Source organism: Piliocolobus tephrosceles, chromosome 1 (assembly GCF_002776525.5).
Source record: "Piliocolobus tephrosceles isolate RC106 chromosome 1, ASM277652v3, whole genome shotgun sequence".
Taxonomy (NCBI): Eukaryota; Metazoa; Chordata; class Mammalia; order Primates; family Cercopithecidae; genus Piliocolobus; species Piliocolobus tephrosceles.
Window position 1 is genome coordinate 132179742 of NC_045434.1, and position 62946 is coordinate 132242687.

Genomic DNA, 62946 nt, shown 5'->3' on the forward strand with positions numbered 1-62946 from the left:
AAGAAGGGGATATGGTTTCACTGACAACAACAACAAAAAGATACAGAAAAATGTGATGTTATGGTCGGAATCCCTTTGAAAGGTGGGACTCTGCTGCCCCCTGCTTCCCACTATAAAAACTGCTTAGGGCAGAACTGGCAATCACTAAATCATTGAAGAACCAGTGTCTGTCTGTCTCCCTCTCCCCACCCCCCATCTCTCTGTCTCTCTCTGACACACACACACACACACACATAAGCACAAATACACATACACACATGCACACATACCCCCAACCAAAATTACTGACAATACTTTAGGGTCTCCAAAGACATCCTCTGTTACCCAAACTCCTTTATTGTGTAAACCCTGGTTACCTAGACGCAGTGATAAGGGCCCAGGATGGCTTTAGCACGCTGAAGGGCACCATGGATCTGTCTTTAGAATCTGTTCCTGTCTGTGCTCTTCCTGGAATACTCCTTGGATTTTGACCATCACTTCCTTGCTGACAGAGAATCTGTTAACACTTAACACCTAAACTTTATTCATACTTGAATATCCAAAAAGGCCTTCAAACTCAAAATGACCAAAACGAAGCTTAGCATTTCTCCTCACAGATCAGCCAATATGAGGCTTTCCTTCAGTGAGCTTGATTTATTTTCATGGTACTACTATTCTTCAGTCACTCTAGTTAAAAAATCGTATTCCATCTTTGATATTTTTCCATCTCACTGGCCTCCTGCTTCAAATGAATGGCAGGTACTGCCTTCTTCTATGCACGTCTTTTAAACCTATTGCCTCCTCTCCAGTTGCCCAGGTTTAGGCCTTCCTTGGGCTGGCACTGTTTCCATCTGGAATGTTACACTAGCCTTCTAAGTGCAACCTCCACCTCATACCAGCTTGTCTTCATTCCAATACATCTTAAAATTGCTGGCAGGTTCATCCTCCTGAAGTACAGCTCTGCTCATGTCACCCCATTGTCTCTCTCATGCCTCAGAAAAAAATTCAAACCCTCTAGTGTAGTATCCAAGGCTCTCCATGACCTGCCACCCACTGATTTTTCGACTGCATTCAAGTGACCTGTGTATAAGGCACATATTGTTCCCTAGAGACAGTGCATGATTTTCTTCTGTGCCTTGCTCCTGCTGATACTTCTTCTGTGAATGCTTTTCTTCTACCACTCCTATTGTTTTCAGTTCTTTAGGCCCAAATCATTTGTGTCATTCAAGTCCTAGGTTATATACTACTTCCATTGCAAAACCTTGCCTAATTCCTTCCATTGGAATATATCTTTCCTTCTCTGAAGTCTAATCACATTCTATCTGTTCCTTTCTTTTGTTGAAATGAGCAAATATGTATTCAATTTCTGCTGTGTACAGGAATATGCCTGGTAAGGACACAATTGGGGCAAACCAAAACAGACATGATTCCTACCCTTGTGGATCTAACAGTCTAGTATTTGCCATTTTCCAATTTGTATTCTCTTTCTGTGCAAGTCTTACTTTTCCTTCTAGACTGAAAATTTCATAAATGCAGTATGAAATTTTACATTTATGTATATTTCATTCATTTTATGTCCCCTCATACATAATATGTAGCAGAATACACTGCATGTGTTTTAATACATATTTGAATGAATTACTACATGTGTTAAATGTTACTAGATAGATGAGCTTCAGGGTCATTACTCAGTTCCCAAGCAAAAGTAACTGATTAACTTTTTTTTTTCTTTTTCGAGACAGAGTCTCACTCTGTTGCCCAGGCTGGAGTGCAGTGGCGTGATCTCAGTTCACTGCAACCTGCGCCTCCCGGGTTCAAGCAATTCTCACACCTCAGCCTCTCGAGTAGCTGGGATTACAGGCACGGCCATCACACCTGGCTACTTTTTGTATTTTTTAGAGAGATGGGGTTTCACCATGTTGACCAGACTGGTCTCAAACTCCTGACCTCAAGTGATCTGCCTGCCTTGGTCTCTCAAAGTGCTAGGATCACAGGCATGAGCCACCGCGCCTGGCAACTGATTAACTTTTGAGTCTAATTTTATGGATTCCCTGGTTTTAATAAGTCTTTGTCATTTTCAGTGTACTCAGAAAAGAGTTAAGTGCTCAATCACTGGAATCAGAACCAGGCATGAATTCCGCCACTGCTCCTTACCAACTGTGTGAGCTGGGGTAGGACTGGAAGTTACTTCACCTCTCTGAGCCTCAGTTTCCTTATCTGAGTTTGGGTGAGCACTAAGTAACATACTAAATGCAAGGCAACTAATGCAATCATGATACATTAATGTTCAACAGTTTGAAGCTATCATTATTTATTCGTGTTGTCTTCCTTTGAATCTTAGCATGTTGATGCTGTTTCCCAGAGCGTGTTGTTGTTTCAATGGTATGCTTGCTTCTTCAGCTTCTCTGACAGATTCCGTTGGAAAACTGATACAACAGCCATTCCCAACCCCTTTCTTCCTTCCCATCTTTTACTATAGACAGACAGCAATATCCATGTGACCCAGATCTAATCAAAGAGAGAGAGGCAAAGGTCTGTTAGAGAATTCCCAGGAAAATATTTGCTTTCCTGATAAGAGAGACAGATAGGTCTGGGGACAACTTTCCCTACCATCCCTTCCTTCTGTCTTTAATGTAGATACATTAGTTGGAGTCACAACTGCATCTTGAGATTTTGTGGGGAAGGCCAAAAAAATTGAGATGCTGACTCAGACAACACTGAGCAGCTGATCCAATACAAATAGTCATCTAACTCCAGACTTTTTGTTATGTGAGAAAAGTAAACCCTGTTTCTTTAAGCCAACATGCATAGATTTTTGTTGCTTGCAGCCAAATACAACCAAGACTGATTCTCAAGCTCTCAAGGCAGTTTAGGGTATATGTAAGAGAACATTTTTAAAAGATAATGTAGCTCTGTTATTCAAAGACTCTTCAGGGCATAAAAGGCAAATACCTTATCAAAACATCATATAGGACGAGTCTTACACGTCTAAAAGGGATTCAAATTAAACTAAGAATCATCATGAAACTAATCCTAAGGGAAAAAGCTGTAACAACCCATTGAGAAAACCTTGGTTGTGTTCATTGAGTGCCTGCCATTCTAGGTGCTGAGGTACCAGTGCTGAATTAAAAGACGAAATTCTTGTTCTCATGGGGCTTACATTCCAGTGAAGGAGACATGTGATAAGCAAATAAATAAAATAATTTTAGATAGTGCTGAGTGGTAACAGAGTGATGGGATAGAGAATGACTACATGAGAAATCCTCTCTGAGGAAGCTGCAATTTAACATAGCTGAATGATGAAAGGGAACCAGTCATGCAAAGGTTTGGGAAAAGAGCATTCTGGGCAAAGAAAACAATAATCACAATGGCTAAAAGACAGAAACAAGTGTCGTATATCAGAGGAGTAGAAAGCACAGTGTACCTGTGACATAATGGATAAGGGGAAGAGTGGCAAGAGATTAGAAAGACGGGCAGGATCACATATGATATTGCTGGCATAGTACCAAATTTAGATTCACAGGAAGCTTTTAGAGAGGGCACGCAGAGAGACTCAGTGTTTGGCAGTGGCCACATGTAGTGTGGGCAAATATTCATGTGGACACTCGTTGGGGTATATAGAAAGCTGGTATAAGGAGTGGTAACTTCAGGGAAATTAAAGAAAGTAAGCAAGCAGGTAGAGGTAAGGACAAGAGAGTTTGACCTACTTTTGTTACTGGACTAGAGAGCTTGACCTGTTTTCCTTACTATACTCTATGCGTACTCAGATAGCTGAGGGATCTGAATGAAACTTAGGGATACATTTGTAACTAGAGGAGAAAGAAAGCCATTCAACGCCTTTTCTCCATCTCTCAAAATCTTCCTTGGAATATTGCCTCTCTTGCTTCCTGGGAGGCCCCTTCGTGGGAAGCAACCAACTGAAGAACAGGGCACTGTCTCTATGTTACATACAATTAAGTCCTCACTTAACATCATAGGATGGTTTCTTGGAAACTGCAACTTTAAGTGAAATGACTATAAGGAAATTAATTTTACCACAGGTTAATTAATATAAAAAGATTAAGTTCCTATGGCATATATCTACTCACAAAACACCACCAAATACCTAAATAAAGACAAAAAACACTAAATAAAGACACTAAGCACAAAATACATATGAGTATACATATGTATACATATGAGTATACATATGTATACATATGAGTATACATATGTTTAGGAAAGATTAATACAAACAAGTAAGATAATTATTTACCCAATTTTTGGTGAATCAGTGAGTGACCCATAGTGTTGGTGGATTAAACCAAGGAACATGTTTGCAGAGCAAAAATTGTAAGGACCACCTCCTCCCACCGTGCAGTTCAAAACCAATCACAAACACGGCGGGCTCGCTGAGCACTTCTATACCGCATCATTTATTGTTGTGCATTTGTATGATGATCGTCTACTTTACAAATTTTGATTTTGATAGAAATTTGTATTTGTTCATTTATTCATTCATTTGTCCAACCCACTTATTCCAATTCACGGTGGTGGGTGAACGGAGTCCATTGGGCAGCTCAGGACACAAGGCAGGAACCCATCCTGGACAGGACGCCATTCCCTTGCAAGGCACGCTCACACATATGCATTCATTCACTCAGACTGGGACCATTTAGACACTCCAATTCATCTAGCATGCACAGCTTTGGGATGCTAGAGGGAACTGGAGTGCCCAGAGAAAACCAACACATGCAAACTCCACACAAACAGTGGCCCAGCCAGGAATCAGTGTTTGCTCACTCATCAACATTATAACAAAACAGTATTATTTGAAGATGCGCTGTACTTCCTAACAATCATACCACCACCGTTGACTACAAATTTTCTGCTGTGGGGTTTTGATCATAGATGAAGTTAGAAGAAATAATTTGGGATCTCTGAAGCAGGAGGGAAACCCATGAAGTCTACAGGGCATGTTTCTTATTACAGTGTATCTACAGGCAGTTTCTAGGTTTTATACAATTTTGTGTGGAAATCAGTGTTGTCAGATAGACTTGGGTAAGTAGGTCATTCCTGAAGTGTAGTTGCCTCCTAATTGTCTTTAAGATTCCTAAGCACAAGGATTATATCTGTTTCCTTCATAACCATATACTTAGCTCCAAGCATCAGTATCTGGCAGATAGTAAGCACCCAATATACGTAAGATGAATAAATAATGCTTCAAGAAAACAAAGTCATACAGGTTAAAGAGATACCAGAAAGCAAAATAAAAATCCCTACACACATTTTTTTAAAGTCTGTATGTTTATAGATGAAATATCTGAAAGAAAAAAAAATAGCTGTAGCATTCATTCATCCAACAAATTCCTTTCTGAGGCATCTATTATGTGGCATGCACTGTGCTAGAAGCTGGAGATAGAAAAAAGAGTGACACAAGACCTTTCTGGGAAGCAGAGGCCCACAGTGTAGAGTGGAGAAAGAAACATCTCCACATTTTTGTGCCTGTTCTGATGAAGTAAGCAGGGGGTCGGGGGCTCAGAGTTACTGGCGAATATAGAGAAAGAAGGCTGAGAAAACCCAGGAATACTTCCTGGAACAGCTGAATCTAAACTGCATTGTTTCGTTTTAGGGAAATCTTAATACCTTTAACAGAACATTTAGAATTCTGCTCTTAGTTCAAATTCCATATCTAATTTCCTTTAATGTATCTAGACCAGTGGTTCTCAACTAGGAGTGATTTTGCCTCCCATTTGACACTGTCTTCTGGGAATATTTTTGATGGTCTCACTGCTGTATGCTACTGGAATCTATTAAGTAGAAACCAAGGATGTTGCTAAACATCCTACAATGCATAGGACAGCCTCCTACAACAAAGAATTATCCAGTTTTGGCCACATAGTGCCAAGACTGAGAATCCCTGATTTAGAATGAGAGAAGAATTAGGAAGTACCATGCAAATAAAAACAAATATATGGTTTGGTCAAAGTTTCTCCAATGTAATTAATGTAACCACAGAAATCATTTAATTAGATGCCTCAACTGTAAGTCAATAAAGTACAAATAACAAAACAATCAGTTAAATTTTTTGTGATGACTATGAATAAGATACTTAAATATCATAAGTACAATTCATATATTTATATTAATCAGTTATATTCCTAACATTATGTATGAAGCCCAGGGTCTCAGGAAAACATTGCTTAATTAGAATTCCAAATTGAAGAATGTCATACTTAGACAGGATTTTCTATGTATAGCTTTCAGTTTCTAGGATAGAAAAGGCTTAGCCCACTCCTTTTGAGTTTAAAATTACATTACATAGTCATATGTTCAGCATCTTTTAGCTGGATACGTTTGTTCCCCATAGGAAGTTTATAACTTGTAAAACGAGTTTTATGCAGAATACAAATTGGGAGTATTACATGACTACCTCTTGAGGGCACTGAGTTGTGCAAACAACATCATTTTTTCTGACGTAGTGGCTTTGGATTGGTTTATCTGTTCACCCTAGGGCTGTCTGGAATTATAGATCAGGGACATCACTGTCATACCCCAGCTGCTGCAGAAAGCTACTGGAAGAAAAGGAGATTTATGAGTATTCTGGTTATACTGAACTAAGGACACAGGAGTTACACAACAAGGAGCCTGGTGGCTCTAAATTGCAGGCATTATGCAAAAAGAAAATGCAGAGTTGGGTGTCAAGGGACTTCTCTAGGAGCAATAGGACATCTTTGTAAAGTCGCTAAAGAGTAAATTTAACAGTTATTAAAGAACACCACCCTGTTGTTGCAGACATTGAACTTTATATCACCAGAAAGGATACAAGGGATTTTCAGGAAAACATCTGTCATTTAACCGTAGCAGTGACCCTCAGCACTGACAAGCAATTCAAATCCCACTTCAGTAGAGTGATTTAACCCTTTAGGGGTGGCCATGTTTGAAACACTATTAGCAGGTTATTAATGTCCTTGTCAGTTGAGGATCTTTGATGCCAAATGAAAAAAAAAAAAATCATTGAGAATAAGTGTAATTAATTATTTTATGAGATCTTCATAAATTATTTCCTTTCAATTATATCAAATTATCAGGTCATGATTTTGTAAATTTTGACCAAATGTCTGTGCAAACCTTAAAGAGAAACAAAGAGATTTAATGTAATCTTCAAAATATGTTATGAAAGATCAAAACAAGGTCAAAATGAACTTAAAAAATTGTTTTGGGCCGGGCGTGGTGGCTCAAGCCTGTAATCCCAGCACTTTGGGAGGCCGAGACGGGCGGATCACGAGGTCAGGAGATCGAGACCATCCTGGCTAACACGGTGAAACCCCGTCTCTACTAAAAAAAATACAAAAAAAAAAAAACTAGCCGGGCGAGGTGGCGGGCACCTATAGTCCCAGCTACTCGGGAGGCTGAGGCAGGAGAATGGCGTAAACCCGGGAGGCGGAGCTTGCAGTGAGCTGAGATCTGGCCACTGCACTCCAGCCTGGGCAATAGAGCGAGACTCCGTCTCAGAAAAAAAAAAAAAAAAATTGTTTTGCCTTAACTTCATATAAGGTTTTACCAGGCCAATACTTCTTTTCCTCTCTTATCTCTAATTAAAAATGAACAAACAAATAAGCTCTGGTTTTTGTTGTTGTTGTTGTTGTTGTTGTTTTTGTAGGTAACAATAGGAAAACTAAAATATTAAGGGGCCAACCAGGCACCCTAGACAGTGCTAGGTGTTTATTCATTTAATCTTTGTAACAACCTAGCAAGGAAAGTAACATTATCTTCATTTGAGATAGATGAGAAAACAGAGGCTTTTCTTAAACATTTTTCCCAAGATGGACAGAACTAAAACATGGTACAGCTGGGGTAGGAGTGGGGAACAGCAGGTAAGGAAGGTTTGTTAAAACCTAAGGCTAATAAGCTGTGTTGCACTATGCTGCCCCAAGGAATTACATTTTTATTTGTGTCAGACACATGAATATTAAAATTCTTTACTTGAAAGAGAAAGCATTAATACTCTAAGTTGATCATGAGCTCCCCTAAGCGCCATACCCATATATTGAGTTGCTTACTTGATAACACAATTTCAGTGTCCCACAGACAATGCCAATTTAACATGTCCCAAAATTGATTTATCATCTTCCTCATGTAAACCTGCTTTTCCTGTTTCTCTTAAGAAACAGTATCAATATGTATCTCCTTGAAAAGGAAAATGGATCATAAGGAAATGTACAAAAACTATTAATAGTGCTATTTATCTTGGTGGTTAAATTCTAGGTATTTTTATTTTATTCTTTATACTTCTCTATATTTTCTAGATTTAACATTTACATTATAATGTATCACATCATTATAACCTACTGTTTTAAAAATTCAAAAAAATAACAAATTGGTACAGTAAAAAAAAAAAAAAAGTCCACTCTCCCAGTTCAGCTTCCCTCTTCATATGTAAACACTTTTTATATATCCTTTCAGACATTTTTTCTAGGCAAATGTAGTTTTATTTCTATGCATCCTGTAGAAACAGTTTGGAATTTGTATACTTGCATATATACATATATATCATTTTTCCTAAGTGAAACTCTAATATATACTATATATTATACTGTAACTTGCTTTTTGCCTCTTAACAATATATCTTAGAGATTTTTCCAAGTCAAAACATACAGATCTCTCTCATTCTTCCTAATGGCTAGAGTATTCAGTTGCGGTGCCCATACCATAATTTAATTATTCCCTTTATTGTTAAATGTTTCCTATTTCTCATTATTACAAATAATGCTGCAAACTCCATTCTTATAGCTATATCCTGTTTCATCAACTCGTAAACAAAAAAGACTTTTGCCTTCACATTTTATCATTTTTGGTGCTTCGATGCATCTTACAACTGATGGCTTGTTACCATCACTGTCATCCAGGTGGTATTTGTTTTGTAAACTCTTTTTTTGTTTGTTTTTGACGTTTTCCTGTAGGAATAAAAAAGCATTAGCCTTAATGCATTTTACATTTTATGAAAGAGGTATCTTTTCATTCATATGTATTTCAGACATTTGTGATTTCTGGCAAATACATAGCTATTTACAGGTGGGACTGCTAGATTAAGGGGTATGTACACTTTCGATTTTACTAGATACTTCCAAATTGTCCTCCAACTTATACGGCCATGGATCATCTTGGAAACGGCTTGTTTTGTTTTCCTCACCAACAGTGACTATTGTAATTCTTTTCATATTTACCAAGGTAATGGTTGATAAATTGGAGCTCTTGATTTAATTTACTCTTTTTACTCTTATACATATTGCAAATATTCCCCCCACTCCATTACTATTCTTTCAACTTTGTTAATGGTGTCTTTCACCCTTCGGTTTTTTTCTTCTTGTACCAAATTTGTCAAACTTCTTCTTTTCGACTTCTGGGGTTTATAATTCGCATAGAAAGACCTCCACTCTGAAATTAGAAATGATTTTTCCTACATTTTGTTTTCGTACTTGGGTAGTTATGTTTTTTGTTTTTATTTTTCTTTTTTAATCATTCATAGGCTCCTTTTCTTTTACCCATGATTTTTCTTTTTCTTTTTCTTTTTTTTTTTTTTTTAAGACAGGTTTTCACTGTCGCCCAGGCTGGAGTGCAGTGGCCTGATCTCAGCTCACTGATCTCACCTCCGCCTCTTGAGTTCAAGTGATTCTCCTGCCTCAGCCTCCCAAGTAGCTGGGATTACAGGCTCACACCACCACGCCCAACTAATTTTTGCATCTTCAGTAAAGAGGTCATTTCACCATGTTGGCCAGCCTGGTCTCAAACTCTTGACCTCAAGCAATCCGCCTGCCTTGGCCTCCCAAAGTGCTGGGATTACAGGCGTGAGACACTGTGCCTGGACTTTTACCCATGATTTCAGCATGTAACTATATATCTACATATTACTTGAGTTTGTTTCTTTAATGTTTCATTGATGTATTAAAAATCTTTGATATACTTATTGTTTTGTTGTATGTTTGTAGTAAGAAATGTAAGTCAAATGTTCCTCATGCAAAAAAAATTTCTTGGTTATTGACTTTGCATATGAGTTTCTGAATAAAAAGTGGTACACACTGCTAGTAATACACTAATATATGCTAACATCCATTCTCCCCTTTTTCTCTAATAGAAGCCCTTCTTTTTCACCTAGGAACATGGCCATATAGAAGAAACACAATTCCCATCCTGAAAGCTAGCTGTATTCATGTGGTTGCTTTAAGCAATGAGATTCATGTAGAAAAGTAGGTACAATTTCTGGGAACAGTCCTTTTCTCCCTTTCCACTGGCTGGAATATACACAGGACAACTGAACATAAGGTTTGTTTGTTTGTTTGGAGAGGGAGTCTCACTCTGTCACCCAGGCTGGAGTGCAGTGGTGCGATCTCAGCTCACTGCAAGTTGCGCTTTCCGGGTTCACACCATTCTCCTGCCTCAGTCCCCCAAGTAGCTGGGACTACAGGTGCCTGCCACCACGCGCAGATAATTTTTTGTATTTTTAGTAGATATGGGGTTTCACCATGTTAGCCAGGATGGTCTCGATCTCCTGACCTCATGATCTGCCTGCTTTGGCCTCCCAAAGTGCTGGGATTACAGGCTTGAGCCACCACGCCCAGTCAAAGATATGGTTTTAAAGACAGCAAAGTAACAAAATAGAGGGAGCCTCAGTCTCTGACATCTTGAAGGGTGACACCAGCCCTGCCTCGTCTACCTGAACTTATATATATGAGAAAGACACTTCAATGTTCCCGAGGCTGGTATTTTTAACTTTTCTCTCACCGCCACCACTAACCCTAAGTAACAACTGGAATGGTAATTAATTTATGAATTATCTGAAGATAACTGGCATATAGACAATATTTTTCAGACAGAAACATAGTGCTTATCTATTCAGGCATTTTATTTCCTTCATTAAAATGTATCATTTTCCTCATATGGATTTTGCATTTTTCCCATGGTTTATTCTTAGACAGTATACAGTTCCAAGTTTTGTTGCAAATGGGATTTTCAAATTACATTTCCAATCGGCCAATGCTATATTCTATATACAGATTTTCTATGTAGTACAGATTTTCATGATGAACTATTAAACAAAACTACCTTTTATCATTTCTAATAGTTTCTCAGTTGATTCTCTTGGATGTTTGTCTCTACAATCACACTGCTCAAAATAAGGATTATGTTGTCTCTTCCTAATACTTCTATTTCTTAGGGTTAAATGATTGTTGCATAGGCAACGGTCATTACTGTCTTAATCCTGACTTGAATGCAGATGTTTGATGAAGCTTTCTGGAAGACCTCCCTACTCCTTAGCCAAGTTAAAAGGTTTATTCTATTCTCAGCCTGACAAATTTAAATCTGGAATGTGTTAAATCTTAGGAAATGTTTTTCCAGCATCTATCAAGCTTATCATGTTATTTTTTTAAGTTAAAGTAATAAATTTCCTAAAGGATTGAGTTACATAATATGTTATGTTGCACTTTTCAGATAAACCCTACTCTACCATGACACATTATTTCGGGGTCTTTAATTGGTCTTGTTTTTTCAATGATTACATTTGTTCATAAGTGAGACTGGTCCATAGTTATCTCTGATGAACAATTTTCTAGAATAAGGATTATGCTAGCCTCAGAGACCAAATTGAGATGTTTCAACATTTTGTTTAATCTAGAACTGCTTAAATAAAATAGGGATTCTCTTTCGTAAGTTTTCATTTCCCTTTAAATGCAAGCATTACAAGGAGTGTTTTCTTTTGTCTTATTGTTTAAAATTGATTTATTGCTATCCACTTGCTAATTTCTAGTTTCCTAGCATTGTGATGACAGGATGGACCCGGAATTCCTACCTATCAACAAACAAACAAAAAAAAAATTGTGGTTTGCTTCATGGTCATCTTTTCATGGCATTTGAAAAGAAATATTCTATAGCTATTAAAATTTGTGCACTATATAATTCAAAATGTTTCCTCTAGTTTGAACTCCTTATCTGACAATTTCTAAGAGCTGTGTTCAAATAGGTAGCTATGATTATATCAATTTCTTGTTTATCAAAGTTTTTCTTTACATAATTTGATATCATGGTGTGCATAGTGTGTTTCATGACAGTTAATTTCTGAAATCTTTGCATGTTCTAAAATTGCTAAGAGTGTCCTTACTGTGCCCTTACTCTTGATAGTTTCACTCAAGACAGAAGTCTAAATTCAAAATAGTTCTCCCTCAGAACTTCAAAAAATAGCAGTATCTTGTAGTACTCCAATGTACAGATGACAAGTCTGAGACCAATGTGATTATTTTTCCCTTATACGTACACTGTTTCTTTTTAGACATTTTGAGATTTTTCTCTTAAGCTTGAGCTTACACGTATTTTGTCAGTATTCATCCAGTATGACTTTTTCATTGTTTCTGCTCAGCACTGGAGACTTCTAATATGAATCTTTCATCAGAAGATTTTTTTTTTTCTGATCCTTCACTTCTTTTTTCACTTTCTGGAACTCCTCTATATATTTATACTTACATACATATTTTTATACATTCAAAAATATTTATTGCATAGTATTTACCTGGCACTGTGATACATGCAGGGTATTCAATGCTGAATTCTCTATACATAGGGCTCTTAATCTCATGAAGCTTAATTTAACAGATGGTGTTCTGGGTTTTCTATGTCTTTAAGAGATACATCTTCTATGTCTTTTACTTCCATATTTTTTATCTTTTCTTGCAAGCCTCTGGAAGTATCTTCAGCTCAAAATTCTAGCTCAGTAATTTGATTCTCAGCCATGTTTATTCAACTAATCAGCCTAAAACAGAGTTTATTTTCACAACTGTTTTTTTATTTCCAAGATACTTCTTTATAGCAATTTGCATTTTTTAAATTAGTACAATAACCTCTAAAATACTTGAAGATTATAATGACATATAATATGATGAGGATTACATATAAAACTATTATAAGTAGTGCCAATTATTATTCCATATAATACTAATTATACTTGGTCATTTTTTTCCCCCTGAATTGTTTCCCCAGGAATTCTTTCGGCTTGTTAAGTTTGCTGTACATATTTCACGTTGCTCTTTTCCGTAAGTTTTTGCTGTTTCTCATTTGTTTGTCTATTTGCAAATTAGAGCCTAGGAGTCAACAAACTTTTTATATAAATATTAGGCTTTGAGGCGCACACACAGTATCTGTCGTATATTGTTTTGGTGTTCTACAACCCTTTAAAAACGTAAAATCTACTAAGAAATGGGGAGGCCGCAGATAGTTTTCCAACCAATAAATTTCTCAGTATCATTATCTGGAGTTTATTTTCTGGGCTTGAGTGAAAAATTCCCTGAAGATTGTGATTACAGGAAACCTAGCATTTTAATTGTGTGAGAAAGGAGAAAGGAACAGTCAGAAGGAAAACTGGGAAATAGAGAGCTGGCAGATTTTTCTTTGTTTGCTTTTTTTCTAAGTATGAGGAACAAAGCTCCTTGCGGTAATCACAATATACCTAGGGCATTGCCACACTTCGATGACCTCTATTTATATGCTCTGCATATATACTCTGTGAGTCTCACCTTATTTGGCAAACATCAAGTTGTGTTATAGCTTTAGCTTAGAGGAATTCTGTGGACCAGTAGCTCTGAGTCAGAGACCAGAATAACTATCTAGTCCTTTAAAAATCTGGCTTAGCACACTACAGACACCCCATCCCAGAGCTGTCTCTACAACTGGAGGTAATTCTTTAATTATCATCTGTATGTGGCTGTCAGTTCCTTGGCTCTCTTGGTTTCACCAACATCTAATTCCTTGTTTTCTAGAAATCTTCTAGAAATATTTCACAGCATGCTTGTCTTTCTAGTGTGATTATAAAGCTACCCTTATTACTGAAATTTGTATTACTGTACTTCCTCTATAATTTTAATAGAACTTTAGAATATAACGACTTGAATCAAGCATGTCATTTTAATCTAACTCTTTTAAATCTATACTTTATACTGATCTAATAAATAAACTACTCATAGTACCCTTCCACACTCCATGCTATTTCATACCTCCCTGTCACCAAGGGGGCCATCTGTCAACATCAACATCACCTCACCCTAACCCCTAATATAGTTATTTTTAAACTTTGTTTTAAAACAAAAACTGGGAACATTTCTCATTGTAGGATTCTCCGTAGTATGTTCTGAAAGCATTAGAATTCATAACAGACCTCTGGGATTTAGAGGTCTGGGAAAAAAGAAGGGAAAGTCAAGCAGAGATTAGACTAGTATGGCTGTCTCCAAGGAGGCCTCAAACGGTGGCAGGACCTACTGAATTTACCATTGCCAAGAATCTGCCTTTCAGCCTTGCAGATTCCCTGGATTTGTTCAAATACCAAATAGAGATCCAGCACTCAGGATAGGAACCATAACTAACAAATAAAGTCAAACGGTTTATTTATAAAATGAACCGTAACTATCACGCAGACTAGAACATTTCTGCCTGTGTGATTACTCCATTTTCTGTCCATCAACAGATGTCAAACTGTAATCAAAAGTTTGTATGCCAGACACAGTGGCTCATGCCTATAATCCCAGAACTTTGGGAGGCCAAGGCAGGCGGATCACTTGAGGTCAGGAGTTCAAGACCAACCTAACCAATATGATGAAACCCCATCTCTATTAAAAATACAAAAAAATTAGCTAGGCATGGTGGTGTGTGCCTGTAATCCTAGTTACTCGGGAGGCTGAGGCATGAGAATCGCTTAAACCCAGGAAGCAGAGGTTGCAGTGAGCTGAAATAGTGCCACTGAACTCCAGCCTGGGTCACAGAGTGAGACTATGTCTCAAAAAAAAGTTTGCTTGTAATTAATACCACTAAATGGTACATTAAAAAATGATTAGAATGGTAATTTTATGCTATGCATACTTTGCCACAATAAAAAAGTCTGCTTATATTCAAAGTAAGGACAATTTGGTAAATAAATCAAATGTTAAATAACATCTAAAATAATCTGATAATATTCACTTCTACATAAGAACAATCTTGTCAACAAAAACAGAGTTCTTAAATACAGTTCAACATGCACTAACATTTACCTTTGTAGTTCTTTTCTCTGTGTCTACATGTACAAGAATGAGCTTATTATATGGGAAAAGTACTACTCCTACTAACTTCACAATACAGTTGTAAGTATTAAATGAGGGGGGGAAAGGCCCCATTTTCTGACTCCCACAGGTCTATTACAGATTCCAGTGCTTTCAGAAAATATTATGAAGAATTCCCCAAACCTATGTTTATATTCAAAAGGGCAGAAACTCCTGTCTTGATAGGGGAGAGTTACAAGCACCAGAAATTTGTTTGAGGGCCCTATGAATGTTCCCAAAGTGCAATCACTGACCACCTTCAAAATCATGTGAGATATTTGTTAAAAATATGTCACCTCCAGGCTAGGTGTGGTGGCTCATGTCTATAATCCTAGCACTTTGGGAGGCTGAGGTGGGAGGACTGCCTGTGTCCAGGAGTTCAAGACTAGCCTGGGCGACAAAGCAAGACGCCATCTCTACAAAAAAAAATATTAGCTGAGTGTGATGGTGCACGCCTATGGTCCCAGCTACTTGGGAGGCTAAGGTGGGACGACCACTTGAGCCCAGGAGGTCAAGGGTGCAGTAAGCCATGATCGTGCCACTGAATTCCAGCCTGCATGACAAAGAGAGATCCTATCTAAAAAAAAATAAAAATAAAAAGTGGAAAAAAAGAACACCTCCAAAGAATATGCTCTAGTAAAATCTAGGTTGGTACCCCCAAATCCTCGCTTCTACAAACATTTTAGAACTACTCCCGTTTTCTAACATTTAAGATGACCTGAAGGATGAAGAATCAGCCAAGGGAAGCTGATGGGTATAGGCTATAGAAACAGAAAATGCAAAGGTCTTTGTAGGAAAGAACTTCATCAAAAAAGTAACAGAAGGCCATTATGGCTGGTGAGAAGAATGGTATATGCTATAAAGTTGGAAAGCTAGGCCAGTCTGATCAACATGATAAGGAGTTCTAACTGTATAGGTACAAAAAAAAAAAAAAAAAAAAAAAGCATGAGATTAACATTATCTGAATTAAACATTTTTAAAAGCTTATACTTGTGTAGAAAACTGAATCTATCACAGTAAGGGTGGAATCAAGATTACTTAATAAGAAACGATCATGACTTGAACTGGGTTGGTTGCCGTGGAGGTAGAAGAGTAGGCAGATAAATTTTGGAAGTAGAACAGACAGACTTTTTGATAGGCTGGAGGTAGGAAGTGATAAAAAGGGAAGAATACAGGATAGTCCCTACATGTAGCTGAAACAACTGTGTAGGTTATAAATAAATTTCTTTGGTTATTTAGAACTATGCATCTCACTTTGTAATAGAGAAAACAAGTGATACTTGGAAAACAGAAGTTGAAAGATGCTTAAGATCTTATATAAATCCTTATTACAGGCCGGGCGCGGTGGCTCAAGCCTGTAATCCCAGCACTTTGGGAGGCCGAGACGGGCGGATCACGAGGTCAGAAGATCGAGACCATCCTGGCTAACACGGTGAAACCCCGTCTCTACTAAAAACTACAAAAAACTAGCTGGGCGAGGTGGCGGCGCCTGTAGTCCCAGCTACCCGGGAGGCTGAGGCAGGAGAATGGTGTGAACCCGGGAGGCGGGGCTTGCAGTGAGCTGAGATCCAGCCACAGCACTCCAGCCTGCGTGACAGAGCGAGACTCCGTCTCAAAAAAAAAAAAAAAAAAAAATCCTTATTACAAAAGCAATGAAAATATAAACACTAAGGATCAAAAAAAACTAACCTGCCTATAAACTGCCTATCTACAAATTACCCAATAGGAAATACAAGTATTTGAATTTCTGAAAAAAGCACAGTAATAAAATATACTTTTATCATTACCTTGCAAATTAGCTAGTCTGTATAAAGGCTCATGTGTCCCACAAAAAACACTACTTAGATGTTCTTTCCTATCTCTCATTCTAAAACATTTATCCAGTTGTTACATAGAATTTTTGTTACACAGTCTTCTTTCCAAAAGTTTCATATCTCAATCAGATTACCAGAGACATTGTTTTTTTAAAAAATCACTCAGCTTAGTATCAAAAGAACCAAATACTAATAAACTAGAGGAATTTATTACTATTTTACCTTAGCCCTTCCACAAATATTTTTAAATAAAGGAGAAACAAGCAGGTAACAAGTCCTATTATCCCTAAAATTTGAACTAAGCAAAAAGGCTTTCAAAAGCCTGCTAAGTAAATACAGACTCCTAGAGAATATCCAAATTTCTCTAGTCTTCAACTAACCTTCTCTTATTTGGCACCAAATCCCTAAAATTAGATGCAAGTATCTATTGGATATTCCTAGCTTTAAGGTAGGCAAACTTAGTTCACCTCAAAAAAAAACTGTATTGGTCCAGAAAGTCGTTTTAAAAGCCTTATTTTATACAAAAAGATAAATTATCTGTGGGATTCTACAAATGTCCATATATTCACCCACTTAATGCCTTACAATCTGATATAATACATTTATCCATACAATACCTCAAAACTTTAAGAATTTAATTTCACTGAAATGCAGCCCCCTACGCCAGGCATGGTAGCTCACACCTGTAATCCCAGTACTTTGGGAGGCCAAGACAGGCAGGTCACTTGAGCCCAGGAGTTCGAGACCAGCCTGGATAACATGGTAACACCCTGTCTCCACGAAAACTACAAAATTTAGCTAGGCATGGTAGCTCACACTTAACAGTACTAGCTACGTGGGAGGCTAAGTTGGAGGATCACTTGAGCCCAGGAGGTTGAGGCTACACTGCACTCCAGTCTGGGTGACAGAGTGAGACCCTGTCCCAAAAAAGAAAAAAAAAAAAGGACCATACTCTCAAAAGAGGCCACAGTAAAGATTGAAAAACACAAGAGCACTACTTATTAGTGACATAGATAGATGGTTGTTTGAAAACAAATGACTTAAGAATAGATCCTCTATCAAGCTCAAGTTCTCTTTTTATATATGTAGGTATATAAGCCATAAAAAGTAATTTTTAAAAAAGGATAGAAGTATTTGAAAGAGAAATAATTCTTTTAAAAGAAAAGTCTGCTTCTTGGTTCTTCAGCCAAAAATAGACATGACAAAAGAACAAACACAACTACAGAAAACTTTGTATCAAATGTATTTTCAGGAAGACTTCAAGATTTGACACAGGCGCAGGGAAAAGGAACAAACTAAAAAGAGCATAAATAAGGTCAGTTACAGACTCACTTCTATTTGAAATGTGTTTTTAAAAAAAAATTTAGTTTTACTTTTTAAAAATATGATTAAGAATTTTTTTTTCTTTAATTCAAGTCTTCTCAATCCTCTTAAAATACTTGTGAGCTGAACTGATACATTAAGGCAAATTTTGAGGCCGGGCGCGGTGGCTCAAGCCTGTAATCCCAGCACTTTGGGAGGCCGACACGGGCGGATCACAAGGTCAGGAAATCAAGACCATCCTGGCTAATACGGTGAAACCCCGTCTCTACTAAAAAATACAAAAAACTAGCCAGGCGAGGTGGCGGGCGCCTGTAGTCCCAGCTACTCGGGAGGCTGAGGCAGGAGAATGGCGTAAACCCAGGAGGCGGAGCTTGCAGTGAGCTGAGATCCGGCCACTGCACTCCAGTCTGGGCCACAGAGCAAGACTCCATCTCAAAAAAAAAAAAAAAAAAGGCAAATTTTGATTTTAAATACACATTTCATTGTTGAACTCTGTTTCATTTAAACTGCTAATCCAGGGAGAACATTTTTTGTAAAAAACATTTTATTGCTACAAAGGGAAACATGGTCACAAAGAGCCTTTAAGCGTATCTTAACGCAAATTACTATTCAATGTCCAATGCAGTAAAAAAATACACAGAGCACAAAATACTTGCCCAGTTTATATCTTCTAGGGTAAGTATTCAAAAATTGATGCACACTTGAATATTCACTCCCAAGAGCAGCATTTAAGATAAAATTATTAGAATAGCTATACTAACAATACACATTTGTTATCCTTAACATCAATAAAGTAATAAAAATTAAGCTTAAAAATTATACAAACAATTTATCAGATCTAAGTTTGGTAGCTATAAAAACTAAACTAAAATAGTTTTACCTTCATTTTATTAAACAAATGTTAAACATTTAGAAATTATATAAAACAAATTTTAATATGTGGAATGCATGCAACATGGGTGTTAATTCATATTTTAAGCTATTAAATGTCTTACCCTTTTTTACATTAGAACCGAAATGTAAAGCTCCTTTTAAATTTAATACCTATATTTAATTTTCTTCAGGTTGCTCAACAGGGAAATCAGCCGGTTCTTCCTTTGCTGTTTCTTCCTCTACTTCCTCTACTTCCCCCACTCCCTCTACTTCTCCCATTGCCCCTATTTCCCCTCCTTCCCCCACTCCCTCTATATTTCCCTCGCCCTCTATTCCTCCTTCTCTCACTTCCTCTACTTCTTCCACCTCCTCTACTTCCCCCACTTCCTCTGCTTCTTCTTCCTCCTCTTCATCCTCCTCTTCTTCAATAGGTTCATCAATCTTCTCTTCATCCTCCTCATCTCCTTCTATTTGCTGATCCTGAGAATGGTCTTGAATTTCAAAAGGATTCTCACCCTAAAAACATAAGAAATGGGTTTTAAAATCAGCACATGCATTATTACATGATATGGCAAGTGAAATTTTTACTTGCCATTTCATGAGGAGTAAATGCCATTTTGAAACTTTTCATTATAAATCGTAACAAATTCATTAAGTATTTGCCGAGTGTCCATTTCATACCAATGTGAGCATATAATTTACTGAAGCCATTACGTTATACTCCATAACTGGAATCTTCTAGGGTAAATATTCAAAAAATTGATGCACACTTGAATATTCACTCCCAAGAGCAGCATATTTCCCCCTTAACTGTATTTCTAAAATCATACACATATATATGACAAAGGTAAGTGTTGTTTTTGGTAGAAACAAAAGAGATGACACAAAGATTTACATTTTACTTAATTATATGAGTATTTAATGTTACAGAATCTCTTTAAAACACAAATGAAAATCAGGTACCTTGCCTAATCTATTAGATACCATGCCTTACTTCTACTTTTAAAAAGTAGACAAACCTCTCAGTAAACATTCACAGGTACAACTTTATTTTAATATTTGAATTATATATCTGGATCAAATCTCACACAAATTTGACCATATCAGAAAGCTATATTAATGTAGTAAGAAATGAAGTAAGAGTGAAGGTTATTAAGCAAGAAAACATTAAGACTGGCACTACCCTCTAAGATGAATGACACAGGAATGTGAAGGATGAAGTAGAGAACCAAAAGAAGAAATACTAGTGAGGAAGCTACTCTAATACCCCAGACCAGAAATGTAAAAGATGTGGTGACATTATTCACAGAACAGGTAAGTTACATCACTATTCTAATGGAAAGGAAAAGGGGAGGAAGTATGTATACGTTATTAATATATATAATTAAAACTTCAGATATCTAGATGTCTAATAGGCAGCTATAAATCTGCAACTCAAAAAAGAAAGGAGAGTTCAAAGTAAGATATTTACATTAATGAATTGCCTGCTTGCATAGAGTGCATTGTGAAGCCAGAGTCTTAAATGGGAAGACCCTGGGATGGGACTGGTGGATTAAGTAGAAAAAAGGGCTGGAATAAAAACCCTATGAAGATGCCTACTCTATACATGGGGGCAGCAGAAGTTAGAAGTGAAGGAACATGACCAGGTGTGGTGGCTCACACCGATAAGGCTGAGGCGGGCGGATCACGAGGTCAGGAGATCGAGACCATCCTGGCTAACACAGTGAAACCTCGTCTCCACTAAACATACAAAAAATTAGCCAGACTTGGTAGTGGGCACCTGCAGTCCCAGCTACACGGGAGACTGAGACAGGAGAATGGGGTGAACCCAGGAGGCAAAGCTTGCAGTGAGCCGAGATCGTGCCACTTCACTCCAGCCTGGGCGACAGAGTGAGACTCCATCTCAAAAAAAAAGAAAAAAGAAAAAACAGAAGTGAAAGAACACTTGGTGCAGGAGAAAACCCAGGACAGTAAAAGACTACCTGATAAAAGAGTTTCAAGAATAAGTGATAGATCAACAGTGTCAAATGATATGTATAAAAAAGCAGAAAGCAATTGAAAAAGGTCACTAGAGTTGATCATCATTATAGAATGGAGGTTCTTGAGGATTTATTGTACTATCCCCTTACTTTCATACATTTAAAATAGTATGTTATAATTTTTTAAAGGTCACTAGATTTGATAATGACGTCATTAGCAATCTTAGGCAGAGCAGTTTCAAAAGTATGAGTGACAGTTAAGACAGCAGCAGTTGTCCAAGAATGTATCTTTAAAATTTCCTATGAAGCTGTCAAAAACCACAGGCCCTGGTTCCAACACCCTGAGATTTTCATTGAGTCTGTACTGGAGCTCTTGCTGAAAACACCAATTCCTGGATCAATCTCAGACCGCCTAAATCAAAATTTCCAGGAGAAGCTTGGTAACTTGCACATTGAAGAAGCATTTCAGGGCAAAAATGAGCTTGGTGTGGTAGTGCGCGCCCTTAGACCCAGCTACTCAGGAGGCTGAGGCAGGAGAATCGTTTGAACCTGGGAGGTGGAGTTTGCAGTAAGCCAAGATCGCACCACTGTACTCCAGCCTGGGCAACAGAGCGAGGCTCTGTCTCAAAATAAGAGAAGCATTTTAGGAGATATTTATCAGTGAGGTTTGGGAAACCCTAATTCAGAAAGCCTAAAAAAAGGGGTTAGGCAGCTTTTCATTTATCTTAGCCTCACAGGTGACTGAACACATTCCTCTGGTTGAGAACTACTAGTTTAAAGAGTGAATAATAGAGAGGAAGCAAAGAGCACGTGCAAAGTAAACTACCATTTCAAGTATTCTGGGAAGAGAAAAGATGATAAAATAGGGTGGGCCAAAGTCTAGGAAAAGTTAAGTCATTTTTAGTTTAGGGAACTCATAAGCATGTCTATTTGAGGAAGATTAGAAAAAAAAAATAGGAAAAAAATCAGATGCAAGTAAGGGAAGAAATAAGATGAAATTAGGACACATATGAAAGGCAATGATTTTTCCTCACAGATAATAAAGGTGAATGAAAGATATATCTAAGGCAGAAATGCGAACACTTACTGAATTTACATCTAATGGTCTCAATCTCCCTAATGCAGGAGAATAAGAATATGGGAAGTAGCTGAAGGCGGTGGCGTGTGCCTGTAATCCCATCTACTAGAGAGGCTGAGGTGGGAGAATGGCTTTAAACCCAGGAGTTCAAGGCTGCAGTGAGCTATTATCACACCATGCACTCTGGCCTGGGCAACACAAAGAGATTGTCTTAAAATATATATACATATAAGAAAAACAATATGGGAAGCAAAGAGAGCAAGAATGCAATCTGAGATGTGAAGTTATTAAAGGTTGGAAAAGTCACTACAGGGAACACATTACACTGGTAGTTAATAAGTAAAATTATTGTGAATTGAGTAAAAATCTGGGAAACACAGGACTGGCATGCACGATTCCACAATTTTTAGAAAGACAAACATTAAAGCTAACCATAGAGCTAGAACGAATAAGGAATTTTAGAACAGCACCATTCCCTACTGAAAGGGTGATTATCAATGCCCACGGCAGGGACTGAAGGCAGAACAAGATGATATAGTTGGAGAATTAGGAGAAATTGATGAAATGATCATCTCGATGGGAACAAACTTGTTTTGTTTTGTTTTTTTCTGTCTTCTCTGCTGTGTCTCTAAGGGACAAAGATTTACAAGGGCATTTTGTCAGACAGAGAGTACTTGACAGTGGAGGAGTTTTAAGCCATGACCAGAGCTGACCATGAGCAGAAGATGTGCTGGGGAACGACAACAGGGAACAGAGCAGACAGGCATGCCGAATAAAGGGCCATCATTGAGTAATGTGATCCCAGTGCTTCCTGAATTTTCACATGCATATAAATCAACAGGAATCTCATTAAAATGAAGATTCTTATTCAGTAGTCCTGGGTATGACCTGCAATTCTGCATTTCTAATGAGCTCCCAAGTGATGCCAATACTGCTGATCCACAGATCACATTCTGAATAACAAAGTTCTAGAGGAGTTCTCAGTTCAGGTGCGTTCTCTACAATACGTGCATGAGCAGGATACTCCCATCAGTGACATCTCCCATTCCATGAAGTGACTCAATTGTGTAACCTGAAAACACTATATAGAAATTCTATGTGTAACCTGAAAACACTATATAGAAATTCTAATTTTGCATTCTTCCCTCATTAAAAATTATCTTCACATATCAATAGAAACCACTGACTTCTCAGAAGTTTGTGATAATGCAAAAATAAAAATCTTATCTTTTCTTCTTTACCTATGATGCTTCTTTTTGATGCCATACCTCCCATAAAATTGGATTTCAATTCAGGGCTGCATTCCTTTTTTAAAGTAGTGTCAAGAATGTAGTAAACGGTGACAAATATTAACGAATATTAAATTAACAAATTAGAAAATAGGTCCCTAAGGAACAAGCTGAAAGAACTGATATTATTTAGCTTGGAAAGAACCGGTAGAGGTACAATTTAATGGTCATTAAATATGTATCAGGTTTTCTTCAGAGTAGCTGTTAACAGTCACAACAGACAAAATAAACAAAACTTCTTTAATCTATACTTACTAATGCAAATAACACACTTGTAAATCTTCAACACAACGGCTCTCTTCAGTGTAGAATAATGATTTTAAGGTAGGTATTATTTTGTAAAGACTGAAAAATAACTTCTATCAGACCAGTCTGGGTATTATAAGAAAAGTAAAAACAGAACAAAACTAAAAGACTAACCTCTAAAATTGATTTCTATTAATTTCCTGAATCATAGTAAGCTCTTATTTGTATAGTGTTTATAATAAATTTTATGTAAAGATGGATTCAAGCCATAACATACGGCAAAAACCCTGAGGAGTAAAGAGTTCACATCTGAGTTTCTTAACATTAGAAGCAAACCTCTCTTCTCCTGCCCTCCAAATTCCATGAGATTCCTTCTTCTGGAGCAACAAATCTGACCTTCCTGCTACCCTCCAACTTTTACCCAAAGAAAAGAAATGACATATGCAATTAGTATGCTTGGAAGAAAAAACTAGGTGTACACAACACAGTCAGTCCCTTCTGGGTCCCCTCTTTTGGGTCTTCCTAGTGACAGAAAAGGTACATCCTAGTCTGTTCTATGCCCTGTGGTAAACTAAGCCTGTTGCTCTCCATCAGGGCTGGTAACGGAAGTTGGGAGGATCTAAGTCTACCTAATTCAGAAGTGAAATATTAAAAGTTCACAGCAACTACATACCTAAGATATATTCTCCAAGTCAAATTTTTTCTTAAATCAAGAATAAAGCTGACATTTTGATTTTCTATCTAATTCTTGTGTATTTCTCAATTGATTCAGAGCTACAAAGATAATCAGAGGAATCACTGCTCCCATCTTGACCAACCCAACAATAAGGAAAAAAGATGTTTTACCTATATACAAGATACTGAGTAAAATTCTTAATATGTTAAACTATATTCAAGTATCACAAAAGGTTACTATGTCACCAGTTAATTATTGCAATACCACAATATTATCGAAAAGGTTTTTGCCCTAACATCTTACCTTAACAAAACGTTCATATCGCGCCTTCACTATTGGATTATTTAAAATGCTTGTAGCAGTCAAGACACTCTCTCTTTTTATTTGTTCCTTATAAGCCTACAAAAAAACAGAACACACTGAGGGTTCTTGAAAACCATGCTATGAAAAATATTTCCATAATTAAAACAGCATTTCATGCTCAAACCCTTAGATTTGAATGACTTATTTCCTTACAAACTATAGAGCAACAGTACCTACTGTAACCACAATCTAAATCTATGAATTAAAACAGTGAAGATTCAAGCCAATCAGCTTCAACAGAAAACACTCAGTCCCACAAATCTACAAGTCTAGATTCTACTAGATAGCTGCCTTCTCTTCTTTCCACTCCCCATCTGCCTACCCAGGCCCCAACTATTAATTTTCATGCTATCAAAAATTGAAGAATAATTTTTCATACTACAAGAGTATCTAGTCTTCCTCTAGGCTGTGGTTATTTCACGACTATTACACAAAGGAAGAAAGGTAACAATATAGAATGTCTAATTGCCAAAATGGTGTCAAGGAATATCAAGAGAAGAAAAAGACATAGATTAAGAAAAGACTGTATGTGTTCAAAAATGCTTGAAGAAATCTGAATTAATTGAGGTTCACTTTAATACAAAATACAAGTTTAACACTGGGTATGTTCTACTTAAAACTTAAGGCTTTAATATTTGAATCTTTAAATATGCTTTTCAAACAAACCGATTTTCCACAATATAAACATTTGTATTGCCTGAAGTAAATCTGACTAAATAAAACCAGCCACGCCAATAGAGAAGCAGAAACACACTAACCAAAAAGACAGTAAATTTTTCAGGGATATTCTACTAAAAAATGTAACAATAGATGCTAGCTGGTAATGCTGTTTTTAAATGTATTTTTCCCAACTATCAGAAATATTTATCAGCAATAATCAAATCTTTACTTTTTTATTCTAAAACACACACACACACAATACACACACTCTCTCACAAAACTGTTTCGTACTGACTTTTTAAAAAGTTAACAGTTCAATAAAAGCTACAATTTCCTGAATGCTTACCATTACCAGACACTATTTTAATTGCCTTATACATTTTAGTTAATCTAATTCTTTAAAAAAATCAGGTAAGAGTAGAATGATCATCTACCCTCATTTTACAGATAAGGAAACTTAGACAAAGAAAGGCTAACTTGCTTGCTTAACACATGTTATAGATTGAACAACTCAGGGAATCTTACTCGAGAGTTCACTCTTAACCACTGTATACTGCCTCTCTCAGTATACTCATAGTTATTTCCATATGAGATTGATAAATTGATGAAATTGCAGAAAGGTGTGAAGCTATGGCCAAAGAACAATAAAATATTGATGGATAGTCCAGCAACTTTATTAAGACAGATCAAAATTTTACCTGCTTCCCTTTGATATGATCAGGAGACTTTAAGTGCTGCTGAACTGAACTATATAAAGCAGGGATATACACACTGCAAGCGCTGCAATGAACTGTCTCTACTTTCATCATGTGATCATCTGCTGTAACACCTACAAAAGACATCCGATTATGAAAGAAATGATTCATGTATTATTTCTGACCAATGAAGTTTTTACTACTTAGTTTCCATATCCCTTCTTCCAAAATAAAGATCAGAGTGTACAGGTTTATGTTGAGTATTTCTACCACATCTCATAAATCTACATATGTAGATTTAATATATCACTAACTAATTAAAATTATTAAGGTATAATTACATTATAGTTCCTAATCAGGTTAAACAATCATGCTCTGAGGCCTGTACATTTACCCTCCCAAAACTATAACATAAAGGAAAACAAATGTTGATTTTGTAGTAAAATAAGAATTTCCATGATTATGAATGTGGATGAGTAAGAAAAGGGGAAATGATGTCAAAACTGGATTCATAAGGAACAAAGACATTCTGGATCTTGCAAATGGTGACTAGGGTTTACTACAGATGAAGGTATAAACATATGCAAGGGAAGGATGAAATAAAATGGTACTTTCTGCAAGTTAGTACGACTGGAACAGAGAAGAAGAGACTAAAGATGAAAATAGAAAAAAAGGGCCTAAATAATAAAGAGTTTTATGTGCCATGCCTAGGAATTTGCAACTTGATCCTGGAGAGGATGAGGAGCCACTGAGAGTTCCTGAAATAACGAGATCATGTGGTAAAATCATAGATAAGAAAAACTGGAAGTAAGGAAACTACTTCGGAAATACAATTGTCAAGACAATAGACAAGGATTTGAACAAATACAGTATTTAAAGGAGACGTCAAGAAACAGATTTGACAAATATTTAAAAGATAGAATTGACATTATCAATTGATCAGTACTCAAGGTACAGTAAGGAAAAAGTACCTCGTATAACTCTCTACTTCCGGCTTTGGTAGATGGTGCAGGCCCTTTTCAAGATAAACGAAGGAAAAAACTGTGAGGTTTTGTTTTGCTTTCTATGTAAGGTAGGATATGCTCAAGGAGATGATAAATTTTTTGGATATGTTGATTTTGTGTGACTACTGTAGAGAGATGTCAGTAGGCAGATGTGTAAGACTGAGTTCAGAAGAAAGATCTGTGCTAGAAATATAGATGTATAAGTAATGAACATCTAGATACTAACTTAAGCTCTGTAAGTAAGTGAATTCATTAGGAAGGAATATAAAAGGAGATGGTAATGGAGCTAATGACAAGGTACTGAGAAACATCAAATTCTAAAAGACTGGCAGAGAAAGCATAGAGACTAAAAAATGACAAAAGGATAAAGAAAACATTAGGCCAGTGAAGTGCCACAGAAACAAAGCAAGAAAAATGATTCACGAATAATGTAGTTAGTAAAAAATGTTACGGAAGATAATGATTCAAAAGAACCTAGAGGAGTTGGTGTTGGTAGCTTCTGTCACAGCAGTTTCAGTAGACTAACAGTAGTCGAAAGTTGTTTAATGTAATACATGGGAGATGAAGAAGCAGAGACTAGTGTGGATCATGCTTAAAGAAGCATGGTTATTTGGTTATTTAAAATGAAAAAGTAGATAGGTTATTTAGGAGAACTAGTGTCTATTTTTCTTTCCTTTTTTTTAATTCCTTTTGTTGGCTGTTTTTTTGTTTGGTTAGTTTTTGTTTTTGTTTTGTTTTGTTTTTTTAAGTAAAAGCATATTTACAGACTCCAGAGATGGAATCAAAAGAGAAGGAAAGACTAAAAAACAGAAGAGTTCATAACTTGAATTTCGGGAGAAAGAATAACAGAAACAGAAAACAGAGAGAAGTATCTTTCATCCAGAGGAAAAGGTAATTTTTCCTCTCAAACTGTAGTGAAGAAAATAATGGCAGGTAATGATAAATTTGTAAGCACGAGAACAGGAAGACAAAGAAGTTCATTTCTGGTAACTCACTCAGAGCTACTGTATATATGACTGTAGTATATCACTCTAGTGGCTATCATTTACATTTAAACAGGTTATGATATATAAAAATACATGTAGAATTTTAAAATAATTTGTTTTAAATACTTACCTTCCATAACATCTTTTTCAATTATTTTAACTACTTCTGTTTGATTATTTGTCTGTTGCTTACGAATAGATGTTTTCTTGAATTTATTCACCATACACTCCTAGAAAACAAAATAGAAAGAATCCAAACAGTTTTTCAATGAGTACTCAATATAATGCTTAGCATCATGTTCATCCTATGGAAGATACAATATTTGCTATATAAGAATTAACATCTTTTCTCAAGTTTACAATTTAGTTGAAAAGATAATCATAAAATATTAGGAACCTACAAAAATTATTCACTTTTCAAAGCATATTTTAAGCATATAGAGAAAGGGATCAAAGGGAGCTAGAATATTTTAAGAGGTCTTCCAGAGTAGGGGGGTATTTAAGTTATAAAGGACACACAGAAACCCATTAAAGAAGTAAATTACAGAAGAAAAATTAAGGGTCACAGTTAGTTCTATGAGGATTATGGTGGTATGAATGTTCACTTTTTTTTTTTTTTGAGATGGAGTGTCACTCTGTCACCCAGGCTGGAGTGCAGTGGCACGATCTCTGCTGACTGCAACCTCTGCCTCCCGGGTTTAAGTGATTCTCCTGCCTCAGCCTCCTGAGTAACTGGGATTACAGGCACGCGCCACCACATCTGGCTAATTTTTGTATTTTTATTAAAGACGGGGTTTCACCATGTTTTTCAGGCTGGTCTTTAACCCCTGACCTCGTGATCCACCCGCCTCAGCCTCCCAAAGTGCTGGGATTACAGGTGTGAGCCACCACGCCCAGCCTGATCATTGTATTTTTTTGTTGTTGTTGTTAGCCAGTGTCTTTATTTTATTTTTTTATTTTACTTTTAGTTGCAGGATGCATGTGCAAAATGTGCAGGTTTGTTACATAAGTATACATGTGCCATGGCGGTTTGTTACCCCTACTGACTAGTCCTATAAATTCCCTCTCCTTTCCTCCAACCCCACAACAGGCCCGGGGTGTGGTGTTCCACTGCCTGTGTCCATGTGTTCTCATTGTTTGACTCCCACTTACGAGTGAGAAGATGTAGTGTTTGGTTTTATGTTCCTATGTTAGTTTGCTGAGGATGATGGCTTCCAGCTTCATCCATGTCCCTCCAAAGAACATAATCTCATTCCTTTTTGTGGCTGCATAATATTCCCTGGTGTATATGTACCACATTTTCTTTATCCAGTTTATCAGTGATGGATATTTGGGTTGATTCCATTAGTTCGCTACTGTAAATAGTGCTCCAATAAACATATGTGTGCATGTGTCTTTATAGTAGAATGATTTATATTCCTTTGGATATATACTCAGTAATGAGATTGCTCTGTCAAATGGTATTTCTGATTCTAGATCCCTGAGGAATCTCCATGCTGTCTTCCACAATCATTTAACTAATTTACATTCCCACCAACAGTGTGAAAGTGTTACTATTTCTTCACGGCCTCTCCAGCACTTACTGTTTCTTGACTTTTTTTTTTTTTTTTTTAATTATACTTTAAGTCCTAGGGTACATGTGCACAACGTGCAGGTTTGTTACATATGTATACTTGATGATCACTGTATTTTTAACTTTCTAATAATTCCATCTCTTCTGTCCAAATTAATTCTATGTATGTACAATTAGCAGTCTAGCTCAAGCCCTTTCTTTAAGCATTTCTTAACATTCCCAACCGTCTTTCCCTTTGCCAAACCCCTACGGAACTTCTGAATTCCTGGCATTGGCACTTAACAGTCATTTAACTGCTCTGAGCATAATCTTTCATGATAAAAATGAGTTGTTATAGGACTCAACTGAAATAATGAATGAATGTAACCAGCACAACTCCAGTTAATGGATGATAGCTGACTCTACATCAATAAAGTTGTTAAAGGACACCTCCCCCAGAAACAACTGTGAAAAATGTAATCATTTCTGAAATAACAAATACAAATTCTATTACAGAGGAATTCACAAGTAATTCTGAGTTAATTTTAAAGCAACTCTTTCTTTAAATAGTAAATTAAAATTTTAGAAACATAAATGCAAGAGATGGGGAAAGTGAAAAATGAAATCATAAGAAATTCATATCAATAAAATGCTTCTCACTTCAAAAACAGCTACTTACATGCAAAAACTCCATAACTACTTTATCAAATTTTGTTTGTTTCTGTATATGATCTAATGTTTCCTGATGTGAAGAACTTTCCAGATGCAGTTCAATATCTTTTTCTTCAAATGTTCGAAATTTACAAAATGAACACGTAAATGCCATTCTGTAAGAGAAAAAAAAGTTTTCCTTTAAATATTACTTTATTCACTTATAAAGAGTTCATAAGAATATACCATTGAAACTAATTTTACCAACATAAATGATTTCCTTTCTTCCATTTTATGACTGAATTAAACTTAGCTTAAATCCAAAAAAACTATTTCTTTAAGTACTTATTTGGACCGCACCCATACACCACTTTGCATTCCTGGCCCACTTTAGAGCTTCCGGGTAGGAAAAATGGAACCAGTGGATCTATAAGTTATCCACTTCAAGCCTGGACCAATTAAAAAGCCAAAGCAAACCTCAAGAAGTATCAAGTTCCAAAGTTCTGCAACTTATTTTACATGTTGTTCCATCCTCAAGCTTCTAAACCAATGGTAGTGTCAACAAAGCAAAGTGGCACACCACCAGACAATCATAACTCACTCCTATGGAATTCTTGGGTGATAAAAGTCTTGCCTTCTAAAGACTACTTCACTTTGGGATAATTAATAGGCCTGGACTGGACAAATGCATACATCTGTAAGCTCAAGAGCCACTCCATAATGAACAGTCTCACCTAATTGTTTCTTTTGTTTGTTTGTTTGTTTGTTTGAGATGGAGCCTTGCTCTGTTGCCCAGACTGGAGTGCAGTGGTGCAATCTCAGCTCACTGCAACCTCCACCTGCTGGGTTCAAGCGGTTCTCCCACATCAGCCTCCCAAGTACCTGGGACTACAGGCATGCACCACCATACCTGGCTAATTGTTTATTTTTAGTAGAGATGGGGTTTTTGCCACCTTGGCCAGGCTGGTCTTGAACTCCTGACCTCAGGTGATCCGCCTGCCTCGGCCTCCCAAAGTGCTGGGATTACAGGTGTGAGCCACTGTGCCCAGCATAACTGTTTCTATCTTACGTTATTTGCTTTTCCTTGAATTATGCTAGCAGTCACGTAACTGGTTTCTGTCTCCAATCTCCATTTTCCAATTAATTCTTTGCAATGCTACTAGATTTATTTTCCTGGTTGAGAGTATGAGCTCTGGAGCCAACTGCTGAGTTCGTATCCTAATTCCATTTTGTGATCTTGGGCAAGTTACTTGACTTCTCTAGGCCTTGGTTTTCTTACATTGAGATGAGAACGCTCACAGAGGTGTCTGAGGATTTTTAAAAATTAATGCATACAAAGCCCTTAGAACATTTCCTAACACACAATTACTCAATTAATTATTGTTACTTCCTATAGCAGGTAAGAGCACATTACTGCTCAAAGGGCTTCATTAGCTCTGTAAGCTCAAAAAACAAAGACAAAAATGTTTTCGCTGCCATCCAGGAAATTTCCTAATCTCTCCTTTTTGGCTTACTCACCAATACCTTTAATAATATCTGGCACAGCATGTCTCCATTAAATGTTTAAATAAGATTACACCTTTCACCCCATTAAAGTCACTTCAATCTACACTGCTTTCAATTTTCTAAATAACAATAACACATTCATATTTATTTGCTTTGATGGCAAGCCATGGCCTCTACCTGGGCTGCCTCTCACAACTCCTCCTGTAATCCTACCATTCCCAGATCAATTCAAATACCACATCCATTATGGTCACCTCCCATGATTTCCCTGCACCCTTATTTACTTATTTTTTGAGACAGAGTCTTGCTCTGTTGCCCAGGCCATAGAGTGCAGTGGTGCAAACTCAACTCACTGCAACCTCCACCTCCCAAGCTCAAGCTATCCTCTCACCTCAGCCTCCCAAGTGGCTGGGACCACAGCCACGTGCCACCACACCTGGCTCAATTTTTGTATTTTTTGTAGAAATAAGGTTTCACCATGTTGCCCAAGCTAGTTTTGAACTCCTAGGCTCAAGCAATCCACCCACCTTGGCCTCCCAAAGTGCTGGAATTACAGGCATGAGCTACCACGCTTGGCCTCCTACACTCTTATTTAGAAGTTATTTCTCATGAGACTACATTGTACTTCTCTTCTGGTATCCTTCGCCATACACTATTATTTATGTACATCTCTCACACATCCATCTCTTTCTCCCTAGGTTCCCTTAAGGGTAGGTATAAACCTTTCCATGCTCTTTATTATGTTGAAAGCATTCAAATATCCAAGGGAAGGAACCTATCACAAGAATAGTGATTTACTCAATCTCGAATCCTCATAACTCAAAGTAAAACTGCTCTGATAAGTGAACATAATTTAGACTACTTTAAAGAAATTATATCCTACAATGATAATTTATGAGTTGACATTCTTTTGGTTATATCATCAGATTTATATTTAGAGTTAGAGAACATAGTTAAATGAAAGTTCAGTTCTTTCATTTTCTCCAAATCACAATTTTATATATTATATTAACATTAAGATAATCCAGATTATGTCAACATGAATGTAATTCAGATCCGAAATTTTTAATGAGAAAAGTATTCATAAGGCAATTTTAAAAATTGCATCTTACAATGTAAAATGATTTTTACACTCCAAGAGGCTGATAATTTAAAATTCATTTCTACACCAAAATATAACTCTGACTGTTGCTTCTACCAAAAGAAGGAATCACAAGAGACAATGAGTGGGACAGAGAACTCACAAGGACTAAAAATAGCAGTAGTTCTTAAAACTAGAACTACTACTCTTTTTATGGATTGTTTTGTTTTATTTAGAGATGAGGTCTTGCCATGTTGCCCAGGCTGGCCTCAAACTTCAGGGCTCAAGGCTTTAAGAAAAATTAAGACATTTTTTTAAAAACTGCTAAATTGCTTTCTAGTAGTTATGATATTATAACGTCACCAAGAAATTTTAAGTATCCTTTGATCATTCCTTAATCAGCAAATCAAAATTTCTCCTTAGTAATAAAATGGCATACTATTATTTAAATTTTTAGTTTAAATTACTGTTAAGTTTAAACAATTTCCTTAAAATTATTACTAGCTGCTGTTTCCTCATCATATTAAATATTAAACATCTTAGTTTTCTTACTTTTTAAAATAATTTGGGTGATGTTTTAATCTAATTTGGACATTAATCATTTCTCAAGTTTATATTTTCCAAGTCTGTTTGCTTTCCTTTCAAATTTTAAGTTTTTATTTAGCCAAATCTGCTCATTTCCTTTGTAATTTATTCTATAACTTTTAAGCCTGGGGAAAAAATCTCCTTGCAGAACATTTTGTTTTTCTGTAATTTTCATTTTTTTTTAACTATATTCATTCCAGGTGTCATATGAGGAAGCTCTAAAATTATTTTTGTTATTATTTCATTGTTCAACCAATTCCCCTCTTATTTCTAATATCCTCTTTATTAAATATTACATTCTTCCTGACAGTCTGCTCACAGGCTAATAATTCTGGTATAGTAATTAGTTTTGTGTATTACCATGTATTTTTAACTATTACAGCTTTTTAATGAATGATTATCTTAAAAGTCAGTACCGGCCAGGCGCGGTGGCTCAAGCCTATAATCCCAGCACTTTGGGAGGCCGAGACGGGCGGATCATGAGGTCAGGAGATAGAGACCATCCTGGCTAACACGGTGAAACCCCGTCTCTACTAAAAAATACAAAAAATCTAGCCAGGTGTGGTGGCGGGCGCCTGTAGTCCCAGCTACTCAGGAGGCTGAGGCAGGAGAATGGCATAAACCCAGGAGGCAGAGCTTGCAGTGGGCTGACATCCGGCCACTGCACTCCAGCCTGGGTGACAGAGCAAGACTCTGTCTCAAAAAAAAAAAAAAAAAAAAAGTCAGTACCTACCCATTTACTCTTCTTCAGAATTTCCTTTGGGATCTGGATTGGAAAGAACTTACATATTTGTAATATTTAGTTCCTGACCATGAAAATCACTATGTCTCCATATAGTCAAACCTCAATGACAAGTACGTCTTTTTAAGAATGCTGTTATTTCTGGATATTTTATATTTCTGGATTGCCATTATAAATAGAATGCCTTTTTTCTTATGTTTTCTAAGTAGTGATTACATATAAATATCAAAAATCAAAAGCATTCCTCTATATCTTTGAATAAGTCTTTTCATTTGAATCTTAAGAACTTTTTCACATTACAATTGATGTGTTTGCCTTTTCTAGGAAATCATTTTTTAATGAGCCTAATTTTCTGACTCTAAGCACAAACCTGTATCCATCTCCGTATTTCTCACTGTTTTTTTCTCTTCTGCGCCTTTGTTTCTCTCGCCGAGCCTCAATTCGTCGCTTTTCTTCCTCTTCATTTTTAGGATCAGTTTTTGCTACGATATCACACAAAAAAGTAAAAGCTAAAATTCATTTTTCCATTTTCTCTTTCCAATCATCAGTTCATAAAGTACATACTTACGAGGTTTACTTAGTGATTGTAATCTGAAATTGAACTCACTAAAAAAATCGGGGTTGGAGACTATCCAGTATTTCTTAAACTTCAGTAAATTAACTTCATTCATTTGAATACCATCATCACGAATTCCGTCATATCTGCTTGTCATCTATGTGATTATTTGCTACATATTTTTCTTTAAATCTGCTCATTTGTCCTATCCTTATTCTAAGCAATAATATCCTTATCACCTAAAATCATCTTGGGCACCGCATACTTTGGGAAACACTAAAGCAACCTGCCCCAGCATGAAAATGGAAGTCCAGTAAACACTGCAGAGATCTGGATGCAAGAACTCATGTTCATATTGTAGGAGCTCTCGGAAATTTCTTAAAATTTATAATCTCCAAAATAAAAGCACATTTGTTCTCTTTTTTAAAAAAATTCTCTATTGTAGGCCAGGCGCGGTGGCTCAAGCCTGTAATCCCAGCACTTTGGGAGGCCAAGACAGGCGGATCACGAGGTCAGGAGATCGAGACCATCCTGGCCAACACGGTGAAACCCCGTCTCTACTAAAAACTAGCTGGGTGAGGTGGCGGGCGCCTGTAGTCCCAGCTACTCGGGAGGCTGAGGCAGGAGAATGGCGTAAACCTAGGAGGCGGAGCTTGCAGTGAGCTGAGATCTGGCCACTGCACTCTAGCCTGGGGGACAGAGCGAGACTCCGTTTCAAAAAAAAATTCTCTATTGTGATAAAATACACAAAACACAAGATTTACTCGTTTAACCATTTTAAAATGTGCAATTCAATGGCATTAAGTACATTCACGAAGTTATGCAACCATCTCCACTATCTAGTTACAGAACTTTTCATCAACCAATAAAGCTGTCATTCCCCATTTCAACCCTATCCTAAGGCCCTGGTAACCACTAATCTGCTTTCTGATCTACGGATTTGCCTACTCTAGGTATTTCATATACCTGAATCATCCTGCCTGTTGCCTTTTTGGTCTGACTTTTATTTAGCATGTTTTCACAGCTCACTCATGTTGTACCATGTATTAGTAAGTACTTCCTTCTTTTTTATGGTTCAATAATATTCCATTATATGAATATTCCACATTTTTAAAACCATTCATCTGTTGATGTATATTTCAATAGTTTCTACCTTTTGGCTACTATGAATAATGCTACTATAAACATTCATATATAAATTTTTGTTTGGGCCAGGCACAGTGGCTCATGCCTGTAATCTTAGCACTTTGGGAGGCTGAGGTGGATGGATCACTTGAGGCCAGGAGTTCAAGACCAGCCTGGACAACATGGCAAAACCATCTCTACTCAAGATGCAACAATTAACTGGGCATGGTGGTGCACATGTGTAGTCCTAGTTACTCAGGAGGCTGAGGAATGAGAATTGCTTGAACCCAGGGGCAGAGGTTGCAGCGAGCCAAGACTGCGCCACTGCATTCCAGCCTGGGCAACACAGTGAGATCCTGTCTCAAAAATAAAAATAAATAAATAAATAAATTTTTGTTTGAATACTATTTTAAATTCTTTGGAGTAGAAGAACACCTAGAAGTAGAATTGCTGGATCATATGGACAGTCTATGTTTAATTGTTTCAGGAAGCACCAATCTGCTTCCCACAGTGGCTTCACTGCTTTACATTCCCATCAGTAATGTGTGAAGGTTCCAATTTCCCCATATCCTTGTCAACACCTGTTATTTTCCTTTTATTATTATGACTATCCTAGTGGGTATGAAGTGGTATCTCATTGTGAGCAGGTTCTTTCTTGTAATACATTTAACTTTATACTTAAAAAAAAAAAAACAGCCGGGCACGGTGGCTCAAGCCTGTAATCCCAGCAGTTTGGGAGGCTGAGATGGGCGGATCACGAGGTCAGGAGATTGAGACCATCCTGGCTAACACGGTGAAACCCCGTCTCTACTAAAAATACAAAAAAAAAAACTAGCTAGGCGAGGTGGCGGGCCCCTGTAGTCCCAGCTACTCCGGAGGCTGAGGCAGGAGAATGGCATGAACCCGGGAGGTGGAGCTTGCAGTGAGCTGAGATCCGGCCACTGCACTCCAGCCCAGGCAACACAGCAAGACTCTGTCTCAAAAAAAAAAAAAAAAAAAAAAAAAACTTAACTATATGCCCTTAAATTTTTCCTTTTATGCACTGCTTATCCTTTTGGATGGCCTTTGAAAAATCTACTTATTTATATATTACCTCAAATAAGTAATTTAATCTTCCTTTCATATGCTAAAACTATGACATGTTGTACTTCTAGCCAAGTGACAGAATAGGGTTCCTTTCCTACTAATTTTCTATAAAGTCATATAGTCTATACTATAGCATAGCAAGACCTTGTATTGAGGAAAATTCAGCAATCATCTTTTTAAATGCCCATTTTACACCTGACAGAGAAGTCATAATTTAACTAAAGAATCTGAGTTTCATTTTTAGCTATACAACACTATTCTCAAGTTTTGTTATATAAAAAAGAGGGTATGGGGGAGGGATACATATTATCTGCTGTAATGGCAAATCAGTTTCTTTATCAAAATTTTGCAATATTTAACCATACATGCAAAATATATCTTTGAAATAGGTCCCAAGAGAATCAACTGAATTTTCTATTATAGTAACGTCTAATAAAATTTCAAATTTGATACATAACAGTCTATCAACTGACACATTGTTAAAGGTATCCCCACAACACATACTCTGCTTAGTATCAGGTTTCCAGAATTCCAGGAATTCCAGAAATTCCAGAATATTGTTTCTTATTAAACAATAAGGCATGATGAGAAAGTAATTTAAGTACAATTTTTAAACTTTTCTCAAATTTTATATTATAGAAAATATATGTTGAGAAAAGAATCTAACATTGCAATTTCAGTTTTTTCAAATATTACATAATAAAATGTCTATAATGTATAATCAGGGGAAAAAGTTATTTTAAAATAAAAGGGAAAAATGAATACAAAGCAAATTTCTGTTACAATCATAGGGAGGTTTAAGAACAGGATTTCTAGAGCATTACTTGCTCTGGAATATATCCTGGCATTACCACTTACTGGTTGTTTGACCTAGGCAGCAAATTATTTATCTATTCTATGCCTGTTTTCTCAGCTGTAGAGGGTTTGATACACAACCACATAGGATTCAGGAAAAAGGAATGGACCAGGGTATGTACATTTTTAAAGTATCTTTGGGTATTCATGACCAATTATTAACTGCAATAGGGAATTTACAGATCTAATTTCTACAATCACAAACAATTGTTAAGTAGTTTTGGCATATAAACATGAAAAAATTACCTAAAAGTATGGAATTAAAAAAAATAAAAAGTATCCTGAATCATAGCGATTATGTTTTCTTACTTACTGGGTGATTTGCTGAGGCTTATCTTCTCCATAGGTTTTGCTAGTTTGGGTTTCTTGATAAAGGTTCCACTGGGCTTATTAAATGGCTGCATCATTTTTCTCTTTATTCCTCTTGCAGCAGCAACTGTCACATTGGTGGATTTGTTTTGATAGTCAACAACAATTCCAGGTCTATGAATGCTTCCAAAATCACCCATATGCTGTAAATTTGTGAAATCAATAAGTATTAGCATATTGTCCAAGAAAAACTATGAATTCATATAAAATTTTCATGTTAACTATCTACTAATTTTCACCTGAAAATTCCCTGGAATGTAACTAAATTTTACATGTCCATTCTGAAAAAACACACTGAAAAACTCTGTAAATTATTACATAAACTCAAATCCATTGAATTAGTATTTTTATTTCCAGTAGAACAAATAATGAATATTTGCTACCTATGTTTTTACTTTTACATTTCAAAATTACTTGAGATTATAGACAACATATGTGCCTGTCCAAATGTTACCACTTGTACAACTCTCTGACAACTCCTCTTCAGAGTTCCTAATTGATGTTTTCCCATGAAAAGACCCTAAAAGAAATCTTTATTTTACTAAAACCTGGCTTAAAACTAAGATACACAAAGAAGACCATATTTGTAGTTTGAAGTAAAAAAGATCCAGAAATCATTTAGTATTCTCCCTGTTGAAAAAGGGAATGAGAAAGCGAGATGGAACATTAGTATGAAATAGGAGAGTTAAAGCATAACCATGCATCAACTTCCAAGACACACTTCAGATAAAGAATTGCATCTGACGTTCCATTCACATTCTTACCTAGAGAAACATTTTCTGACCCCGAAGCCCAAGAAACAAAAGTTTACAGATGAAGAGTCATGCAACCAAACGACTCTTTGTGTCCCTTCCTCTTCTCTTGTCATTATCCAAATCTACACCAAGAGGCCACATGTCCACAGAAATTTACTCTGCTAATCTTACTTTTAGAAGATAAAGATGGAGGAGTAATCTGAAGAGAAGGACCCAAGGGAAATTGTACAAGTGAAGATTTAAAATGTAGGTCCTATTGGCTCATCTACTTCACTAACAGGAGGAAAGAAAGAAAAGTCCATTCAGACTAGAATGGTAAATACAAAGTACAAGAATACTTGCTTTACTATTATGAAAACGAAATTTACTTTTGAAGCCTCATTAAGAAAACACACTTTGCCTAAAATAATATACAGCATGGAAAATATTAAGTGTTTTCCAAATTTTCAAACTAGAATGGATTTTCAATTCAAAACCCAAAGCCTGTCATCCCAACTATTTTCAATTAACCTATGATCATGAAGTATAGTGGGACTGTAATGTATAAGTTGCTTACATTTGTATACTATGCTTAGGAATGCCTATCTAACCTAGTTGTGTTTCCAGGTAATTTAAAAAGTCATATCAGGAAAATCTCCCTTAATTACACATTAAAGGTGCAATGCATTTTTACATAAGTAAAGAGCAACTGTTAAAAATGCAAAATTTCTACACAAGTATAACAAGCTACACTGACATACCAAAGGTTAATAACCAGTCAAAAACGTGTATGTACCCTACTACATTTTTTACTAGAAATACTTTCCTCTGCAAAGAAAATATTAAGAGCAGCTGACTTAAAAGGATTCTTACATTATAACAAAAATACAACACTCTTTAAATGATCAGACTATATAACAACCCCACAATCTACACGCACTAGGTAAAATTTCATGTCAATCAAGTGACCTAAGAACATAAAGCATAATGTTTACACTATGTACCCTAACGTTAAACAATTGTGGACTAGTATATTTACTCATTTAAGCAATAATTTACAAAATATTACTTCCTAAGAAGAAATCATAAACGTATCTGTACAGGTGGAAATTATTTCTCAAGAGTAAAACTAGTAACACGAGGGAAAATTAAACAACCAGCAATTGGACATATTGTAAGAGTGAGTTAGCAAAATTACACTGACCACAAATCATTGTACAATCTATTATACACATCAACTTCTTCACCACATAAACATGGCTAAACTATCCTGATCTATCATCAACTTTTAGTCTCTTGTGTTTAATGTGAAACATGGAGCTTTGAAGAAATTCTACTTGCTAGAGTTTAGCAACAAAGTATAAACATTTTATCATACATTGCACCTTTAACCTACTCGAAAACTCAAAAAGGGTTCAGTGACCTTTCACAATAATCCACAAACTATTCCACCAGCAAAACTGCTAGTGTTTACAAGGAAAAATGCAACTCCTTTTAACCCCTTTTAGACCAAACCTAACAGCCTCACCTTTTTAATAAAGGGAGATTTGGCACAACTTTATGATCATCTCAAACTGCCACTTATTTTCTGAGGTGCTGGAAAAACTTTTACAGTCAACCTAAAAATTATATTTACGACTCAGCTTTTGCTTCAAAATACACTGGGATGAACAGTGTTTATTCTAGTTGAAAGCGATGGTCTTGAAAGGGTTTAAAAGAGTGACTAGTGAAAAGAATCTGAAAAGATTCTGTTGTACTTACTCCTCGGCCTCGGCCTCTGCCTGTTGATGGTCCTCCAAAAGCATCATAGTTTCTGCTTCCAAACGTACTTTCAGGATAAGCAGGCGTTCCTCTCCCCCGAGAGCCTACAGGTGCAGGCTTCATATGGGGTGAAGAAAAACTGCTGTAGGAAGAGTAATTCTCTCTTCCTCTGTCCTCCATAAACCCAGGCCTCAATTTTGAACGGGAGTAAGGTGCTTCCCAGCTAGACCCGCCCTGGTTTCTACCTCCGAAAGAGTCAAGGCTATTCCGGTAGGAGCTCTCAAATCGACCACCATAACTACCTCCGAAGCGGCTTTGTTCGGGTTCATTAAAACCATAGCCAGATCTGTACAGATCTCGCCCACCCAGAGAAGACCTGGAGTCGTAAGACTCATAAGGTCCAAACCTGGAAAAGTTGCACAGTGAGGGAAAAAACAAAAGTAAGCTTACTAATGTTAGACAATTCAAAAGACAAATTATCAGATGACATTTATCAACTAAAATTCATTTATATCATACTGGTTTGCACAGTTCTACTTTTGTTCACACTTGATTAGGGCTGGGCAGTTCAACGTGAGACCAGATAGAAAGCTATCTGAGTCAGATTCTAAACATGAATTGAGTTTAGTAAAACTTAGCTTAAAAATCTGCTTCTTAGCAGCTTTTCTATTTTATGAAGAAGAAAAGATTTGTCTGTCATTATTTAAGCCCAGCCCTAGTCTTGGAAAAGGTCATTTGCTAAAGTTCACAAACTATTCAAACTTTTTTGAATCTATCTCTATTATTAAAAATTACAAAACATTTACAATATTTTGGCTTTCAATAGGGACACAAATTGAAGTCTACTTAGATGTAGGTTATTTGTGACACAGAGAGATCCTTTTACACTCCCAATAATCTATATCACAAACTGCTTCATTGTGTCTGTAGAAGTCAAAATTTGGGGAATTATCTCTGGTTATAAAAATTTGACAATCTGCCAAACTTCAGCCAAGGTCAATTAATCAATCCTCAATCACTTTTTACTTATAGACTAGAAAATCTAACAAATCTAGAAGGATAAACAGATAAAACATAAAAGTAAAAGATCACCAACATATACCCTCTGCATATGAATTTTCAAGGCAGATGAAAAAGAATACATCTTATAATATACTCAATTATTTGAAAAATTATATCCTTCAGGAAATTATCACATAAAACTATCCTTAAAAAGGGAGCACACAGTCTCCTCGAGGTTTTAAGAGAGTTAACAGAAGAAATAAATCATCTTCCTTCTCACAAACCCAAAGCATGGATTACAAAAGTTGCTTGATATCTTACAACACAATTTTATAAAGACCCACAATTACACATGAGATAAAACAATAACATCTACAGAAATAGCTTATGCACATTACATTCACAATATAAAAGGGCAATAACTGACATATTAAAACATTGTTACATTACTTCAATTATTTACAGATCACTAAATAGAAGGTATTATTTACTTCTGAATCCTAGTAACCATATAAAAATTATTCCTATTTCCAACTACATTTTTCAGAACATCTATCACATAAGCAAAACAGTTGCAACTGTTCCCTTTCTTAATTTTTCTTTACTATAAATCATAGTGGCACACTGGAAGCAGAAAGAAGGAAAGTAAGCATCATTCAGTCCATCATTAAGGAATCCGGATCCTTCAATTTATGAAGAAGGATGACTGTTTCACATGTCTACTAACTAGTTTTACTTATATTCAGCAGGAACCTTTGTGCCTCAAAAAGTAGACACCCCTTCTCCTGAAATATGGTCAACCTTAAAGCTTGTAGTTATTTAAGTAGGTTTAAGCTTTATACAGTAGTAACAGTAAAATATAAATACAATCTAGACTAGTCAAAGGTATAGTATTCATGGCTTTAATACAACGCTCCTAGCCTAGAGCACAAGTGCTTTGGTATAAGTAGTACCTGCCAATAAATAACCTGAACATAATTTTAAAAATAGTTATATTATTGCAATATGCTCTTCTTTTAAAATTAGAATTAAAGGAATATGTCTCGAATGTTTCTTAGAAAGCAAATGTTAGACTGTTTCAGTAAAATCCATTCTAGTTAGACTGCTTTGCTAATTTACACAGCACCCCACATTAGAAAATATTTTTTTAATTATTAAGAAAAAGCTTCATAAATAATATTTTCAATAACATTTTAATATCATTTTTCAGGATATTTTGATTGACAAGAAGTTAGAAGTAAAAGAATTTTTAAAAAGTTCACTGCTAAAAACAGAGTATCTTACTCTATTGTATTGACATGATATAGTTATCTGGTGTTTTCCTAAAATAATGTCTGCCAGTAATCCTGATTTAAATTTTATCCCATTAATTAACACCTTTAAACATTTAAGGTGATGATTCAATAGCAAACAGTGAAGTTCAAGTATCATAACATGCCTAAAGAATACTTAATATATCCAGAATCTTATAGTTGTCTAATTATTTGGCCAAATGATTAAGCAATTTACCTGCTACCCCCACCACCACCACTGTGATTGTCCATGCCATATGACTGGTTTAGGTAGGACTCCATGGATCTCTGACCCCCATAGGATCCATGGCCATAGTCACGATCCATCCCTATAAGAGTTTAAAAAGAAAAAAGTTATATGATGCTCACCTTTACTGGCACTCAAAAGGAGAATTTTTAGATAAATATCCTTGAATGCCAGACCTCCATAAGATCCAGGGCCATAATCACGATCCATTCCTAAAAGAGAGTCAATAAGAAATTGTCAGTAAAATACACCATTTTCTTCAGGGATCTTTGCACAAAACACAAGATATTCCTGTCTACCTCCTGAGATAATAATTTACCATTAACATTTAAACTAAATTCACACTAAATGCTGAAAGGAAAAACACAAAGATGAGAAGCTACTAAATCAAATTTGCTTTAAAAAAAAAAGCCTGATATTTCAAAGAAAAACATATTTTCAACTAAAAGTTCTACATTAGGATTATTTTCTTTTTTGATTTTCTTTTGAGACTGGTTATGAGACTGGCTAAGTTTTGTATTTTTGATAGAGATGGGCTTTCACCGTGTTGCCCAGGCTGGTTTTGAGCTTCTGGGCTCAAGCAATCCACCCGCCTTGGCCTCCGAAAGTGCTGGGATTACAGGCATGAGTCACTGCACCTGGCCACAGAATTATTTTCAATTTAACCAATATTTATTTGACTAGGGGACTACTATAAGGCCTTGTATCAAGCACTATAGCATATATAATTAATGATACATAATTCCTATTCTTAAGAGAAGTCAGCATTTAATAATGTCAAAGGGGAAATGTTTGTCCTATATGACAGCAGTAGACTATACCTGTTTTATGCATCTAACTCCTCTCTAAATGTCTGAAAACTCAGAAGCAGCCACGTTTCCAATTAGCCTTGTTCACAGTAATTGAAATAGACATTTTTAAAAAGTAAAATCACAGAGTGAGACCAATCTATGGCACTGTGCCTATAAATGATGACTCAACAAATGAATGCAAATTCTAACGTGAACACTAAAAAAAAAAAAAAACTAATACACAATAAGCATATTGTCTATTTTATTACACTGCAATTCTGCCTATATACCAACCTCTGATATGAAAAATAAATACAACAAAAGAGGTAACAAAATCAATTTAGGATGACTATAAAAATCATAAAGTAAAATAAACATTTACAATTTGTTTTCTATAAAGTACTTTAAAAATCCCTCATTACTATCCTCCCCAAATGTGATACACAAATAAATACAATGGTACACACAGAGTAAATACCTTAATTTTATATTTTTAAAACATTAAATTTTATATAATCATTTAAATATCTCTAGTCCTAACAATAATGACAACAATAACAACTTTATAAAAATAGTACTCAAAGTCATCCAACTTTAAACCTGGCAGCAACCTAAATGTTCAAAATCAATCCTCTCATTTTATAGATGTGGGGAACTGAAGTCCAAAGAGATGAAATGAAATGATTTTCCCAAAATTCCATACATATCCCTCTTGTCTAGTCTCAAGCTATCGCTTCTACATGAAATATTTTCCTCTACTACCCTAAATAGTGGCCTATTGAAACTTTCTAATCTTTTAAAGTCCATTTCAAATACTAATACATTCAAGAAAACTTTTACTGATACTCTCTCAGCTGAGTGTCATCTTTCTTCTGAATATTCACAAAAGCCTATAACTCTCACGTGGTGCTTGTGATACTCTGCCTTACTCTGCCATTTGTGGCCTCATCTTAAATTTACTAGTCCTGTGGTAAAGTCCAATTTTTATCTTAGAACAGCAGTTGTCAAGGCAGCTGCTGACCACTGGGAGTTGCTGAGAACCTTTCTGGGGATCCACAAGGTCAAAATACTTTCATAAATAACACCTGAACATTATTTGCCTTTTTCACAGAGTTGACACTTGCACAGAAGGTGCAAAAGCACTGGTGGATAAAACTGCTGGTGACCTAGCACAGATCAAGGCAGTGGCAACAGATTGTACTGGTAGTCATTACATTCTTTAACATTACACGCTCACAGTAAAAATAATAAAATACAAATGCCAATTTCTCCTCAGAATGTCCTTGATGAAGCAGTAAGAATTATCAATTTTATTAAAACATGACCTTTAAGTACACCTTTTTTTATATTCTCTCTAATGAAAGGGAAGAACATATCAAGCAATTTGGCTGCCTACCAAAGTACCATAGCTGTCCCAGGAAAAGCTATTGCGCAAGTGTTTGGTTTGTGAATTAGCCACTTTTTACAAGGAACACTCTTTTTACTAGAAAGACTGACAGACAAATACAATGGTTTTCAGATTTGGGCATTTGGCAGATATTTTCTTAAAAATGAACTGTGTGTGACCTGGCTTGGTGGCCCACGCCTGTAATCCCAGCACTTTGGGAGGCCGACACGCGGGCGGATCACGAGGTCAAGAAATAGAGACCATCCTGGCTAACACGGTGAAACCTCGTCTCTACTAAAAATACAAAAAATTAGCCGGGCGTGGTGGTGGGTGCCTGTAGTCCCAGCTACTCAGGAGGCTGACGCAGGAGAATGGCGTGAACGCGGGAGGTGGAGCTTGCAGGGAGCCAAGATCGCGCCACTGCACTCCAGACTGGGCAACAGAGCAAGACTCGTCTCAAAGGAAAAAAAAAAAAGAACTAAGTAAAACCATTGTTTTAACGAAAACAGCTGACATTATTTGTTGTCAATGATAAAATTCATGCTTTTAAGTGAACATGAGAATTTTTTTTTTTTCTTTTTTCTTTTTGAGACGGAGTCTTGCTCTGTTGCCCGGGCTGGAGTGCAGTGGCCGGATCTCAGCTCACTGCAAGCTCCGCCTCCCGGGTCCACGCCATTCTCCTGCCTCAGCCTCCCGAGTAGCTGGGACTACAGGCGCCCGCCACCTCGCCCGGCTAGTTTTTTTGTATTTTTAGTAGAGGCGGGGTTTCACCGTGTTAGCCAGGATGGTCTCGATCTCCTGACCTCGTGATCCGCCCGCGTGTCGGCCTCCCAAAGTGCTGGGATTACAGGCTTGAGCCACCGCACCCGGCGAACATGAGAATTTTTTAAAAGTTGTATCTACCACCTTGAGCTTGACAGCTTCCCAATACTTAGCAAGACTTTCTGATAAGGTTGGTGGTGGTATTACTGAATATGATTTTTTAAATATTGTGCCATAAAACTTATCAATATTTGGAAAATCTGCATTTTATATAAAAACCACTGTTTTCCAAATAATGTCGATATTACAAAACAATATATGCTAAAAAAGATCCATTCAAAGTACGAGACATACTAATGGGTTTTAATATAACAGTACAAAAAGTTTATCAATACACAAAACATATGGAGATATTTTACTGCTTTTTTCATTTGAAGACTTCAAATCTGGTGTGTAATTTACACTTACAGAGCACCTCAATTCAGACTATCCATGTTTTAAGTGCTAAATAGTAACATGTAGCTAGCAGCTACCAAACTGGACAACACAGTCCCAGATTAATAAAATAGTTAATTTTTTGTGATAAAGTGGGTAAGTATATAGTAAAATATATGCTCATATATTAGAGGATAATTCTAAGATTAAAATAAAGTTTTAAAAATGGAAAGTTTTCCTCTAAGGCCTCATATTTAAAAATAAGATTATGTTTAGTCAGGTACACAGAGAAAAAAATCTTATGTTTTATTTCTGCTAGTTTCTATTTTGAGTTAGCATTGGCTGCCTTTGAACACTAAAACCTTCAGTTTTTTATTCTATTTTTATTTCACTATAATCAAAATTATTAACATTTATTGCACACTAACCATGCATGTGTTAGATACTCTGAAATGTACAAAAATTTAAAAAGCTACCTTTATATAGCAATGATTCTGGTTGATTGCTCATAGAACTGTTACTACTCATTTAAACAGGAGGAAAAGTCTTTATATTGTATACAGTGTAGTTATACGGCTATTGATTCTGTAAGATGACTGCTTTTATATAAATTTTTCTTCCAGTCACCAAAATGAATTTTAAAATCACTTTTAAAAATAAAACTGTGAGAACACAGTATCTCTTAAATGAAAATAATTTACCAACAAAAATAAAACTGACCTAATAATTTAAATCAAATACATGCTCAAAAATGCTAAAACTCATTTTTAATTTAAACACAAAGAAGCAGCTGCAAAATACTGGAGGAAAAAACTGACCTATGGGCTGGGCAAGGTGGCTCACACCTGTAATCCCAACCCTTTGGGAGGCCAAGGTGGGTGGATCAGCTGAGGTCAGGAGTTCAAGACCAGTCTGACCAACATGGTAAAACTCCGTCTCTACTAAAAAATATAAAAAAAATTAGCCGGGCGTGGTGGTGGGAGCCTGTAATTCCAGCTACTCAGGAGGCTGAGTCAGGAGAATCGCTTGAACCCAGGAGGCGGAGGATGCAGTCAGCTGAGATGGCGCCACTACACTCTAGCCTGGGCCACAAGAGAGAAACTCCGTCTCAAAAAAAAAAAAATTAAAAACTAACCTATGACCAAAATAACTAGCTATGTGACATTAAGTCTTGAGTGGGACTACTTTTTAGCAACTCTACACTACCAGCACCCTACTACAGGATACCAGCATCTACCACCTAGGTTATTGCAAAAGTCTCCTAACTGGTTTTCCTGCTCCACTTTTGCTCCTTTGCTGTTTATTCTGAAGACAACAGCCAGAATAATTCTGATAAAATGTAAGTTCAATCATGTTCAATGCTCAGTAACCTCCAATGGCTTCCTCTTATTCCAAGTAAAAGCCAAAGCTTAAAATAACATATAAGAACCTATACCAGTGGTTTTAACTAGGGGAGACTTTGCACCCCCTGGGGACATTGGCAATGTCTGAAACATTTTTGGATGTCACAACTAGGGGGCAGATGCTACTGACATCTAGCATATAGAGGCCAAGGAGGCTGTTAAAAGTTCTACGATGCACAGGACATCCCCCACAACAAAAAATTACCCAGTCCAAAATGTAAGAAATTTGAGAAACCCTGCCCTACATGATCTGCCTCATCACCTCTTAACTTCATTATCAATTTTATACACCCCTGTTTACTCCACTCCTACAACACCAGGTTCCTTGATGTTTCTGGAACACAAGGTGTATACCCATTTTGGCAGCTGCTGTTCCCACTGCCTGGAATGCTCATTCCCCTGAACCTGCACTGTTTACTCCCTCAACTTTTTCAGGTCTTCACTTGCTATTGCTTCTGATATATAAGCAAATTATCTTTGATTTTCAATGCTTTCTGGCTACACCTCAACACTCTAACCTTGTCTTAAGAGTGCTCAGCAAAAAATCATCTGTTCTAGTCAAGCCAGCGTTAAGGTCTTGCTCTGTCACCCAGGCTGGACTGCAGTGGCACAATCATAGCTCACTGCAGCCTTCACCTCCTGGGCTCAATCAATCCTCCCATCTCAGCCTCTGGAGTAACTGGAACTATAGGGGGGGGCACCACCATGCCTGGCTAATTTTTTAAAAAAAATTTTTTGGGCCGGGCGCGGTGGCTCAAGCCTGTAATCCCAGCACTTTGGGAGGCCGAGACGGGCGGATCACGAGGTCAGGAGATCGAGACCATCCTGGCTAATATGGTGAAACCCCGTCTCTAATAGAAAATACAAAAAACTAGCCGGGCGACGAGGCGGGCGCCTGTAGTCCCAGCTACTCGGGAGGCTGAGACAGGAGAATGGCGTGAACCCGGGAGGTGGAGCTTGCAGTGAGCTGAGATCCGGCCACTGCACTCCAGCCTGGGCGGCAGAGCAAGACTCCGTCTCAAAAAAAAAAAAAAAAAAAAAAAAAATTTTTTTGTAGAGACAGGGTCTCACTATGTTGCCCAGGCTGGTTTCAATCACCTGGCCTCAAGCAGTGCTCCTACCTCAGGCTCCCAAAGCACTAGGATTACAGGCATGAGCTAGCGCACCCTTTTCTCTCCCCTTTTTCTATATGCTATCTATATAAAAAATATTATGAAGCAAGAAGGAAAATATGGAGACACTGGAAATACATATTCCTTCCAAGAAATAGTGTGGGGAAAACCTGTATTGTGCCATGTTTTCCAATGCCTTCTACTTCATTTCACTACCTAGAAAATACAGTGCTAACAATAAAATATATTTTTGGCTTTTTGGTACCTACGCATTGTTTATTTCTTAAAGCCTGTAAGTCTTCCTCTAAATAGCTTCATGGCTTACATACTCACCTATCTTAAATCTATGCTCAAATGTCATCTTTTTGGTGAGTCCTTCCCCAGAGACTCTAAAATTGCAACACATACAAGTACACACACATTTTTATCTTCCTTCTCTGTTATTCTCCCTAGCAATGATCATCATCTTACATACAATATATATTACTCCTTTTTTCCCCTGTGGACTAAATTATGACATACGTATTATTTCTTATCTTGTTTACTATTTCATCCCACTAGACTGAAAGCCTCACAAAGGCAGGAATATTTGTCCATTTTGCTCACTGCTATATTCCCACCTCCTAGAACAATATCTGATGCCCAGCAGGCACTAAATATTTGCTGAACAATGTCAAATAGAATCCCTGAAATTAAGTTCCTCATTTGTAAAATATAAATAATCTAGACCCAGAAGTACTGTCAAGCATTGGCCTTTAATCAGAGGTGCCTTCCAAAATCAGAGTGGTTTTACACAACATACACAGCCAAAGACCACTTGCACTGAAATTAAGATTCAAGAGGTATAGGCTATGTCTGAGCAGAGAGACTTTGAAAAAGCTCCCCAGGAGATTCCAACAATCACCCTCAGATGAGAACCACTATTATAACTAAAATTAGGAGAAAAAAATAAAAGTCATAATATTAGATCTTTTTGCAACACCATATAATAAATAAATGCCTAACCCTGCATGAGTCTGCATTTCAAGTCCTATGTTTAGACATTAAATCCAACTATCCAGTAAATCCTAGATGGCCTTTTATCATTACAAATTATCTCCCTCTTCCCCTTCCCCTCCCCCTCTCCCTTGTAAAAGCACTAGTCCTACATTCCAGTTTAAAATTCTGGATTCGTCTTTATTCAACCCTCTCAATTTTCTGCCCATTACTAGTCAGCCTGCAAGTTCTGCTAATTTGCTCTTTATTTTTAAGATTACTACTATCACCTCCCAAGTTCAAGGCCTTAAAATCTTTATATCAAAACTTATGAAACGGCTTTCTCGTTCATTTTCCAGTTTTCAATATAACCTACATGTGGATGCAAATTAAACTTCCTTTGGTAATTTTCAATTTCCAGCTCACAAATATATTCTTCAGTACTAACTCCCTATATGCTAAGCCCTTTTAGCCCACATGAAATCCAAACTTAAATCTTTAAAGAAGATAAAATAAAAATCAACTGTTCAGTGATTATTCCCATCAATGGCATAGTCTTTAGTAGTACATATGCTTCAGTTTTACTTTGCCAATATATTCTATTCTGTACGAAAGTTGGACTTTACATCTCTGGCACTCAGGATATTTAATGCCACTCCCTCAAGTCCTTCATATGTTTTTTAACCTGTATTAATTGTTCTTTGATCTTTTTCGTATTATTATCTTGTGTGGCAGGGCCCTAACTCTAATAACTATCAAAATGACATCCAATTGTATTCTACATACCTCTCATGATTCTATCTAGCTCTATAGTCACAAGTCTAATGTCATGCTCATGTCAATAAACAATCAAGCTTCTTTATGTGCTCCTCTAGACAGCTCTTTATATACTAACACATTTGGACACACTGAAGAAAATGACCTCAAAAACAAGGTCAAAATACATTACAATACAAGCTACATAGAACCAAGCCAATAATCCACTTAGTCTACATTACTCAATATCAAAGCCTCTAATTCAACCAAAATAACTCAACCAGTGTCTTGTGATTCATCACAGAGAATGTAGTTAGGCCCTTTGGAACACATTAACATAATCACAATTCAAACAAAATGGACCAAAAAAATATATATATATATCAAACTAACGTGAATAACCCCTAACATTTTCTGATAGCAAATTCCCCAATTCAAATACTATATATGGTAAGAAAATATTAACACATAAGTGATATATCAAGAACCAAAACAAGGACTGAAATAGGTAGAACTGGCTTTTTACATTGATACTGTATTTTTATGGGCATGAAGAGAAAAGCTGAAAGAGGATACTTACCATTAAAACCCTGATAAGTATTCCTGCAGGAGTGTGTGTAATCTATGAAGACACATTTAACAAAAAGGAATTAGTGTGATATTAGCAATAATTCAAAAGTATATACCCATCTAGTCAAAAACAAGTATAATTTTTAAAATGACATTAACCCAATTATCTGCAAAATTGAGAATAATTAAAACAAATAATTACCAATACTCCATTTGGGAAAAAGAATCTCTTTTTTTTTCACTGTCTCCCCAAATGGTAGGTTTATTATCCAAATTATGGTAAACATTAGTTTACAACACCTGATACATAGTAACAGCCAAAAGAGGGGATTCAGCACTGATTTGTACCAAGTAACAAAAGGAAGAAAGATTAAATTATGTATCAAATAATGCAAAAGCAAAGACGTGAGAACTGTACCTAACATGACATTTTTGCTAAGTTAATTTCTTTCACCATTTAATTTGCTCTTTAAAGATTTCAAGATCTTGGCTGGGCACGGTGGCTCACTCCTGTAATCCCAGCACTTTGGGAAGGCAAGGTGGGCAGATCACAAGGTCAGGAGTTCAAGACCAGCCTATCCATTACGGTGAAACCCTTTCTCTACTGAAAATACAAAAATTAGCCAGGCATAGTGGTGCGCACCTGTAGTCCCAGCTATGAGGGAGGCTGAGGCAGAAGAATCAGTTGAACCCAGGAGGCGGAAGTTGCAGTGAGCCAAGATTGCACCACTGCATTCCAGCCTGGGCGACAGAACGACTCTGTCTCAAAAAAAAAAAAAAAAACATTTCAAGATCTCATCTGAGACATGCATATGCATATACGTATATGACTGTGTTCTATATTCATCCAGAATGTGTCATCACTGAAAATCATATTGCCAATTTCCTCGTCAAAACTAATTTAACAACTGTTAAATTATTTAGTTAATTTTACAAATACATACTTAGTTAATTTTACAAATACATACTGGAAGAACAGAATTTAATATAGTGGTCATCTGGATACAACAGAATCCTGCTACACTACGCCGGAATAGATTCATATATGGCGTTAGTCAAATTCCATCTTCCCAATACAGCAGTGGTGTATTTGGGTAGTGAGAGAGGGAATATTTCATCACTAATATTGTTTAGCATTTTTTTCACTGACACTATTTAGAACTGTAGGCATATGGCACTAATAGAAAGCAAACATACTACGTTTCATTATTGTTTTTCAATTCTCTATAGAAAATGGATTCCCTTATTGCCTTGGGTGGGGAGGGGAAAGAACTGTTTCCACTGTCCCATCTCCACTTTGTTAGCTTCTGCTATACATTGGGTGTTGGCATTATCATCAAACTTTAGCATGAAAATACAATAATATATTCCTTATTTTCACTCCCAACTCTGGCCACTTCAAGTATTCGGAGTTTTTTGTTTTGTTGTTGGGTCTTTTTGTTTTGTTTTGTTTTTTGTGGTTTTTTTTTTTGAGACGGAGTTTGGCTCTTGTAGCCCAGGCTCGTGATCTCGGCTCACTGCAACCTCTGCCTCCCAGGTTCAAGTGATTCTTCTGCCTCGGCCTCCCAAAGTGCTGAGATTACAGGCGTGAGCCACGGCGGCGCCCGGCCCAAACAGTCACAGTTTAAAGGTATCTACGTCAAAATGAGTCAAAGTCCAACTAAAACAAACAAAACCACATGAGTGTGCTACTCTTAAGAGCTGAATTTACTATTTCAAAGTAACTGAAAAGTATCTACAAGAGGGCGATTCCAGTCCCCTTTCAAAAATCTGTACCTAGATGTGAAAGCTTTAATTCTTTGTTGCATGAAATCTTATGAAAAATCAAAAGCTCATTGAGTAAGACATATGCTGAGATCACACCTCATTTAAAGATCATTTTTTTGGTGGGGTCAAAGGTTTACAGCCTACTTAGCGAACTGGTTTTACTTAAGCATGCCTGGTTACTCAGGATTAAATCCAGTTTAATCATACAAGTCCTTTCCCATGTCTCCCTAATGTTGTCACTACATACCACTTTATCTTGACACCAATTCCTAGCAAGGTTTGAAAATAAAAGTGAAGACCAAATGAATATTACTTTGTGACCCTGTAAAAGTGGTTTAAAGAATTAGTATCTGAGACAACTGAAAGGTATTGCTAAAATACAGTTTATTTAATCCATAGGTCGAACACTTACAAGGCTGTGTACAGGTCCAAATGTGAAGGACATTTGATGCTTGCTGTGCCAAAATTCTGACTAACTTAAATCCTATCTACACACGATCCAAAGAAAAGTGCTTTGGTTCACATAAATATTTCAAATTTGGGATTAACAAGCAGGTAATTTTTGATGATAAACACCCCAGTTTGCTAACCAGGAAACATCTTGCTTTCCATTTTGCATAGATATTTATCTATACACATCACTTAAAGACACCCTTTCAACTCATCCTAAACCGGGACAACCAGAAACATCACTGTGAACAAGCCTCTGAAAATTCTATCTGGCAAGAAGTAACCCGAGGCTGAGGATTAACTAAGCGGACGGTCTGGGTCGCTGCCCTGTGGGGCGAACGCGAGACTAGGTGGGTGAGGCCGCACTCGCCCGTTCGGCCGAGACCGGGAAGTTGGAGACGTTGGGGCAATTTCCACTACCAGGGGCCAAGGCGAGTCTGGAGCTCCAGCCCGGAGGTTCTCGCGCTCTAGGCGCGTCCTACCGGGCACCGAGTTCTCCTGTCTCCGCCGGCAGCGGGCGCCGAGCGGGCCGAATCGGGGAGCGCGGGTCCCCAAAGAGGTCGACTCCGGGCGCTGGGCCCGGGGCGGGCGGGCCGGCGGCCTCCGGGCCCGCAGAACAAAGCCCACACGGCCATCTTGAGACGGTAAACAGACCCCCAGAGCAGGCCACCCCGCCTCCCGCCAGCCGCGCCGACCAGCCAGAGGCAGTGCTTACCGTCCTCGAAGTCCATGGCAGAGGCTGGGGCCCTTCGGCCTTGGAGGCGCTAGGCTGAGCTATGGCCGGCGGCGAGCGTCCGCGACCCACGATTCCACACGATCAGTCCGCGCGACCGAGAGCGGCGCTACCAGCCCGGGAGCCGCAGGCCACAGCGAGGCTGGGGAGGCGGGGCCGACCGGCGCTACCAGTGCTCTCGGCGCGGCCTGCTATTGGCTGGCGCGGGATGGTGGGCGGGCCCTCGCGTGGGGGCGGGAAGCAGGTCCGCTGTCATGATCGGAGGTGCTGACCCTCTGGAGCCGCTGATGGGGAAGGAAGGTGAAAAAGGAGCGCAAAAGATTGGCAGGGGTTGTGGGAAAGCAAGCCGAGTGTACGGGAAGGGCCGGCTGCGGCCCGCCATGTTTGAACCTGGCAAGAGCGAAAGAAGCCGGTTGGAATGCCTTCTTCCTGCCCTAACTAATAAAACTGCAAGCCTACCTTTTGCTTTGTATTGGCTACGGATGACTAATCATAACATTTGTAAGTACTTGCGGAGTTTCCTCCATGGAGACACAGAAGTCTGGGACGTTTTTAGAAGCCTGTGGCAAATTTGAAAAGCAAGATACAAAATTGCATATGGAGTCTGATTATCGCTATGTCAATAAATTTTCTTAAAAGACAAAGCATTGAAATAAAATGGAAATAATAATTCTTTTAAAAAATTTTAAATTATTTTTATAGAGATGGGGGTTTTGCCATGTTGCCCAAGCAGGTCTCCAACTCCTGGGCTCAAGCAATCCCCCCACTCCCAGCCCCGTCTCGGCCTCCCAAAATGTTAGGATCACCGGCGTGAGCCAACGCGACCCGCCTGGAAAGATTTCTAAAATATGGCCTGCTTGGCCACCACGCAGGATCTGCAAGCTGCATGCCCACAAGTTTTGGCACCCATTTGGACTTTAACAATCGGAGATGGCAGCGGTGAAGGCATCAACATCAAAAGCTACCAGGCCTTGGTATCTTCATCCAGTATATGCAAGATACTGGCAACATTACCATCAAGCAATGGCTTGGATGCAAAGCCACCACAATGCCTACAGGAAGGCTGCAGAATCCTGTTTCAGTCTTCCATGGTACTTACTTCCTGCACTTCTTCCCCAAAGCTCTTACGATAACCAGGCTGCATATCGTCAGTCCTTCTATGACCATCATGTGGCCTAGCAGGACTCCCCCTGCAGTTCTTCACTTTTCAGAGGGTCTGGGCAGCATCCACATGGCAGCAGTAGGATCCAGGCATCCACAAGACAAGACCAAGCTTTGTCCAAAGAGGAAGAGATGGAGATCGAGTCAGATGCAGAGGTAGAATGTGACCTGAGCAACGTGGAAATCACCGAAGAGCTCCGCCAGTACTTTGCAGACACCGAGAGGCACAGAGAAGAACGACGGCGGCGGCAGCAGCTGGATGCAAAGCGCCTGGACAGCTTGTGAACGCTGACCACGACCTGTACTGCAACACCCGCCGGTCGGTAGAGGCCCCAACTGAGAGGCCTGGTGAGCGGCGCCAGGCCGAGATGAAGCGTTTGTACTGGGACAGCGCCGCCAAGATTCAGGCCATGGAGGCCACGGTGCAGCTGAGCTTTGACACGCACTGTGACCCAAAGCAGCCCAAGTACTGGCCGGCCATCCCCCTGAAGTTCTGAGCTCGGGGCACAGGGCACCCAGCTTCTTCCTCTTCCTTTTGGATACACGCTCTTCATCTCTCCTTCTGTACATTTCTCAGGGAAAGGGGACTTTGTACTGAGGTACAGGCATATTCACCACAGTCCCAGTGGGCCTGTCATGGGGTGGATATACTATGCTAGCCACTTGGAGGTCGGCAGGACAGATTCTGTTGCCAACATGATAAATTTTATCCTGAAATAAAATGATAATTTTTTATATATTATACTGGTTTTTTTATGTTGTCGGTAACAGTTCAATTCATTAAAGTTCTTGCCTAGAGAAAAAAAAGAATTCTAAAGCACGAACGATGATTCTTTCTGTGATGACTTTTTATATACACATGATTATGTATTATTCTATATTCTCCAAATTCTCGAGCACTTTCATAATGTAAAATATATATTTGGCATAAAACAAGATTTAATATTTATTAATGATTAGTGTTTATTAAAAGTTCTCTTTAGCCAAATATTATGTTTCATTTTCTTTGAAGATATACTTAGTGATGCGGAGGTGGGGTCTCTCTTGACCATTTAAGTTAGTGGTTCTTGATTGTGACTCTACTCTGGAATCCTCCAGTGCACTTTTAGTAAGTGCCAATACTCAGGTTTCACTTCAGGGATTCTGATTTGATAACAAATTTGATAAAACTGTCACCAATGTTTATTTTTAAGACATTTACAAGAGATGTTATTGGACTAATTTCTCTTCTGTTTCAGTAACCTGTACTCCTTGAGAAAACGTCAAGTCTAGAAAAAATAACTTTAGAGACAGGCTATGATCTAGTTCTGAATTTTAAGGTGCAAATAAAAGAGCTGTAACATTCACAGATGGGTAAGATTTGTGGCAGAAGAGTCATCCAGAGCTTGAAGGATGACCTCTAGAAACACACACACACATACTGGATTGTATTATTGCCACTTTGGAAACAGTGTTTGCGACATGAACAAAGTTATTTATACATTCAGGAATCTGGAAAAAGACAAACTGACATTGGAGCAGTTTGAACCACAGATCAAAAGACTTTTTTTTTTCATAGAGCAAACGGTGGCAACAATGAGTTGATCACCAGATAGGAAACCATGAATCAAATTATTTACTTTTTTTCAGGGTCCACCCAGTTGCTGGAACCACGAAGGCAACCTCTGGAAATACAACTACCAGAAAAGCTCACAGATACACTACGTGTATTAGTGTTGCCCCAAAAATGGTCAGGGCATTTTTTCCTCCTCCGTCCTGATTGATTCACCCTGTTCTCCATCCTTTTCTTGTTTCCTCCTTTTTTCCTTTCTATGCAGACACTCCTCCGCTTACGTGGGGTTACATCCCATTAAGCCCTTCATAAATTGAAAATATCACAATTCAAAAATGCATTTAATATGCCTAACCTATTGAACATCATAGCTTCACCTAACCTACCTTAAATGTGTTTAGAACATTTACATTAGCCTACAGTTGGGCAAAGTCATCTGGCAGCACAGTACATTGTAGAGTATCAGTTGTTTACCCTTGTGATTACGTCGGTGACTGGGAGACGCTGCCCAGCCTTTCAAAAGAGTATCCTACTTCATGTCACTAGCCTGGAAAAAGATCAAAATTCAAAATTGGACTATAGTCTCTACTAAATGCATGTCACTTTCACACAGCTATAAAGTCAAACCATAGTAAGTCAGAGACCATCTATACATGTTTTCTATTCACCTGAGCTGAACATTTTGAAAACCGAACTCATAATTTCAAACCTGTTCATCCTCCTGTATCCTTTCATCTCTGTTAGTGGCATCATGAACAGCCATGCACTAATCCCAGCTTACGAGTCATCTAGTCAAGACTCAGCCCTCCCTCATCCTCCCACCTCCAATCCATTCTGAAGCCTTTCATTTGTTTATTAGCTCCTAAAATGTCCTAAATCTGCCCCCTCCTCTTCATCCCCACTGCCACAACCTAAGTTTAGACTCTCATTATCTCTCTCCAAAACTATTGCCTCAGCTTCCTAATTAATCTCTCTGCCTTTCAGCCTCCTCAGGGTTGCAGTGATCTAAATGCAAATCTGAACATGTCATCATGCATCTCTATCAAGGATTAAGTCTAATCAAAGCTCCTTACCCTAGAACACATGCAGCAGGATTTGGCCACTGCCTGAACTGCGTCATCTCTCTGCATTTCCCTCGCCTCCTCTCTCCCACACTCTCTCTTTTGATTAGCAGTTTTAGGCGACAGGTTCCCAAAACGCCCCTGTGCTTTTTCATACCACTGAACTTTTGCTTATCTTGTTTTCCTCTACTTGGAACACCACCTGGTTAACCGTACTCATCTTCAAAACACAGCTCAGGATTTATTTCCTCTAAGAAACAGTCCCAGATCCCATCCCCACCCCCTAGGTCAGTACTTCTCAAATATTAATATGCATATGATTCACTTAGGGACTTGTTACAACAAAATCACATTCAGTCAATCTTGAATGGAACTGGAGAGTCTGCATTTCTTTTTCCATTTTTTTTTTTTTTGAGACGGAGTCTCACTCTCTCCCCCAGGCTGGAGTGCAGTGCTGCAATCTCGGCTCACTGCAAGCTCCGCCTCCTGGGTTTACGCCATTCTCCTGCCTCAACCTCCCCAGTAGCTGGGACTACAGGCCCGCACCACCACACCCGGCTAATTTTTTGTATTTTTAGTAGAGACGCGGTTTCACTGTGTTAGCCAGGATGGTCTCGATTTCCTGACCGCGTGATCTGCCCGCCTCGGCCTCCCAAAGTGCTGGGATTACAGGCATGAACCCCTGCACCCAGCCGAAAGACTGCATTTCTAACAAACTTGCAGGAGGTGCTGCCACTCGTGGAGCCACATGTGGAGTAGCAAGGCCTTGGGTTCTGTGCCTGCACTATCTCACATGCATTAAATACTCTGGCTTTATGTCTTCCCACATTAAAAGCTCTTTGGGATTAGAATCAAGACTTCTTTGCATCTTAATTGCCAAATATATATGTTTACCAAGAAAACTGAGTTCTCACTGAATGTTCTTAGCTTTTTTTCTTATCATTTTCTCCCAGTTTACCTTCTGGCAAAGAAATGATTTTGTGCGCGCACACACACACACACACGCCCTTCTTCCCTAAAAGAGAAGACTGCCAGACAAGGGACCCCTAACTCAAGAACAAACCTAACCTTGGCACAAATGCATGGAGAGCCAGAATACACATATATTTTCTCCCCTTCCTTCCTCTTTCCTTCCTCTTTCCCAAATAGGAGGTGCTGTTCCAGAGGCAGATGGCCATACTGCAGAGACACCCCACAATACTTGAGAGTCTATCAAGCTGTCTCCTAATTCATTTATTCAACGAATATTGACTGAACACCAACAATGTACCAAGCATCATTTTCTTACTTCATAGTTATCTCTCTCCCCACCCACTGCCCCCCACCCCCCAGAGTCTAGCTAGGCTGCCTGACCTGCTCTTACTTTGTTAGGCTCAGATTTTTATCTTAAAGGGCCAATGCTTTGTACAAAGTCTCATGCCATTTCATCTTCCATATATTTTACAACAGGTGGCAGGTAAATAATGCCAGACCAGCAAGGTCCGATGTAAAATAAAACATAGGGTTTTTATGTGAAGCTGTAGAAGAGTATAGGTCTGAGGTCAAGAGAAGACGTCTGGGAGAAGGAGGAAATGTGAGGTTACACCTAGAACCTGATTCTGAGGGAGTTGTCAGAGAAGCCCCACCCTGGAACCTCAGAAGAGCTAGGTGAGTGGACTCCCTGAGGAGCCAGGGACCTTTGTTCCTTATCTCCTAACCATCCGCCTACATTCCTTCCGCTCTAACAACACAGGCCCATCTGCTGTTCCCCGAACAAGCTGTGTGTTTCACATTTCCTGGCCTTCGCTCCTGTTGAACTCTGCCTCGATCATGTTTCCCCTCTTCAAAGCTTTGCCATTCTTCAGGCTCAATATAAGTGTTGCCTCTTTGTAAACCTCTTCCAAAGTTCTTAATCAGAATCCCCTTCACTCTGTGTAACTTTATAAGTGGTTCTCACAGTTGGATTTTTGCTATAATTAGTGAGTGAATCAGTTATATCCTTGCCTTGCTCCTTGTTCACACTCTTTGAGTGTGGAGATCCTTCTTTGCAACCCTTTGTATGGCCTGTACATAGCAAATTGTTACTATGTATGTTGAAGGGGAGGAGCATCAACGAAATGATGAAAAAACTTAGACTGAAATGAGGTCTCAGAGCTTCTTCTGCAGAAAATCACTGTGTCATACAATTACTTTGGAGAGAAGGTGACAATAGAGTTGCAAAGGAGAGTCTCGATTACATGATGCTTTCCTAATTTGCCACCAGATAATTCTTCCTCCATGTTCTTTTTTTTTTTGAGACGGAGTCTCTCTCTGTCACCCAGGCTGGAGTGCAGTGGAGATCTTGGCTCACTGCAAGCTCCGCCTCCCGGGTTCACTCCATTCTCCTGCCTCAGCCTCCCGAGTAGCTGGGACCACAGGCACCTGCCACCACACCCAGCTAATTTTTTGTATTTTTAGTAGAGATGGGGTTTCACCATGTTAGCCAGGATGGTCTCGATCTACTGACCTCGTGATCCGCCCGTCTCGGCCTCCCAAAGTGCTGAGATTAACGTGCCCAGCCATCTTCCTCCGTGTTCTTTAGAGAATCCATAGACACTTAGAGAGGGAAGTCAAGAGCTAACTATTACTGTTGTATAACCAAACAGCCAAACCTAATTTCTACTGAGAATCTGAGGTCATATCAAAGGAGAGCTAGTTACAGAGTCACAATAATGGGAAACTGCTGAAGACAGCTGGTGTGACAGCATTGAGTGAAATGTTATTTTATACATGGGAAGATGTCTCTCCCTGGTGTTAATATAGACTACAAAAAGATGCAAGTGTCTCTAAAAGCTGAAAGGAATAGCAATATAAATTATAATTAACCCTTATTAAGCCCTATATGTTCATAAATGTTCCAAAACACTTTACAGGTGTTAACTCGTTTTATCTGCTCAACAATGCTATGATTGTAGGTATTATTATCCCCCTCAATTTATCAATGAGGAAACTGACCCAGAAAGGTAAAGATTTGTTCAAAGTCATGAAGCTAATAAAGCGTAGCACCAAGATTCAAACCCAGTCAGCTTGGCTCCAGAGCTTAAGCTTGCATCTCTGTCATTTTGACGTACCTACTGTGCTCTACTAGGAATTTTGATGGATACTTTACAAGCCTATTTCTTTACAATAAAGTAGGTTATACCCTTTCCCAAACAAGGAAAACTGAAGAGAAGTTAAGTAACTCACCTAAGACCACACAATCAGCAATTGCTGGCTTCATATTTATGATACCGTTTAGTCATGCTTAGGTGTATTGGTGTACGGAGCCAACCTTGTGGAGCCAATACCATCATCAGGGTCCTCAGGTTTAAAAAAAAAAAAAAAAAAGAGAGAGAGACCTTGCTAATCTATAGAGGATTTTTATATAATTGTGCATAATGCGGTCAAACAGAACTATTAATACATATCAGGTAACTATGTAAGTGATCATGAATGCTTTGTCCTATGCTCCAGGTCTTCCTCAGATTTGAAAAAAAAAAAAAAACTGGTTAATTTTATATGAATTTGTTTTCCAAGAAAGCAAGGTAAAGTTCTAAATACAAAGTGCTTTCAAAATGTAATTATACCTTCCTTCATTGGTTACATATTATATAAAGTATACTTTTCTGGAAAATGAAGTATATTTCCCTATAGGAACTCAATTACAACTCTGAATTATTGCCATTCATTTTATCTTACTCTTGCGTCACACTCCATCATAAATTTTAATTTACCAAGTATATTGAGAGCAAGCTGGTTGTGACATCTGTCAACCCCACTGATTGCCAGAATTGATTTGCTGGATCTGTCCTGCTAAGATGGTGTCCCATTTCTTCCTGACTCTGCCACATGTGTTTTTCCAAAAGCTGGACACTTCATTGGAGAGGATGATTTTTCTAGATAAAGACCACTGTCTACAGAGAATCAAGTTCTTCTGCTGGAATACTCAAGGCATGTTGAGTAGGTTCCGCTGCCTGACTGTGTCTCTCCCAGTAGTTAAGATAACGAGCCACTTGAAAGAGGAGATTTCATCTTTGTGTCTCCAGCCTCCTAGCACCATACCTGGCATGTGGTAGATTCTTTAAAATGTTTCTTGAAAGAAAAAAATGAAACAGACACACAGCCAGCTCCTGTATTCATATAGCTTCAATTCTACATGAAGGCGACACCTATAAATAAAAATACAGACACAGAACATTCAAACAAGCATGGACACAATCTAAACCCCCTTTCTTTAGAATCCTTACACAGTTTACAAACGGAAAAGGCACCATCCTAGAACAGCCAGTAGAGGGCATCACACACCAAATATAGTCCGAATGTGGCTCCAGAAATTGAGTTCAAGTTCTAGTTTCTGCTGATCTGAAGGATTCTAAATGGACACCAAAGCAGAGAATATTGTTGGCCTGTGCTCTGCAAGTACCTGTATTTCTATTTTGGTGTAATCACGGATATAATTCTTCCTGTTTGCCTCATTTCATTTTCAGAGATGACTTTTAAAGCATGAAACAGTGAAAAATGCTTATTATAATGGCAAATTTGAAAAGCAAGATACAAAACTGCTTAGGTCTATTGGTGTATGGAGCCAATATGGAATCTGATAACTGCTATGTCAATAAATTTTCTTAAAAGACAAAGCAAGTCTGGCATGATGGTGTGTGCCCAGCTATTCTACTTGGGAAGCTAAGGCGGGAGGATCACCTGAGTCTGTGAGCTCGAGGTGGCAGTGAACTGTGAACACGCAACTGCACTCCAGCCTGGATGACAGAGTGAGAACCTGTCTGAAAGAAAGAAAGAAAGAAAGAAAGAAAGAAAGAAAGAAAGAAAGAA

At 37.8% G+C, this 62946-nt stretch overlaps 1 protein-coding gene and 1 pseudogene across 4 annotated transcripts; one reads left to right on the plus strand and one right to left on the minus strand.

The window, feature by feature from the left end:
* Nucleotides 1-18743: 18743 nt before the first annotated feature.
* ZNF326 (zinc finger protein 326) lies at nt 18744-54495 on the minus strand. 4 transcript variants are annotated; one of them, XM_023207811.2, is made up of 12 exons: nt 54328-54495; nt 51406-51447; nt 43381-43416; nt 43175-43286; nt 40664-40805; nt 38113-38311; nt 34548-34659; nt 30292-30439; nt 28191-28290; nt 26074-26204; nt 24656-24751; nt 18744-19600 (listed from the first exon to the last, which is right to left on the minus strand). In XM_023207811.2, exons 1-12 carry the CDS (start codon nt 54341-54343, stop codon nt 19262-19264), a joined length of 1473 nt encoding a protein of 490 aa, XP_023063579.1. In that variant the 5' UTR covers nt 54344-54495; the 3' UTR covers nt 18744-19261. The 4 variants fall into 4 exon arrangements, with proteins under 4 accessions (XP_023063579.1, XP_023063578.1, XP_023063588.1 ...); XM_023207810.2 differs by having other exon boundaries at nt 40664-41069; XM_023207820.2 differs by lacking the exon at nt 40664-40805 and having other exon boundaries at nt 54328-54440.
* A 645-nt stretch (nt 54496-55140) lies between these two features.
* LOC111539840 lies at nt 55141-56193 on the plus strand (annotated as a pseudogene).
* The last annotated feature ends 6753 nt before the right edge of the window (nt 56194-62946 follow it).

What these genes read in the sequence shown, in the direction of transcription:
- ZNF326 (XM_023207810.2), bottom strand. An exon ending in AAATACGGAGATGGATACAG is followed by an intron (nt 30,440 to 34,547) that starts GTTTGTGCTTAG and finishes TTTCTCTTACAG; the next exon opens with AATGGCATTTACGTGTTCAT. An exon ending in GATATGAACGTTTTGTTAAG is followed by an intron (nt 19,601 to 24,655) that starts GTAAGATGTTAG and finishes TTATGTTTTTAG; the next exon opens with GGTGAGAATCCTTTTGAAAT.